This window comes from Punica granatum, chromosome 2 (assembly GCF_007655135.1).
Source record: "Punica granatum isolate Tunisia-2019 chromosome 2, ASM765513v2, whole genome shotgun sequence".
NCBI lineage: Eukaryota > Viridiplantae > Streptophyta > Magnoliopsida > Myrtales > Lythraceae > Punica > Punica granatum.
This window is the reverse complement of record NC_045128.1, coordinates 26,327,399-26,399,487: the sequence shown is the minus strand read 5'-3', so window position 1 is coordinate 26,399,487 and position 72,089 is coordinate 26,327,399. Positions and strand designations below refer to the sequence as shown.

The 72,089-nt window shown below is 37.3% G+C and overlaps 6 protein-coding genes across 6 annotated transcripts; all 6 read left to right on the top strand.

The window, feature by feature from the left end:
* The first annotated feature begins 4,890 nt into the window (after window positions 1–4,890).
* On the top strand, window positions 4,891–8,153 carry LOC116195029 (polygalacturonase-like). Its single transcript, XM_031523985.1, has 4 exons — window positions 4,891–5,433; window positions 6,857–7,146; window positions 7,264–7,492; window positions 7,626–8,153. The coding sequence occupies exons 1-4, from the start codon at window positions 4,969–4,971 to the stop codon at window positions 7,842–7,844; spliced, it is 1,203 nt and encodes a 400-aa protein (XP_031379845.1). The 5' UTR covers window positions 4,891–4,968; the 3' UTR covers window positions 7,845–8,153.
* Window positions 8,154–19,632: 11,479 nt separating this feature from the next.
* LOC116195091 (polygalacturonase-like) lies at window positions 19,633–22,930 on the top strand. The gene is made up of 4 exons (XM_031524066.1): window positions 19,633–20,150; window positions 21,659–21,948; window positions 22,043–22,271; window positions 22,419–22,930. Exons 1-4 carry the CDS (start codon window positions 19,689–19,691, stop codon window positions 22,635–22,637), a joined length of 1,200 nt encoding a protein of 399 aa, XP_031379926.1. The 5' UTR covers window positions 19,633–19,688; the 3' UTR covers window positions 22,638–22,930.
* Window positions 22,931–36,476: 13,546 nt separating this feature from the next.
* On the top strand, window positions 36,477–39,426 carry LOC116197025 (polygalacturonase-like). Its single transcript, XM_031527029.1, has 4 exons — window positions 36,477–37,017; window positions 38,113–38,402; window positions 38,535–38,763; window positions 38,878–39,426. The coding sequence occupies exons 1-4, from the start codon at window positions 36,562–36,564 to the stop codon at window positions 39,094–39,096; spliced, it is 1,194 nt and encodes a 397-aa protein (XP_031382889.1). The 5' UTR covers window positions 36,477–36,561; the 3' UTR covers window positions 39,097–39,426.
* An 8,089-nt stretch (window positions 39,427–47,515) lies between these two features.
* Window positions 47,516–48,675, top strand: LOC116197778 (2-alkenal reductase (NADP(+)-dependent)-like). Its single transcript, XM_031528022.1, has 2 exons — window positions 47,516–47,694; window positions 48,130–48,675. Exons 1-2 carry the CDS (start codon window positions 47,632–47,634, stop codon window positions 48,289–48,291), a joined length of 225 nt encoding a protein of 74 aa, XP_031383882.1. The 5' UTR covers window positions 47,516–47,631; the 3' UTR covers window positions 48,292–48,675.
* A 9,026-nt stretch (window positions 48,676–57,701) lies between these two features.
* LOC116194149 (2-alkenal reductase (NADP(+)-dependent)-like) lies at window positions 57,702–60,321 on the top strand. The gene is made up of 5 exons (XM_031522883.1): window positions 57,702–58,082; window positions 58,437–58,614; window positions 58,934–59,100; window positions 59,347–59,429; window positions 59,848–60,321. Exons 1-5 carry the CDS (start codon window positions 57,834–57,836, stop codon window positions 60,221–60,223), a joined length of 1,053 nt encoding a protein of 350 aa, XP_031378743.1. The 5' UTR covers window positions 57,702–57,833; the 3' UTR covers window positions 60,224–60,321.
* An 8,350-nt stretch (window positions 60,322–68,671) lies between these two features.
* On the top strand, window positions 68,672–71,415 carry LOC116197827 (2-alkenal reductase (NADP(+)-dependent)-like). The gene is made up of 5 exons (XM_031528077.1): window positions 68,672–69,002; window positions 69,271–69,448; window positions 69,638–69,804; window positions 70,436–70,518; window positions 70,958–71,415. The coding sequence occupies exons 1-5, from the start codon at window positions 68,754–68,756 to the stop codon at window positions 71,334–71,336; spliced, it is 1,056 nt and encodes a 351-aa protein (XP_031383937.1). The 5' UTR covers window positions 68,672–68,753; the 3' UTR covers window positions 71,337–71,415.
* The last annotated feature ends 674 nt before the right edge of the window (window positions 71,416–72,089 follow it).

Here is a 72,089-nt window from a genome sequence, read left to right as displayed (position 1 = left end):
ATACATTTTCTTGAAGTATGTCTCCATCATTATGCTGGATTAAAAATTAAAACTCCACCAATAGTGTTAGTGTAATAGTAAATAGCTTCAATTCATGTAAAGAAGAGAATACAAGTTTGAGTTCAATGAAATGTAATTTTTTCATACGAAGAACTTTTTAATATTCGATTTCCTGAAACTATGAGAATATAATATCTCCCACAATATTTTCATTATAAAAAAATTAAAATTTCACGTTGGTTAAGAATGGGGACCCATTGAGCATATTATATGGATTGATTGGCCATTTGTACGGGTTTTCTTCCATCTTTTTCTATCATAAGAGAAGTCCATATACCTATTAGAGATATAACTTTTTTATTACAGATTTGGAGCGCGAGCTTCACATAACCAAATTCCCTTTATTGGTTTTTATCTTCTTCTTTTTTTGAGAGAAAGGCTTATTCAACTATTGATAGAAAAATAATGCTGAAGACATGGACATGAAAAGTCCTATTTTGACAAGAATCGAATTTAGAGTCTTCTTTGAATTATTTCCAAGTAAAAAAAATAAAATTAGAATCTCCTTTTTTTTTTGGCTGAGAAAGGGCCAAAGTCCAAACTAAACAATGCAACAACGGGAGTAGACACCTTGACAATATCTCCTAATAAAAAGATGATCTAAACTGTTAGGAATAAAATAAAAATTTATGATAACTAAATGGTCATTAGAAGCTCATCGGCTAGCCAGTCCGCAATCTTAGTTCGCTGCACCACACACATTTTCTCAAAGTTTATGTAACTTAATTAGAATTGACAGCTTGAGAGCACATAAGGCAATAGTATATATATAGATAGATTAATGAAGTACCGAACTCTCAACCAAAATATATACTTGGAGAGAATTACCATTAGTTGCTGGAGAGCGAAGGGAAGAGCCGCCGGTTTCTTCACCGACGAATACTCCACATGTCAAGTCTCTCAAGCCCAAATCCCACGTTCCCTTCTCTTCATTTTCTTTTTCAATTTCTTTCTGGGTAATACCCTTATATTCATTCGATTATTTGAGATGGAAAGTATTGTTTTGTCTTACCCATCCCTTTCACATTAGGAACTTTATTAATCACAGGCGGATTTGGTGCATTTCAATATTAGATTCTCTTGGACAAAAATATAAAACACACATATTTTCCTTCTGGTTATACAGACAGCTCAAAAGGAAGGTGCAATCCCTTCATCTACTAACTAATAAATAAAGAGCACGTTCCCGCTCTTAAAAAAAAATAGTTTGGTCATAACTCAAATAATAAATAATAAGAAATATCAAATATATCATACATTCACTTCATGGTCTAGTAGGAAATACGATTAGAGAAAATAGCGTATCAAACAAAATGCTTCCTAGTTACAGATCAAGGTTGAGTATAGTTGCCCCGTTTATCCTCCAACAACGGCAACCCTTCGTGCCACACCCAAAAGATTTTAGCTTTAGTTATAAGATTCTAGAATTGAACGATAGACAGAAAGAAGTCAGGCAATCCCAATTATAAGCATATAGAGAAAACCGCAAGCAAGAGAAATGAATGAAGAAATATTCAAGGAATAGCATAAGCAAAGGAATAGTCTCCACACTTCCGGTTTTTATGGAATATTTCTACTGTGTCCCATTTTATTACTTAGTCTTTTTCAGTTTCACCCTTCAAAACAAATGGGTTTTCCTTTTCTTTTTTTCTTCTTTTTTTTTTTTTTGCGGTGGAGAGTTGTACATCATATTTGTACCACCGTGTTAAGTGTGTCTTAAAATTTGACCTCGAGACCCGAAAAAATAAACGGACTAGCAACGAGAAACACCGAGAGACTATAGATAGTCAACTATTGAAAGACGCAGGAAGAGGACTGAGCAATGAGTTCAGTCGATTGGTGCAGAACCCAAGAGCGGTATGGCATAATCGCGATTTTGGTCATTTTTTTTTATTTCTCCATTTAGGCTGATTTCATTTTCCTTTTTTGATAAATTTTATTCGTAGGCAATATTGTAATGTAAGATATTGTCGATAGAGAAAAAAAAAAAAAAGAGGGCCTTTTATGTCGGGTTTGTATATATAGGTTTGAGAGCTTTGATGCACTGATACGGGGAGAGCACTTATTGATGAGAAAGTATTTCAGTGAATTGAGAGTGATTTTGAAAGTTCGGATTCGCTCTTTTGATAAAAATATTTGTGTCTTAACCAGAGGTCCTCTCTTTTGTACTTTCCATTATTATTGTTCATTAAGAAGTCACCCTAAAACCTCCTTTATCTATGAATATTTCCTTCTCGCATACACACATATTCGTTGGTTATTGAGTGATACCCAACGCACCATATAAGTGGAAACAGGATTGTTAATTGTTTGAACAAAATATTTTCGGGGTGCGGGGCAGAAGTTGAAAAACAAGAAGTGCAATGATTGGATGAAGAAAATATAATGAATGGAAAACATAAAAAAGCGGTTAATAATCTCATTCAACCAAAAATAAATAAAATAAAAGCGGTGAATCTCATATAGCAAAGTGGGAGAAGATTAAGGAGCATGTGATGTACGTGACTGAGGATGAAATTGGGGGTGAGGGACGAACGTTCATCCTGCCCCAAATTCTGCAAACTCTTTTTTTTTTCTTTTAATAATGGATTTATTATTATATTCTTTTATCGATTAATTATAATTAAGGGATATTCATGATTCTAGTAAGGGATAAAGGAACAAATAAAAAAGTTATTCCGCGAGATGCTTCATGAACTTGCAAATTTGAAGGGGAAAATCCGGATTTGATACGAGGCGCTTGTGGTCGTTGAACTTCGTGGCAAGTTTCCCGATTCTTGATAGCTCGTACTGGGAAGATTATAGGGGTCATCACGTGTCCCTTAGTTTTGCTGCCAACGGCTGAGCTCCACCCCTAGTACATATTCGGATCACTGTTTGATTGAATTTTCCGCAGACAAAGCAAACGATGATCTTAAGAAATACTGGACATGTTTTCCGCTCGGCCACGCAGGTGAGCTGTTGTCTCTTGTTATTCCGCACGCCCGTTAGAAAGAAACTATACATCCACATATGTATACATTATATTATATCCACGCAGCTGATCTTAATGAATGATACAATTAATTAATTGTCCTTCAACTTGAAGCAACTTTGTACGTGCATTTGTCCCTATCAATTATTCCCACGTTTCAAGCGTATTCCATACCTTGAATTCTCTCACATACCAAATATTCTAATAACATGATTAGCTTCTTCTTCACCCCATCTCATTGGCTGAGAGTGGTCTCTGCTCAGGGTGTCAATTTGATTCTTACTATAAGATCCTTCTAGTGAGTTTTAAATTCATGCATCGTAACATATTTCATGGTTGTCTTTTTAGTTCTCTTCTGTTAAAATTGGATGCAGTGATATGGAATGTACCCCTAATTAGTCTTAGCGTATTGTTGCATTTGGAACCTTTTTTTTTATAAAAATAATGAGAACTATTAACAATAACTAAATAAAATTGCACTCAACAAACCAATCAAAAGTACACTAATTAATAATGATTGGATCGTGGATTTATAGAGAATCGAAATATGTGGGCTAGAGCTAGGATAGATGAGATATACATATAGGGAAGTTAGCCTCCACAGAGGTCGGATTACCCCAACGTTTGCTTCGTTTAGGCAAACGTCGCGTTACCATATTTTTCAAAGTACCTTATCTGGGTTATTCTCTTTCTTGTGGTATTGGAACTAAACGGTTCATTTAACCTATGCATATTCTGATTTTAGCTTGGGTTCAATGGCACGTAAGGGTGCAAAAATATTACTGTTTTAGCGCATGGTAGTGGAAAAAAAGTAAATGAGAATGGTTGAGTGACCCCATTAGTTTAGGTCAATGCTGATATACATCTGTGTTTTGTTTCTTTCTTTGTTCGAAATTTGTATGTCTTTAACGTTAGAGACAACGCAAATTTTGACCATATCTTCAACACAATATGCTTCCATGCACTCTAGTAGGTCTAGGAGGTGTTCATCCAACCGTAGCGACCAAAACAAATAATCAGTGTACTTTGAGTTGTGCATAATTACCTGAGATCATATCGAGCAATATCAGGATATCTGGGATAACTACATGTTGCCACGTGACAGTCAATGTTGAAAGTTACAATTCTACACCGGAAAATCATATAAAACCTCAATTATCCTGATACTATGGATATTCTTCAATAAAAACATATCCATATGTATAAAACATAGCCATGAAAGGCATAAATTGTGTTATAATTTATACATCCTGTGACAAGATTTTCCTAACCAGGAATTTTGTCAATGGCGCCGAATTGAGGGTTTCGTGGCTAACATGTGAATTAGACGAGTGGAAATTGACAAACGCACATAAAGGAAAAATAAAATAAAATAAAAGAAAAGGAAAGACCAGCTATAGGGTGGAGATATTGATGGAAGAATGTTCTCCTAATTAACTTATAGCATAGAAGCGAGGTTAATGATTCACCAACAGTACCGGTTTGGCAAGGCAATTTAATTAATAAATTAATAAGTCCTATAAATTTGACTTCTTATAATATTCATAAGACGTTCATGCAGTGACTCAGGCGCACTCGAATAATATGGCACGGCGTATACTGGCTCTGTGCATGAGCTCATTAATTTTCTGAATATGAAAGCAAAGCCTCAATTTCCATTTGATTGCATTACAATCAAAAGGACATTTCGGTCACATGTGCACACCAATTTCTCTCTCTCTCTTTTTTTTTTTTTGAAAAACAATACCAAATAATAATAATAATAATAATAATTCCATGCACCCTTCCGAGAGAAAGAATTCCTATTCCTACTTCTATAAATACCCCACGAAAGCCCATTCACTTTCATCACCACCACCTTCGCCACACACACACACCCATTTCCTAATTCATAACTTCCAATTCCTGTCTCTCTCCCTCTCCGTCTCACGAAAATGGCTAGAGGAACTACCATGACCATGAGTTTCAGTTCTCTTCCTCAAACCCTTATCTGCATTGCCTTCTTGTTCTTCTCCCCTCCACCTGTGACAGCAGCTCAGTACGATGTCGTGTCGCTCGGGGCCAAAGCCGACGGAAAGTCGGACTCTAGCAAGGCCTTCCTCAGTGCGTGGTCGTCAGCCTGCGCCTCCTCTGGCCCTGCCACCATCAACGTCCCCTCAGGCAGCTTCTACATCAAAAGTGCTGCCTTCGTCGGGCCCTGCAAGAGTAGCTCCATCACATTCAAGATGGGTGGGACCCTCGTGGCCCCCTCCGACTACAGCGAGATCGGGAGTTCAGAGAACTGGATCATCTTCCGCCACGTCAGCGGACTGAATGTCGTTGGAGGTGTCCTCGATGGGCAGGGGTCGGGCTTGTGGGAGTGCAAGGCCTCGGGGAAGAGCTGCCCTAAAGGTGCCACGGTAAGTATGCCTAATCAACTCTTCACGTAATATTAATTCTCATTTCAATAATTCCAATTTCAGTGAAAAGTACCTGTAATTTTGAAATATTTTTCAAATTATCATGCCCTATATTTTTCATATTTTTCAATAAGAACACGTAATTTTCTAAACGTATTATTTCTTCAACTTATAGAATGCTATATATTTTTCAGTGAGATCACAAAATTTCATTGTCATATTGTCTGAGATTGATGGCTTTTACTTGGTTCTGACCCTCGAGTTAAAAAGAAAGCGATCGATATTTGTATGTTACTTTTTATTGTTTTCTTTGGGTGAAAATTCGTATTTCACTTTTTCCTCCAGTAAGTGAGAGAGTCCATTTGTTTTTCTTTTCCCTTCGTTTACTCTGAGAGTCAACCAAGTCAAGGTAATTACTTACCCCAAAAAAAAAAGTCAAGTTAATTATAAGTAAATGGCGTTTATTAAGGAGGTTGATGCGGTAATTCCACAATGGAGGATGCGGGGCGGCTGGCGGTTGCTAATAATAAAATGCAAAACTGCATTTACCATTTTACCCTCATATGTATTTGCATCCTAGTACAAACCTAATGGTTATCCATTCCAGCAAATCGTCTGAGAAGGGCAGGCTTAGGATTTTTAAGTTTAGAAGTCCAATCTAATCTCTAATAAATACCCGATCGGTCGGTCTGTCCAAATAAGTGCAGGCTTATTTGGTCATTCTATAGTTTGGCAGAAGAAAAATCGGAAAATTGAGGGAATGTATGCCGTATCACTTTGTTGGGCTTCAAAGGGTAGTTGGCGTCCATATTTTATTTCCTACATGCATACTCTTTTCATATTTTTCCATCTTTGATTCATGTATATATTTCCACCCTAACAATAACTGTATATACATAGTCGTAATAAAATGGCATTCCTAGGTAAGGATCATCTATAGATGGGGGAAGTAGACCTTATAAGGACTGCTAACGGAATTAGTTGTTTTCCCTTGAAGGAAAATCACTTAATAAAACAAGGTGGTCATCCGTAAGACGAGCCATAGCAATGGACCCTCTTATTTTGTACCAAATGAGACCGAAATGTAGTAGCGGTGGCCAAAATGCGTGCGTCTGAGCTCAATATATGAAATGATCCGTCTGAAAGTTACCATTTTGTGCAAAACGTGATTTTGCAAGTTTTGGTGATGGGAATGTCTAAGGTCAACGGAGTGATACTTCCATAGCTCTCAAATCAGGACGGTCTTATAAACCTAATATATATTCTTGTCCAATTGAATTTCGAATAAGTTCGTGGGTCCCACAGTTTGGATCAGAGCCACCTTGAGGCACGTGATTTTGGTGGCTTAGATTAAAGCATGAAAAAGTCCATGTAATGTTCTAATTATCAGATATTGATTTAGTTCTTTATGGTATATGTGCAGAATCTGGAGTTCAGCAATTCGGAGAACATTCTTGTCAGCGGCTTGAGCTCGGTTAACAGCCAGATGTTCCACATAGTTGTCAACGGGTGCCAAAACGTGAAACTACAAGGAGTCAAGGTCTCTGCCTCGGGGACCAGTCCTAACACCGATGGCATCCACATTTCACAGTCGCAGGGTGTCACAGTCCTGAACTCGAAGATAGGAACTGGGGATGACTGTGTTTCAATTGGCCCTGGTGCATCCAATCTCTGGATCGAAAATGTTGCCTGTGGACCTGGCCACGGAATAAGGTAATAGTTTATAATTAGGAGGAAAAGAAGACTCTAATAATCCATAAATATTTTGTCTGTCCGAGTTGAAAATAGCTATTTCATACACAAATGCTCGGATTGCCTTACTGTGTGTAGCATTGGGAGCCTTGGGAAGGACTCGCAGGAGGACGGAGTACAGAACGTGACGGTCACAACCGCGACATTTACAGGTACGCAGAATGGGGTGAGAATCAAGTCATGGGCGAAACCTAGCACTGGCTTCGCGCGCAACATCCTATTCCAACATGCAGTCATGAACAATGTCCAGAACCCAATCATCATCAACCAAAACTACTGCACAGATGACGATGATTGCCCTCACGAGGTACTGTGCCAATCTTGGAGACCATGAAAGTAAATTGAATTCTTAAATTAATTCTACCACGTATATGTATGAGGTTGCATGCATAAATCGAGATTATTAACCAATTCTATTGTATATGCTCTCCTCTTTTTAGTCATCTGGTGTCAGGATCAGTGACGTGACGTACCAAGACATCCACGGGACTTCTGCGACCGAGGTTGCAGTGAAATTTGACTGCAGTTCGGAGTACCCATGCACAGGAATAACGATGGAGGACGTGAAGCTCACTTATGGGAATCGGGTAGCGGAAGCCTCGTGTGAGAATGCTGGAGGAACTGCTTCTGGCGCAGTACAACCCTCCAGCTGCTTGTAAGCTTCGAGATCATTCGAGGCGCCACATCTATGAAACCGTAATAGAAATCCTATATCCAAGGATCCTACTAGATATGAGAAGGTGGGATCATTTAAGACATAGAAATAGATTATATATGATCAGGTGACTGATTGGCGTGCTTGAGCCTGTGGCGTGTCTAGCCTTTATTTAGCTAGTTCATTCGGTGCCTGGCCTTGCATATATCGCCTAATCACCTTGGTTTCCTATACCGATATGTCTAGGAATATACAGTCCCAGTGTATCGGTATCAAATATTTAAATGCTAATGGGAAGGCCTTCGTTCTTTTATTCGATGATTACGGTCGTTGAGATTTGTGTTTTATAAATAGAAAAATAGAAAGACGCTGGAAAATTATGTGGTAATCAACATTTGCTTTGACGGCGGCAGAGAATTTTCACGAATGGCAATTCCAGTAATCAATTAATCACTATTAGGTCCTTGCATTTTAAGTTATCTAATAACTTGCCTCACAAGCCAAACAAATAAAAGACCATAATGTCCTTGACTATAACTTTCACTTATAGACAATCTATTTTAGGAAAATTTTCAAAGATGAAACTCTCGTATTTTCTCATATGGACACATCCACGATTCAGTATTGACTTCGGAATGCGCTAGCACCCCTGCAATCACATTGCAAATCGTATTCGATAACTGTTCTCTAATTAACTACCTTAATTAGAATTGATTCAATCTTAGTTTTCATAGTCCTATTGTGTGTGACTTACTAAGTTCATCACTGCGAGGCAATGGCATCATAACATCAACTCTTTGACACTACCAAAAGCTCTTTCCGAAACCAAAAGCACAATTCGCAAAATGCCTTTCGACTCCCAAAGGTTATGAGTGACACCTAACAGTATATCGTAACGATCCTAACAATGATGAATAAACAATTAATACACTCTGATGAACCAATGACTATACATTGTATGCATGCATGTCTCCTTACTACATAATCCCGATCTAGCGAGAGTCATGGTGAATGTTAAACTCTATAACCGATCATATGAATCACTGATTTCCATTCTTAGATCAATATGACTTAAAACAAAAACTCTTGTCTTTTTAAGTTCCACTGCCTTGGCCAAAGACTACTTGATTCAGAATCGAACTCATATCCATGGGGTCATTTCCTTGTTTACTCAGGTTAGTAAATCCTATCTTGATCGGTAGCCTCTTCCCATATACAACTAACTAGGACCACACCTACTGGATATCCATGCAGAGCACAAGCATATAATCCTATCTTACTCTTCGTATGTGCAGCTCTTAAGTGTTATGGGAAAAAAGTTTGGTTTTTTTGCTCGAGGACTAGCAAAAGATTACTAGCATCATCATCTATCTTATCCCCTGTTCCCTCAGCCTCAACATCAAAGTCAACCTCTGCTCCGTGACCCTCATCATCACTATCCTTCTCTTGATCTACTTCAGTATACACAGTAATTATAACACTTCAATCCAAGCTCAACCATTTTCGTCACCTCAAGATCAATATTTATGTCAACTAAACCATCATCTAAGCTACTTTTAGAAACGAAATACCACATTCTTTTGGATTCTTTGTAGCAAAAGTATTCTAGATGTCCTTTTCATCTCATGCTATGACATTTTATTAGCATCCACAATTAAAGTACAACTTGTACCACCAATGTATTGAACTGGAGGTGTCAGTTCCATGTGGCCTCCGAAGTATAATTGCATACCAAACTGAGCTCCCACCCTACGATAGCAAAAGACAAAGAGAACTAAGGAGCCGTTTGGTTCGGTGTGAAGTGAGGAGTTTACATTGTAAAGTTCGAACTTTACATTGTATTTTGCAACGTCTGGTTGTAGAGGTTGTGAAAGTTAATCATTGTACTTATTTGCTCGAGTTAGAACTTTATAATAGTGATCGGTAAAGACTTTGCATCTAAAACATGTGAAATGGTTAGATTATAACGAACATCACGATCGTGGGATCCACTATTATCTCTGTAAAAATAAATCATATATTATATTATCATCCACATTTCCCGTAATCTAATATAATTTACCAAACACAACAATTTCATGTTTTGACTTATAACCCAGGAAAAAAGTTCCATAGTTAAACTTTCTCTTGTATTTTCACATTCCCTGTAATCTAACAATATTCGAACAAAACGCCTCCAAAACTAATTACTCAAAGTAGACAACACTTAATAAGTTGTGATAGCAAACAATAAAATCATGCCAAACTAATCAATAGAGTAATAATTTCTAAATTACAATGTCTTCAACTATGGAGTGAGTTCTTCATTGTCTCGAAAATATTCTAGTGGCAAGACGCCAACTGCTCTCTGTCTCGAAAATATCCCATTTTTATCCCACAATCCACCAACTTTCTTCAAGTTATGTCCCACCTGCAACTAAACAATGTATTATTTTTTATGCCATCATGAACTCCAAATCAGAAAAAACGACATGCAAAAGGATCTCGGGACCACCTGTGATTGATCGTCCTATATTCCGCAGTATGTACTAGTGCTCGCTCTTTTTCTCGCAAGGAATCGACACCCTTCACCTATCAGGAGCTTTCTCCTTCCTTCTTCTATCGATTCTTCCTGTGATTAGGAGTTAGGGAAGATCAAGCTTTGTTTGATTTGTGGGAATAAAGGAAAAGACAGGGGGAAGTGGCAAATGCTTGCAAAGTTGAGCGGGAAAGACATGACAGAAGGAGGGAGTAATAAGGGAGTGGGACCCACACATGTCCACATGAGTGTCCACCTGTGCAACGTTTTCAAAAAAAACGCGCCATGTCAGCTTTTTGTTAATTTTTGGACGGAAAACTAACGATTTGATGTATGGTGAAAAAAATTTGTGATGTCTGATGAAATTTTTTTATTTTGTACTATGTGATGAAAATATTGCAATAACCATAATATATGGTGTCATTTACCCATTTAAAAGTAATCTCTCTCAATTCTATTTGGTGAAATGTAAGATTGACCACTAACAAGCTCATGAGAAAGAGAATACTAGTTCGAATCTCATGCTGCGGACTTGTTGGGGAGGGTGAAGTAACATCAAATAATGCTCTATTTTCCAGAATAGCCAGAATAATGTCCTTTATGATGTTCAAAATGGAAGAGTTTTACCTTTTAGTAAGTGACCCTAACTTGACGTTGGATTAGGCGAGGTTCATTGAATTCTGGATGCTAGTTGATGGACAAAAAAAAAAAAAAGATCGACATAACAAAAGGACACCAACCTGAGGAATTAATTAAAAAAAAAAACATTCTCGTTCTACTAAAGGTTGTAATTATTGCCTCTACAGCTCCACCTCGTATTGATTGGCCAATTAATATGAATGATGGTACCGGCCGGAGAGAGGGGGTAAAAAAATAGTTCAAATTAATAAGCGCATGACCGTAACAAGAAAGTTGAAAACTTTTTTCTTTTTTTTTTCTTGTGAAAATGAGTATTACCTATCTAGTTTGACATAATCAGAGTAATATAATTGATCAAATTTTCTACTCAATGACTTTTGTACCACGGAACCCTAAATTTCAAGCGTTGATTAATTTGGTAAGCTCGAATGGCTGATTTCGTTGAGAGAAAGTCTTTAATCTACCACCTTTTGAAAAATTGGATTGGGTTAGATAAGAATGACTTGTACTTTCTTCCTGATGTTATGGATCAAATTAAGTGGATGATGTCAAGGTAATGCGGAATTGGTAATAGAGAGAAAGGGTCTGTCAAAGACGTTAAGTTAGTTTGCTCACGGGATTTGTTTATGCCTTTGACTTTCATTGATATAATCTTTTCAACCTGTAGATTTCAGTAAATGACCAACTACGTTTCTAATACGAGAGAGAAATAAAATTCGAAAGCACAACCTAGTACCTACAAATGACGAGACATCGAAAACCATACTGAATTATATAATAATCAAGCGAAAAACCTCTCAATTCTAGATCAGCGATAACTACATACAACTCCTATTCGTACTTTTCTATATTACATATCTCGATTGATTTTGTTTTTTAAATACGCACCACTTAATATACAGAGGTCTAATGCCTCCCAAATAATCTAGATTTGAGTCGAATTGGTTCACTAAATCATAAATTTTTCTCTATTATGAATATTTTCCATTCGCAAGACGCAAATTCAAAATCTTAATTAATTACAAAAAACAAAAAAGATGTCGAATTAGCTGAATCACAATATACATTCTGTCGGATAGTGTGTATATATATATATATGTATATTTTTTTTACCATAAAACGACGTGTAAAAAGCTTGGGTCGTGCCTAATTTATTGGCTGAGATAGGTCTCTAATTGGATTGATTTCTGGGAAGCATGCCAATTAAGTTTGACATGTGGATGTATAGGGCGCCGACTTGTTCCCCCCTGAAATTATGGACCCATGAAAAAGAAGTACAGGGTTGAAGAAACGGCTGCTTTCCGCATGCACGTCATGTGCGTAATTCCCAATTCACCCAAATATTCCTGCCCGTCAGCAGCATAGCCGGAATACGCGCATGATTTTGATGAATATACAGATGGAAATACTATACATTCGGTTCACCCCACTAACTTTCTATTTTAACCTATTTTTAATTGCTTATGCATTTTTCCTATTAGAAAAAATTCAATTTTTGATTTTGTTCTAATCGCTTACACAATATATTCGCTTTGGTCTTCTTCTTCAGTTTTTTTTCAGTCATAAATGCTAAAATGATATTATATGAAATAAAAAAAATATATTTTCAGAAATATCGAACTATAGATTTTTTAAAAGAAAACAAAGATATGGAAGCTAAAAAGGGAGATAGGGACATCTGAGGTCCAGTAACGGACGCCATTAAGAGACGAGGTCACTAGTGACCTTTCATTATGTCTCTCTCTATAAATTTTAAAAATTAAATTTAATCATTTAAGAACTTCAAAACAAATATACTGAAGCTAGAGAGAAGGGACACTAGCGCGTAACACCTGGGACCATCACCTTCTGCGACATTGGTGTCCGACATTTGCCGTCGATTGTCCACTTTCTCCTTCGGCAATCTTTTTCCCTTTTCTAACTTCTTAGAATATTTAACTTTTCAAAATATATTTTACTAGAAAAATGTCATATTATAGTTTTTATGCGAAAATTAAACACAATACTAAAGAATAAAATATTTAACAACGAGATTGGAAAAAAAAACGGAGAGGGAATTAGGACACAATTAAAAAGCTATATAAGCTAGGATCAAAATTTACATTTTTCCAAATAGAAAATTTGCTTAAGTGATGGAAATGGATGACAAAACAAACAGAAATAAAGGAAAAAAGAAGTAAATTAGAAAAGTAATCAAAGTTACTGAATAAAAATGAATAAAAAAAAGAAAATGGGTTAAAACAGAAAACATCCAAAAGTAATGGGCTAAACGTATGACTTTCCCTATAAAGATAGATCCAAACCATCACGCTGACCTTCATACCCTGTTTTCTGTTTTCTAATTGAAGAACATCTCCATCATTTTATTGGATTAGAAATAAAAGTCCAAGTCGGTTAAGAATGTGACCCATTGAGCATATTATATGGCTATCTGTATTGGTTTTTGTCTCACTTTCGATCCCAAGAGAGGCCATAGACCTATTAAAAATAGGAGAAATATGTGAATATGGAATATTTTGTGAATGATATTTTAATTTGAACTTTTTTATTCCATATCCGTGGGTGAGCATCATATAATCATTATTTCTTTTTATGAAAAAATGGGGCCAATGTCCAATCACATAACTATCCCGTGGGCTTGCAGGGTATTCACGTGAACCATGGGGATTAAAGGCAAAGATTGGAACCTCTTATTATATATATATATATATATATATATATGCTCAGAGCCAATGTATGTAATTGAATAAATTTCTATTTATGTGTAAAAATATTTAAGAAAACAGCATAGACAAAGGACTAGTTTCCAAACTTCCGATCATTACGGAATATTCTCTATCGTGCGTCCCATTTTATTAATTAGTCTTTTTCCAGTTTCAGCCTTCATAGCAAAATGAGTTTTTCTTTCTTTTTCTTCTTCTAATTTTTGGCTTGCCCTTACAGATTAAGTGAACATCATATCTACCCACCATGTAAGTGGAAACAAGATTATTGACATTAAGTATATGTTCTTTGAATTAGAAAGAGGGAAAAAGAAAAAGAAAGAAAAGTTGAAATATACATCTAAAGTGCAATGACTGAATGAAGAAAATGTACTGTAAGTGGAAACAAGATTATTGACTTTAAGTATATGTTCTTTGAATTAGAAAGAGGGAAAAAGAAAAAGAAAGAAAAGTTGAAATATACATCTAAAAGTGCAATGACTGAATGAAGAAAATATACTGAATGTAAGTGGAAACAATATTATTGACATTAAGTATATGTTCTTTGAATTAGAAAGAGGGAAAAAGAAAAAGAAAGAAAAGTTGAAATATACATCTAAAGTGCAATGACTGAATGAAGAAAATATACTGTAAGTGGAAACGAGATTATTGACATTAAGTATATGTTCTTTGAATTAGAAAGTGGGAAAAAGAAAAAGAAAGAAAAGTTGAAATATACATCTAAAATTGCAATGACTAAATGAAGAAAATATACTGAATGTACGTGGAAACAATATTATTGACATTAAGTACATGTACTTTGAATTAGAAATAGGGAAAAAAGAAAAAGAAATAAAAGTTGAAATATACATCCAAAATGCAATGACTGAATGAAGAAAATATACTGAATGGAAAATATGAAAAAGGGGGTGAATCATATTCAACCAAAAAAAGAAATAGTGAATCTAGTATAGTAATGTGATCAAAAGTGTGCAGCGTCATTGTACACACCTTTGCCTGGTAATTAAAAGGCTCCAGTTTTGATATTCAGTGAGACTATCCGTATCCATTTATAAACTATTAAGATTTCTATTTTATTATACTAAGTAAACGGGCCTCTCTTGTAACCGAATATATATATATATATATTTTAGTAATGTGGGAGAAGATTAAGGAGCATTTGATTGAGGATGAAATTTGGGAGGAGGGTAGAACGTCCATCCTGCCCCAATATCTGGAAACAATTTTTATACGTCAGATATGCAAATGGATTCCTCATTTTCTATGGTTGACTCGACTCTATATATCCCACTAATTCTGAAGCCGAACATCAGCTTTTCTTATAGTGAGAAGATTAATCAATAAAAGTTGCGCAGGAAAAATTGAAAAACCCACAATGGATCCCTTGATGCTTCAATATTTTGGTCCTGAGAGTCATTTCTATTTCATACTATTCTCTCGGTTATAATCAAGAGATATTCATGATTTTAGTAGGTATAAAGGAATGGATAGAAAGTCACTCCGAGGTGCTGCCGAGAACTTGGAAACGTAAGGCGGAATTAGGAGCTATCCATGGCGCCTGTGGTTGTCAAACTTGATCAGTGAGACGATTTTCCCGACTCTTGATAGGTAGTATTGGGAAGATTGTAGGGGGTCATCACTGGTCCCTTAATTTTGCCGCTAACGGTTGAGCTCCATTCCTAGCACATATTCGGAATGACTTTTTCGATCAATTTTCTATGGACAACATGGTCGATGATGATTCTAAGAAATACCAAGTTATATTTTCTGCTCGGTTACGCAGGTGAGCTGTTGTCCATTGTCATTCCACAGGCAAAATGGATTATACAATAATCACCAATCCTTCAACTTCAAGCAACCCGGTAAGTGCATTTGTCTCTTCCAATTTTTTTATAAGAAACATTACAAGTAGATCATAAAACAGACCGAGAAAGGTAAAGGGCAGTGAACGAAGGACTACATCCAAATTATGAATTCTTCGACTTTGTTGATTTTGAATATAGCAGGTCAATCGGCTGTTAAATTTTCTTCTCTAAAAGAGTACCGATGTTTGATAGAGCAGATGTGTAAAGCCAAATCAGCACTTGTCTCTTCCAATTATTCCCATGTTTCAAGCATATCGCCTACCTGGAAATCCTCTCACATGCCAAATATTGTAATAACATGATTGCATGACTTTACAAGCAATCACTTCTATGCGGCTACTTTATCTCAGTTGAAATTACATGCAGGGCCACCAAATGCGCCCCTTAATTAATTATCCTAGTGACACAGGTGCTAATATGAGCCTTTATACAGGAATGCACTTGAGTGTTTGCTGTCTGAGTCTATATTTAGTAACAAAATCAAATTTTGCTTAACTTATTTTTTTTTTCAATTCAACGCAATTATTATATGTTATCTCTCATACTTTTACTTATTTATTATTACTATTAATTTTTTAATATTAAATTCTCTCAACTATTCAACACTTTTACTCAATTTCAACACTTCTTCCGCAATTCAATAACACAATTATTACTTTTTATCTTCTTCTTCAAATTATCTCACATACTTTTTCCAACTACTTTTGCCTTCATCTCCTCAAATCAAACTAAATCAAATTAAATCAAACTTAATTTCGTTGCCAAATGCTTTATCAATCTCTTGATATTGAAGAAATTAAATAAAAGATGAGGGGGAGAGAATGGATATATCTGAACGTGGTGGTCATATGCCTAAATTACGGAAGTTTTTATTTTTTTTTCGATGTAAACCCCGGTATCCATAAGCTCAATTAGGCTCCGACTAATTTAGTCGAGTCAGGTCGGCCCACTAAGGGGTAAAGCTCTCACAATGTGAATTTTCTGCATTCTCAAGGACTCAAGTTCGATATCTTACTTATGCGGAACAAGTGCCGAACCGCTTGAACCAACTCACATTGGTTACAAAATTTTTTATTTTGATTGACTTATCGAATAATATAGAGGATTTGCCTATTTATAGGCTATAGAAAATCTTGAAACAAATATTCATAGATGCGTAATAGTAACTAAATCAAATCTAAAATATCTCAAGGATATAAACTAACCTAATTGATGAATATAAGAAAATATTCTAATTCCTCAAAATGTCGAGATAATATTTCTCACAGACATGTCTAGGTTAGTATGTCAGCTCTAAAGAGCGTTGGCAGCGAGCATCAGTATCTAGAGACCTGGCTACCCGCATGGGTGAGTCTAAAGCCTGTGACACTAGCGTATTATTAGTATAAAATTTCTTCTGAGCGTATAAGTGATTGAATCAATCTCTAAGCAAAAAGTCTGAGTTGATCAATTGTGGTAACCTAGCTTGTCCTTGCTCAGGTCTTATAAGCATGAGTTGGGCTTTCTTCTGCCACACTTCGTGAGAGATGGGCGACGCACTTGGATTAATTGACGATCACAAGTTCCACACTCAAAGTCTAACCAGGAAGATGGACTTGGTACGATATGAACTCCCATGGATGCATAATTTGTTTCGATACTATTTATAATTTTCACTAGACCTATATGAATTTGTCCAACTCTAATTCAAAAGTTCGAACTGATAGATTTGTGATACTCATGATGGTGTGTTTGGTTTTAGAGTTGAGTTGAGTTGAGTTTTGATTTTAATTGGGTTGTAATTATTGTTTTGTTGAATTATGAGAAAAATGTGAAAAAGTAATGAATAGTTGAGAGAATTTAGTATTAAAAATCGAATTGAGTATAATAGAGGTGTATGTAGATTTATGTATAGGCCTCACTTTTTTGACTTTGAAAAGTTGATTTTTGTTTCGTAGTGAATAGAGTTAAAGTTAGAGTTAAAATTTTAAAATTCGATTGCAAAACCAAACCGAATATCAATCTCTTGTAACTTCAAGGTTTTGTTTTTAATTTTTCAAGGTGGGAATATTGACTCTTCATTTCAACCCTTGTTTAAAAAAGAAGAAGAGAAAAGAAAACGAGGGCTATTAACACGGTAACTAAATAATACGTAATAAGCCGACCAATCAAAAATTCATTAGTGGAATATCAATATAGAATGGTTCAGGTGATTCAGCGGTTGTTTTCTTTAAAAAGGTTTGATGTTCGAATCTTACAAATAAAGAAAATTCACGATTACAAGAGCTTATCAATTGATAGGCCGACACGACTCGAACTGAATTTATCGAGATAGTGCGTTTGGATTGAGAGTTGAGTTGAGTTGAGTTTTGGTTTTAATTGGTTTGTAATGATTGTATTGTTGAATTATGAGAAAAAGTGTGAAAAAGTAATAAATAATTGGGAGAAAATAATGATTAAGTAATGACTGTGTTGTTAAATTGTGAAAAAGTAATGAATAGTTGAGAGAATTTAATATTAAAAATTGAATTGAATGGTTAAAAATATTTAAAAAATAAAAAAGTAATAATTGTGATGTTGAATTGAAGATAAGTGGAGTTGAGTTGAGTTGAACATTGTTTATAAAACAAACATACTTAGACTTTTGGATAACAGATGATGCACACCAAATAAAAAGTTCATTAACAGTGATTGTGGATTCATAGACAGTGGAAATAGGAGGGCTAGGATAGATGAGACATACATGTAGGGAAGTTATATATAGCCTCCATAAAGGTCGGACTACCCCTACATTGCATCCGTTAGGCAAACAATCCCATATTTTTCGAAGTACATTATCTGTTATTCTCTTTCTTGTGGTATTGGAACTTAACGGTTCATTTAACCTATGCATAATATCTGACCAGAGCTTGGATTTAATTGCACGTAAGGGGGCAAAAGTGACTGTTTTAGCACATGGAAGTGGAAAAGTTCAAAGAGAAATTAAGGTTTGACCTAATTATAGTAGGTCGATTCTGATATATATTTATATAGGTTTCTTTCTTCGTTCGAAAATTGTAGGTGTTCTACGTTAGACACGAGAAAAAAATTTACCCTATCTTCTAACAATATATATGCTTCTATACGCACTAGTAGGTCTAGGGTATTCACCCAATCGTCGTGAGCAAAACAAACTGCTGATGTACTTCAAATTGTGTATAATTATTGAGGAATATCAAGGATATCATAATAGCCGGGATTGCCACATGTAGAGTAGCCCAGAGAGTTTAATTCTACATCAGAAAGCACATAATATTTCACATATCTTGATATCCCTTGTTCTAGCAGTAATAACACATCAAAATCAAAATGTTCAGAATGTAGCCCTGAAAGGCATAAATTATGGCACAATTAATGTATTATGTGACAAGATTTTCCTAATTAGGATTTTTGTCAATGGCGTCGAACAGTGAAAATAGAGTTTCGTAGCAACAATGTGAATAAGACGAGTGGAGATTGACATAAACACAAAAAGAAAAGGGGGGGAAAAGACAAAAAAGAATGTTCTCCTAGTTAACTTGTCTAAGAAGAGAGATTTTAATGACTGACCAACAGAACCAGTTTGGCAAGGAAGCGCCGTCCCATTTCCAATATATCACGTGATGAGATAGTGCGTATCGAACACATATATAGTATTTTCTTAAGAAAACTATTATAAAATTTATAACAAGTTGACATTGTAATTTCAGCGAGCTCGATTAATACGTCATGAACTTTCTGTAAATGAAAGCAAAGCCTCTATTTTCGGTTGATTCCACTACAATCAAAAGGACATATCCGCCCCCTGCCCAACAATTTCATTTTTCTTTCAAATTTTCCAGTGAAATGATACAGTACCAAAAAAATTGGATAAGTTCCCAAGTAAACAGTAAACACATCCAAATTCGGCGGCCAAATTGCTCCTTTCCGAATAATGTTAAAATAAATAAATAATAATGTGTAATTCCATACAGCCCCTTCAAAGAGAAAGCATTACTTCTTCTATAAATACCCCCATGGAAGTCCTTTCCCCTCCATCACCACCACCTCCTCCATTTTCTTCGTAACTTCCAATTTCGTTCTCTCTTCCTCTCTATCTCAGAAAAATGGCAAAAGGAACTTCTTCCATGAGTTTGAGTTCTCTTCCTCTAACCCTAATCTGCATTGCCTACTTCTTGTTCTCCCCTCCATCCGCAACAGTCACAGCCCAGTACGACGTCGTGTCACTCGGGGCCAAAGCCGATGGTGAGTCGGACTCGAGCAAGGCCTTCCTTAGTGCCTGGTCCTCAGCCTGCGCCTCCTCCAGCCCTGCCACCATCAATGTCCCAGCCGGCAGCTTCTACATCAAGAGCGCCACTTTTGACGGCCCTTGCAGGAGCACCGTCACATTCAAGATTGCCGGGACGCTCGTGGCGCCCTCCGACTACAGCGTGATCGGGAGTACAGATAATTGGATCATCTTCCACCAAGTCAACGGACTGAATGTTGTCGGAGGGGTCCTCGACGGGCAGGGCTCAGGCTTGTGGGCCTGCAAGGCCTCCGGGAAGGGCTGCCCTCAAGGTGCCACGGTATGTATGATTAATAATCGATTGTTCGCGTAATATTAACTCTCATTTCAAAAATTCTTATTTAAAAGCATTAAGATCTTGAACCATCGTTTCAGTGAAAAATATCTACATTTTGAAAGATTCTTCAATATAAAGGAAGCCATATATTATTCAGTGATATCAGGCAAGATTCTAAACATATTGTGTTCTCAACTTATATATTGATAATAGATATTTTTTGATGAGATCACGAGGTATCTTTATCATACTGTTGAGTGGCGTTGACATGGTCCCAACCATAAGAGGAACCGATTGTCGCATTTTTCTTTTTTTTCTTTTGTGAAAATTCGTATTTCACTTTTCCACCAATAGGTGAGAGAGTCAATCTTCTTTTTTTCCCCTTTCAGTACTAAGGGAGTCAACTAAGTCAAGTTAATTAATGAGTTAACGGCGCTAATTAAGGAGGTTGACCCGTTGATTCCACAATGAGAGGAGGCCGGGCGGCTGCTAATAATAAAATGACAAACTGCAGATACCATTTTACCATTCTGGATAAGTGATATATATATATATATATATATGCAAATCCTTATAGCAAATGGTTTTCCAATGGTTTGTCCGACAACGGCAGGCTTAGGATTTTCGGGATTAAATGGTTTAAAGTTCAATCTAATCTCTAAACCAATCCCAGTCGGTCGATCTCCGAGCAAGGAGAGGCTTATTTGGTCGCTATGTAGTGTAAGATAGGAAAATTGAGGGAATGTGTGGCGTCATCACTTTTGTAGTTTGTTGGGCTTCAATATTGAATAAAATTCAACATTCAAAGGGTCGTTGGCGTCCATGTTTTCCTAACATAAACTTTTTTTAAAAAAAAAATATTTCCATTCTTTGCTTCACATTCTCAACCTAACAAAAGCTGTATATACATAGTATAGTCAATAAAATGGAATTCCTGTAGGTTCCTACAAGCGATCAATCGACTGGGAAAGTTGACTCTGTAAGGACTGCTAACCAAATTAGTTGTTTTGCTTTCTTGGAAAACCGCCTAATAGAACAGTTTGTTTCAACATTACGTACCAAAAATTGGACCGAAAATTAGACAGTGGTGAAAAAGTGTACATGTGAGGTCAATTTATGAGATGATGCGATTGAATTAATCGACCAGTTTAAGCAAAACGTCATTTTTTTATTGGCTGGTTTTGGTCATGGGAATGTATAAAGTCAATGGAGATGGAGTGCCCTCCAAATTCACGACCGAATGCTGTCAAATCAAGAGATGGTCTTAAAAACTTGATGTATAATCTTGCTCAATTGAAGTTCGATCAACTTTGGTGGATCCCACATTTTGGATCAGCGCCACCTCGAGGCACGTGATGTTGGTGCCGCGGATTAAGCGAGAAAATATCAGGATGGAGTTTTACACAGTCACTTGATTGTGTATTACTCACCCAATATTTTCTCGAATTAAACATGAAATAGTCGGTCAATTGTTATAATCAGATACTGATTTCATTCTCTATGTTCTGCAGAATCTGGAGTTCAGCAATTCGGAGAATATTTTCGTCAGTGGCTTAAGCTCGGTTAACAGCCAGATGTTCCACATAGTTGTCAACGGGTGCCAAAACGTGAAACTACAAGGCGTCATGGTTTCTGCCTTGGGGACCAGTCCCAACACCGACGGCATACACATTTCGCAGTCGAAGGATGTCACAGTCCTGAACTCGAAGATAGGTACTGGGGACGACTGTGTCTCAATTGGCCCAGGTGCATCCAATCTCTGGATCGAAAATGTTGCTTGTGGACCTGGCCATGGAATAAGGTAATAGTTTATAATTAGGTGGAAAGGGAAACTCTAGCAACGCATATTAAACATAGATAGTTCATACATATAATGAAGTTCGCATTGTGTGTAGCATTGGGAGCCTTGGGAAGGACTCGCAGGAGGAAGGAGTGCAGAATGTGACGGTCAAAACAGCAACATTTACAGGCACGCAGAACGGGGTGAGGATTAAGTCGTGGGCGAGACCTAGTACTGCCTTTGTGCGCAACATCCAATTCCAGCACGCAACCATGAATAATGTCCAGAACCCCATCATCATCGACCAAAACTACTGCCCAGACGATGATGATTGCCCTCATGAGGTACTTTGCCAACGTTCTTAATTAAACATCTTGAAAGTAAAATGAATTCAAGAATCGTGTTACGTGTATATGTACCTAACGCATGTGTGTGTTTTTGTATGAACCGAGATTATTGATCAATCCTATTCTATATGCTCCTCTTGTTAGGCATCTGGTGTCAGGATCAGTGATGTGACTTACCAAGACATCCATGGGACTTCTGCGACGGAGGTTGCAGTGAAATTTGACTGCAGTACGGAGTACCCCTGCACAGGTATAACGATGGAGGACGTAAAGCTCACTTATCGGAGTCAGGTGGCGGAAGCCTCATGTGAGAATGCTGGAGGAACAGCTTCTGGCTCAGTACAACCCACCAGCTGCTTGTAAGCTTCGAAATCATTCGAAGCACCATATTTATGAAAACCATAATAGAAATCCTATATTCGATGGTTCTACTAGATATAACAAGGTAGGATCATTTAGACATAGAACAGATTAGATATAGAGCACTGATCAGGTGACTGATTGGCGTACTTGAGCCTGTGGTGTGTCTGGCATTTATTTAGCTAGTTGATTCGGCACCTGGCCTTGCATATATCGCCTAATCAGCTTAGTTCTTACGCGACATGTCTTGGAATATACAAGCCTGGTTTATTGATATCATATCTTTAAGTGCTAATGGAAACGCCTTCCTTCGTTCTTTATTTGATAATTTCGCTCGTTTGAAAGACTTTGGAAATCTACGAAATAATCAAGATTTGCTCTGACCTGAGAAAATTCAGGTATGGCAATAACAAGAAAAGTTTATGCGAATTGGTCCTTGATAAGCCACTCTTCGTAGTTCGGAAAGATGTCAAGTTATCCCTTTTGCTTTTAAGTTCCTGAATTTATGCGTCCTTATATATTCTCTACTCTATACAAGGCGGAAATAAAAATGAAAAAAACAACTGCAGTGACCTGGATCAGTGGCATACTAATGTAGCGTTCCTGACTTATTTCCCATCTCCATAGCTTTCTTTTGATCAACCTTGCTATATATTTTTGTAACCTCCTCTCTGTAAATCATAGAAAAGAACCCCAGTCCTCTCGGTGAAAATCATCCGGGGTACAATGGATGATCTTACTTCAGGTGGCTAAGGAAGCAAAAGGGGATATACAGGAAGCTGGCAGCTGCGAGAGGAAGACTATGTAACCAGTTTAAAACTAATAGGGAGTACTTTTCACCTTAATGGTTTGGGAAATTAAGAATTTATCGTCAACCTTCGGGCCTAACACCAAGAAAAAAACATACGTGGAGGATAATGTCTGTGATTGTAACTAAATACGGAACTAATTGTTCATTAGAAGAAGAAAAGTAGATAGCTATTCAAGCTACACTGGCCATACGTGAGCACACAATCAAACTTGATTTCATCTTATTCCAACTTAAAAAATAATCTGTCGCAAATTCTAACCGGTAACAACAAATGTTCTTTAAGACTTGGCCTCATCTAGAAATTCATAATAAGCTTGATTGAGGGAAAGTTAGTAGCATTACATTCATCAACATCTTCCGGATTGAGCTCAGATCAGTAAACGTAAAATCAGTCCATCTATAAATAACACAATTAATGACATGGCTGCTACTTGCAGATTGAGTAGGTTGGCACACAACTTAGGCTGGATATAATGCACCTCACTTCCACGACAAGGCCTTGCATGTAACAAGTATGTCCCCACGAATCTGAGTCACAGCGGGCAAGAGAAAGTTCTATTCTTCTTGCCAAAAAAAAAAAAAAAGAAGCTCATAATATATATGTGCTTATCCGTTGGATAGTAACTGATTTGAGGCGCACACAAGCCACGCTATATACCTATATATATACGACGTTATCTACTCCCAAATATATCATGACATGAATTGACGAAAGGAACCTCATTAAACAAATTAAATTAATTATTCCATAATACTAGTCAATGCATGACATATCCAATAAAATAAATAATCTATTAATCACAGTACGTAATAATTGAATGATTCATTAGAATTTGCTCATATACTCTCATTAACCAACCTTTTGGTCACAAAAGACTCTAATTAATAATTTTAAGTTATATATAAAAATAAGCCGTGGATATTCAGTAATTTTCTCGAAAATAATTGAGATACGATGGTGATAAAATTTCAAATACATAAAGAACAAAAATCAAATAAGAATTTTATATTTAAATGACTACAAATTTGTATATTTTAAAGTCCAAATATTCACATATAAACTTAACATTAATTAATCAAAAATATGCATCGCCTAATAATATTTTTTAAAAGGTTTACAAAATTTTACAATCTCAATATCATAAATACGCAAAAATTTTAAAAAAATCAACATTTCAGTATTTTCTATTATCAAATTAATTATAAAACATACTAATTTCTGTCACAACTGACAATTTCGTGCATGGCCCAGCCAAGTGTGGTGCCTAGTTGTAATAATAGCTAATGAAATTCCTTATAAGAAAAAGGTTCACCCCATGATGGATGTGTCTTGGATTAAGCCGCAATCTTGAAGACCTGGTAATCAAGGAAGAAATCAAGAGAATATTGTTTCCTATATATTCAGAATTTTTTGAAACCTCATAATAGGAAATATCCTATGAAATATTCTGGAAGAGATATTAGGGTATCTCTGGATGTATTATGATATATTCTCTTGTAAGTCTATATATAGGGTCTTGTACGAGTTGTAAAAGGTACATCGGTGCCACGAAACCTTGGCCCCTTAGGGTAGGTGAGAGAGAGTCTAGAATCACGGGGTCAGTGATAGTGTGGTCTTCACGAGAAATTCTCCGGGTTATCTTCTTGGAGTCTCGGTTTAAACTGAAAAGTTGGAAAGAATTGAGAGATCGAGTTAGACTCTTCTCGGTGTAGAGTTTGTAACAGGGGTTGGGATGAGAGACCTCTCTGAGGGCTGTAATGTCCGGTTCATTATCTAGTGGATTCTCCTGCTCTGAGCTTGCACGTTTCTCATTTCTCGTTGGGAGGGGTTTCACTACATATATCCAGTATCCGATCTTATTTTTAATGTTATCTCATTTCGAGTTATAGGCATCTTGTCACAACAATTGGTATCAGAGCCAAGTGCTGGAATCGCATCCTGAAGATGTCAATTTCGAGATTTAAGGTTGAGAAGGTTGATGGATCGAGCGGTAGCGAAATGTGCAATTCGAGTAGAAGGTATTGCTGGTGCGACATGGTCTTGATGGGACACTAGGAGGAGAAGCCCCACCAGTCGTGACCTGGGTAGCGATAGATGAGGTGGAGCCCTTGGGGACGGTGGTAGAACATGAGGCAAATACGAGTCAAGGTGGAGACTTGAAGACCCAAAAAGAAGGACGAAAGATTGGCTGAAGATAAGGAGAAATATACAGCAGTTGATGTCGCAGCACAGAAACGAACGCTATATCACTGCCCAAGTACAGAAGTTGAGCACTCTGCTCGTGCCACAGCACATAGATGGATGATGTAGCATTAGAAGGCTGCGTGCAAGTTTTAGTTTCCATTTTGGTGCGATTTCGTTGTAACTCGAAGATCCAACAAAAAGGCCGTGACTGCGAGAAGGTTGACTATCGCGATGCTTGGCTAAGTGCAAGTCAAGGTGGAGAATTGTTAGGTATGTCTTGCATTAAGCCGCAATCTTGAAGACTCAGTAAATCGGGAAGAAATCAAGAAAATATTATTTCCTATATTTTTTAGATTTCTTGTAACCTCATAAAAGAAAATATATTAGGAAATATTCTCTGATAGATATTAGGGCATCTCTGGAGATATTACAATATATCTCTTGTAAGTTTATATATAGGATTTTGTACAAGCTGTAAAATGTGCCTTAGTGTCGCGAAACCTTGGGCCCTTAGAGTCGATGAGAGAGAGTCTAGAATTATTGGGTCGGTGATGGCGTGGTCTTCAAGAGAAATTCTCTGGTTTATTTTCTTTGAGTCTCGGTTAGAGTGAGAGGATTGAAAGAATTGAGAAATTGGATTAGACTCTTATCGGGATTGGGTATTGTAGTGGGAGCTGGGATTGAGAGACATCTCTGAGGGCTATAATTTCCTATTTATCAATCTAGTAGATTCTCCTGGTCTGTTCATGGATGTTTTCCCGTTGAGGGCTTTATCATGTATATTTAGTGTTCGGTTATTTTTCTATGTTATCTTATCTCATATTATAAGCATCTTGCCACAACACCCAAAATAAAATTCCAAAAAAAAAAAAAGAGCCCTGGCTAGACAATGCTAATCAACTCCAGGAGCCACTCTCATTGGCTTTCATTTATTTATCTTTTAGCCCTTTTGGCTTGGATATTGACTTTTACTTAATCTGGAAGGCCACCATAAACATTATTGGTGGAGTATTGTTGAAAAGTTTGAGGAAAAACTATATTTTTAGTCCTATAATTTTTGTTACTTTTTTATTTTCATTCTTTTTTTTTCTTTTTTTGTCTTCTACCTTCAATCGCTTTTCTAATATAGTCCTGTACATTTGAGAATTTTTCCGTTTTTGTCATTCCGTAACATTTTCTGTTAAGTATGCTGAGTGAGAAGAAAAATGTGGGGTTCACCTTAGAATAAATTTCCACATGTTGGGCTGCCTCCCTGTTTAAAACAAACCGAACCAAAACAAAAATCTATGATTTTTTGTGTGACATTGCAAAGTTGTTCTCTGGCTTCTCCATGGCAACTTTCTTGTCTCCGTTGTCTGCTCAAATCGAAAACAAGGTTCTCATCCTACAGAAAAAAAAAAAAAGTTCTCAAGCAAAAATGAAATAATAAATAAAAAATTTCCTGAGAAAAATTCTTCAATATATTGTACTGAAAGCTTGGGGTAGAGATAATTTTCATTAATCCTCAACACATATATTTACAAGAGCATCATCTCATCCAAGTTTTCATCTCCAAGTGTTCATTCTGTGGCATTTACAGCTAAAAAACCATCTCAGAGCTCAAACATCAATTAACCAAAAATAATAAAACAAAATAAAAGATTTTAGACTCCTCGAGTTACGGGAGATTTGAGCATGTTCTTTCTTGCAAAGCTTTGGTTGAAAAGCAAACCTTCATATTCACTTGAATAATCTACTGCGTAATCAACAATCTTGTTGCAGCCACGAAAAACCCTTAACTTTGCCCCAAATTACAACCCTAATTTGCTTGAATTCATCTCACTGACTTTAGGGATTAAAAGATAAATCAAGAGAGGTAAGAAGAAACAAAGAGATAGAGACCAACAAAAGACTAAACCAAGGAATAGATAGAGGAGAAAGAGGCTAAGCAGGAGAAGTGGAGAAGACTTGCAAGAGTTTGGTGTGATTTGACCAGTACTTACGCGAAAGAAGAAGAGACAAATCGGTTCTGTTAGATTCGAGATAATTATTAATTGCCACATGACACTAGTGGGTTTATTTTTCTGATATGGACTGCTAAAGTGTTGCAACTCAACACAATTAACAAAAAAAAAAGTTACTAAAGGATACAAAAGGAAAAGCTATTGAAGGTAACGGACCAAAATAGAAAACAAATAAAGAAAATGACGAAAACAGAAAAGCAGCTAAAGTTACAGGACTAAAAGTATAATTTTTCCAAAAGTTTGATAATCCGGCCAGGACGAAAAATCAAAGAAACGTTGCCATAGAGGTGCGCAAAGACTATGGCCGCACAATGCCAAGAAAGTCAACGAGCTATCACATGCTCTGAAACAGAGCCTTCCTGAAACCAGGATTCGTGCATTCCTCAAACTCCCCCAATCTCAATATTGCATTCCTTTCAAGACAATCCGTGTTTCATAAAGAAAAAATCTTAACGGCGGTTTCGTTATTTATAAACCTCTATCTATAAGTCAAACAAACATATGTAAGAATGTTGTGAATTTTTCTCATACAAACTTTGATTTCGATTTCTAATTTTAATACTCAAACTCTACCCGACTTCATGATTGCCCTTCAAAGTTGGTCTTTCCGACGGTTTCGGGTATGCCTCGTATCTGTACATACTCCTAAATTATAAGTAGAACATTATTATCGTCATTCAACAAGGCAAGAAACTGCAAACACCATCCACGGATTATATGTTTAGTGATAGTGACATTCATCCTCATTCTGGAACCAAGAATTCAAATTAGATACAGTAGGTCAAGTATGCAGTGACATGATTCTCGATTTGATTCAAGTTTTGTCAAAGGAATTTCGTTTATCATTCTCTTCTCCATTCCCTCTAGGTCGAATTAACTAAGTTTATGAACATTCCTTATAACTGAAGATATATATATATATATATATATATATATAAAGGTCATCATTTTAAAATGATCCATGCACGATGTATGTGATGAGATGATGATACGGAGCGGCACACAAGCAATTGCTTGTTAAAGTACGTAAGTACAATTCATGTAATCATGGTTAGGAGCCGCCCCTTTCCATGTGGCCTTAACGACAATCAAGGAGAGATGCAGAAATTCCTTCATTGTTTATTTAGGATTATTCCATGGTCTTCGAATGTGAAAACAAGTACATCATCAGTACGATCTTTAGAGCAGATGCGCATATGGATTAAACCGATCCATCCATATGTATACGTTTGTACATATGATTAAATCATTAATCGTTCAATTGATCACCTGAACCTTAGATATCACACAATAAGCAGAAATTGATTTTTCTTATTTAATGGGTTCTTATAGGTGTGAACATGGGGCCGTTGATAATTCCTTGTATTATGGTATGCATATATAATTAACTTCATTTGATTGGTTCACATTATCCTTTGCCTTAATTTTCGTCTTCTCTAATCAGCTGATTCAAATGATTGAAGAATATCCCACGATGTTTCCACTATGTTCATTATCTTAATCAATTGACAAGATTAATAATATTGAAAATTAATTCTTTTTCACCTTTCACAATTTTCTTTTTTTCAGTTGCGACGAATGCCTATTGGGCTTATTATAAGAAAATATAAAACCTAATAGGGGGCAAGGGTAACCTTCAAATTACTAGGTGAGAGCGTGTGCCATTACACTACACCTCTTTTTACATCTTTCACTAGTTAATCATCGAATGCATGAACTTTTCGTTAAAAATCAATAAATGGGGATTACATTGCATCAATCAACTGAACATTTATAAACTCACTTTTTGAGAATAATAAAGTACCCGAGCATATCATAAATTTCTGCTAGCAAACTTGCCTTGTTATTTTACATCGACAGATGCAAAGAGTAACAGTGGTTGAACAGGCGTTTTTATTGTTCAACGACCTAATACTCAAATTCTGTAGCTGCCAGCCTATGGACATTCATTTATGGCAAATTGCAGGTAAATTACTACCATCTTCCCAATTTCACAATTAAATTGGATAAAGCGGAAGCCTGTACAGAATACAATCACTTCAAAAATATGATTATATCGCACCTTTTAAACAAGTTGCCCAGAATTTGATTAAACTTCTTGAAAACTGGGGGAAGTTACTTCACTATTCAGTGAACTATTTAGTTATCGAGTCAATTTCATAGACTTTCCATGAATTATGTATGAATCAATAAATTTTTATTTTTAATAGTTAAGTATATATTATATGGATTTTGAAAATTTTTCTTAAAACTTAATTAATTATATTACTTTGTTGCACCATATATCCCCTTAATACATTTTTATGCTGGTATGGCTCACAGGATTTCCCTGAAAAAGAATTGAGTGGTAATTGGAAATAGAACAATTGCGACGTTAGACTATTGCTGGTGATGAAAGTAACCTTGCGCTTTTAACTAAATTAAACCAGGCGTGCTTCTGTCCACCGAAAGACCATGCATGCATGCTTCGTTAAATTTATTATCAATCGTATTATATAGCACAGCTTTTTTTTATGTTACAATCAAGATTTATAAGTTTAATATAAAAATATAAAAAATAAGAATAATCTCATCATGAGAAATTAATTTAAAACTTCCAAATTACCAACGGATGAGAGCACGTATCATTTATTCATTTTACTATCATACCTATAAAAAAATCAAAAAATCATTTTACGATCACATTTCTCAAAACATAGCATAACATTAAGCCTATTCAGCAATATATATATATATATATATATATATAGCATAACGTTAAGCCTGGTTGGTGCCTAAACTACTGGCTGCGATGTTTTTCACTGATTGTCTCACTGTACGAAAAATCTGCCTGCCATTGGAGGTCTTACACGTGAAAGTACAGGAAATCCGTTCAATGGGCCCCTCAACTCATGAATAAATATTCGGTGAATATTATTCGGTCAAGTGACCATATAATATCCAATAAAAATGTATATAAATAATAAATATGGTTCACAATAATTCTATATGTTCTCACTTACATGTATTTTGATTGGATTATTGCTTATTTATAATAAATGTGCAACACCCTTGAATATGTGGGATTAAACTATTTAACCACATAAATGGGAAAGCCAAATTTTATATTTCAAGTGGAGGTACAAATGGCGGGTGCTTCCACATGCACCGTGGACTTAACCCTAATTTATTCTGTTATTACTTACAGCATTACCGGAATATATGCTTGATTAGATCAAAAAATTATTGACCCTCATGTTCATCATAACATCCTTTCCAAACTAAGGAACATGTCATTATCCAAAAAAATAAATAAATAAGGAACACTTATGTTGGGTAAGTCACTGCTTAAATTCTCAGCAATGAAATTTTTAGACAATTGATTCATTTTTAACAGTCAAATCGACTCTGATTAGGGTAAGTTTGACTTAGGACAGCCTATTAAGAAGTAAATATATATCACTTGTTAATTTTTATCATTCATAAAATTCGAATATAAAATTTGAGACTTGTCGAATCAATTGAATAAATTCATATTAATACAATGAGCTCATTTTTAAATCCGAAAAATGATAATTAAATGAAGAACCCTTTTAATTTCAAATCGAGACCACAACCGTAATCTCGTTCCCTTTTGGGTGATATCAGGCGAGAGAGAGAAAAAAATGGCAAAAGAACCGAATGTGGATAAAGGAAACGTGGGATAGGTCTAGAGGGGACGTGACATGTGGATTATTTGTCGGAGAAGAAAACGGCGGCCCTCATTCCTCAGCAACTAACGGAACGGAACTCCTCCCCTATGTTCGTGTGTCATGTGTCCGTTATTTAGTTAGCCTATATACTACTATTCCCTTGAAAACGCTATAGCCTACTGTGTATATGAAGTATGGATCACGTAAGCTTTTTAATCCCATCTCTTAAGTCATCATATTCATCAAGAAAGAGAGCGTGGTGTAATAATATTAGTTTAAGAATCAATAAATTTTTTATTCAATTTCCGAGAATAATACTTCTTATATTCATTTATTGAGCTTTTTATTTATTTTTAATTGACTCATGTATCTCTCTTGTAAAAAAAAAAAACTGTTATATGCATCTTCTCTCTCTTTTGCATTATAAGGATGCACCGCAAATCTTGTTTCCCTTTAGTAAGGTCTCGATTCGAGTCTTGTTAATGTAGAACATCCACGCTAGAGAGTTTTACTTCTTAGTGGATTGACCAAACTTAATTAGAATAGTCAAGGGCTATTGGACTTTCAAATACCATGGTGTACACCGTAAAAAAAAGATGCATCGGAAGTTAGAATAACTTATATTATTCAAGGGAGAGAAAACTTACGGTAGCCAGTTAGGCGAGTGGAAAGATGTCATGTTTTCGATTTGTGAACGACTATATATATTTAGGTTCAATGATTGTACCAATAGAAAATGAATAAGGAATGTGCTGAAAAGGAATGAGTCTATGGAATAATCAATAATGTGAGAGTAGATTGAGGAGCCAACATGTGACTGAGAATAATGTCCGCGGGCGATGGAAGAGAAAGAGCACAAATCAAAATTAATTCTCCAACGATTTATTTATTTCTAACGTACTTATTTATTTATTTATTTTACAAATGAATTCGTTGACGATATGGTAGGGATAGGTGGTGAAGGGAGATAACGAAGCACCAATATCACACTGATGTTAATTATACGTATTCATATTTTTTGGATTTCGGGGAGTGTGGCTATTTATATACTGAACTTTTCTCCTCAATTATGAAAACATGAAAGTGCATAAAAATATGGGCGTGGGCCATTTTTTGGCTTCGTCATGCCAACTGTTATGTCTTCTTATATGGTCCGTCCCTTTAAAGGGAAATGGTAAAAAAAAAGAAATATCTTTTGTTTGGGCATATAAAAAAGATTATTTTAATTGATGATATAATTCCGATCCTAATTCAAGCAAGCTTATATTTTTGTAATCTTGGCGCAGCCAGCACGTATTCTTATATTCAGATCTGTTTCTTCCCTAGGATCCAATTATATCATCAATTTCCCTTTGCCGTCCTTAATTAATGGTTAAAATGCAACAAATGTAAGAACTACTGTCATGATCATTATAACATATATGAATAGCTATAAGATGGAGAAAGAGGAAATATACAGTAGGAGAGTAATTTTTTATCTAGTATAAGAAAATATCAGTGTATAAGAATAATAAGATGGCAACAAAAAGGAGAATACGTAATCCTTTAAGATTATTTTTTTTTTATAACGAGGGGTTTCCAGGTTTCACCCTTAATTCTCACGGCCCATGTAAACATCTTGCAAGCTCTATTTAAGAATGTTGTTATTGAGTACGATTCAACTTATTGTAAAACTCAAATTTATAACTAGCACACTGTTGTGAGCAAATATATAAATATATATACATATCTATATTATTCGAAAAATTCTAGTTTTAATTACCACAATATCTTATATGTATTCCTTCATATTATAACACTCGATAAAAAAATCAGAATTTTTTTTCCTCTCGATACTATTGTATTTCATTATGTCTAACCCATCACATTCCATTCCCATGCACTAAATGGAGCCTTATAGTATAGGAAATCAAAACACCTAAAAGTACATTGGTCTTAAGGCCACACAAGTAACCAAATGAAAATTAGTCAGCCAATAGATTGAGAATATCTCGTGATCTCACTAAAATGGAGATAATCATTGAATTGTAGGAGCTGTTGCAACTTCCGTTTTCTTTTGCTCCTTCGTTGATATTTAGGGTCCTAACTTTAGTTTCTGATGGTCTTTATGCTTATATAAATAAATAAATAAATAAAACAATAGTGAACTTTTTTCTGGTTGTTTATCAATAGTGATTTTCGATGCATGCATGCATGCATGATAAGGCGAAATAGGAGGGCTAGATAAATGGGATATATGTAGGGGGGATTAATAGCCTTTACATAGGGTTGGACTTTGCATACATACATACGTATCGTTGATTAGGCAAACATTTCCAATTTAAGTATATATATGGGGAAGGGTTCTTTTCTTATCCGTTCAACAGTTCATTTATCCCATCTTCGACTAAGAGTTTTCATCCAATGGCACGCAAATGTGTAAAAGGCAACTGTTTTAGCACATGGATAGGGAAATCTGACGAATATCTAAACTCTCAGTTTGAGATTGGAAATTGTACAAAAATATGCTATCCGTTAAAGGTCGGAAATGCGATGTCTTGTACTTCTCACAAATGTGTTACTTTTCATTCAGTCATCTTTACAGGCCACCTTAAAATACTTTGGGGCCGTTTTCGTGTAACTTGAATAATTAACTAACTTAATGTACGTTTAAGTTTGTCTTACATTATGTGAAACATTATGATTCAAGTAATCGAGTTAGCAAAATATTAAACTCTTTTGAATTTAACTTTTTCAATTTTATAAGATAACTTGTTCTTGAATTTGATTCATATAGAACTGTTTAACTTACACCCATTCTTAACTCGAAAACTAAGAAGTTTCTATTTCGATTCTCATCCATGGGACTTCCCGTACCTCTTCGCTTCCTATTCCATTTTGGCCTTTCTTATAATTACAATAACATTGGAATGAAGAGACTTGACTCAGAGACAATGAAGAAGACAGAGGAGAAGAAACGAACACAGGATACGTGTGATTAAGGAATAGCGGTGTGTCGCCCGTATGCCCATAGGCAAATGAGGCGCTAATGATCACTATGAGCAAACTTCAGTGGAGTACAAAGCATGGAAATCTCTCAAGCACAATGATCTAACCCCCAAATTAGTTACGAGCTCTCTCTGCTCTCAGTCTTCTCTCACCAAAATATAAGAGAGAGCTCCGAAAACATGAGGAGGATTCCAACCGGGATCAAATAAAATTACCTCAAGTCGGATCAACTAACGCGAAGCGGTTTAAGCCCTTCTCTTCCACCACAGATTTCATTGGAAATTCACAAATCTGATGTTACAACTTTTAATTTGATCAGATTTTTCATCTGATCATACAACAAGTAAAAAAAAATTGGTTCATAACACTCACTTATCAAACCGGCCACATTTCACGTTGGTTATAAACACTTTTGCATCTACTGTCGTCTCCAATATGATCTCACTCATTCCATATGTAGTACATTTGTATTACCAGCGGATGATCTTACATCATATATATTTGGTACTAACAAATGCAAAAGGAATGAAATGGAATCACTATATATACAATAATCACTATATTTTTGACAGGGACTCTATACCATTCTCTTTCCATTGAGCCGTGCCAAACGAATATGGATTAAGTAAACACTACGTAAGCTAACTAGTTCCTAATTGATATTTTCCTCTTCTGAGGATCCTCCTCCATTATGCCGGTAATATCACATTGGTTTCTAGGTAGGTTTCAGTGGAGGGAAAGGATTAGACTAGTCAAGGTGGAGCGAGACCAGAAGAGAGCCACTTGGCGGTATGGGAAAAACATCCCCCATTCAGCTTAATTAGGAAGAGAATAATGACTCATAAACGGCAATCAACTTCAGTACGGATGCCATCATACCCATTGTTATCAGAACCGGATTGGAGCGGCCAATTCGACCGGTCGAACTGAAAACCAGCACCATGATCGGTCTGGTTCCACATTCAGACTAAATATGCACATTTGAACCGTTGAGACCACAGAACCAGCCGGTTTGAATCTAAAAATCCACTAAACCGGTCGGTCCATGGATTCAATGGTTGAACAAATATATAAGCAAAATTTGTTAACAATTGGTGGTTTTGAACGTCTGCCCTCACACTTTATGTGCACAACTATAGCCCATGCACTAACCAACTAGGCAACATCTGCTTGCTACTTTAATTCTTCGTCAATTAGCTTTGTTCCCTAGATATTATGCATTTTTTTAATGTAATTAGATAGATATTATGCATTTCATTATCATTAATATTACGTTATATAATAAAATATTATGATTAATTAAATTTGTGGTCCGACCCATCGAATCTCCGATTGAGCCCATAAACCCATGAATCCATACTCTATCCGGTTGACGTCCGGTCCGGTTCAGATAACACTGATCATACCCCGAAAATAGTAATAAATGAAACAAAATTAAGCGAGGTATAGTAATTTAAACACTAATACAAATGACAATATATTAATTTCAGGCGAAAACTCTTTTTAATAGACAAATCTTTAATTTGACTCCCAAAAATACTATTACCCACCCAAAAAATAAGATTACGTCGCATTTTTTTGGTAATGTATGACAACAAATCTCCATTTTTCTTTTCATTATTATAAAACATGGAGGATAAAAAAAAATCATGCTAGGAGAGCAAGGTCTCAAGCTCGAGTCTTGCGAATTGAGAAAATCCATACTATAAAAGTTTTACCCCTTAATGAGTCAATCCAACTTGATTGGATTAGTTAAAGACCAATTAGGCTCTCGGATATCAGGTGCACACAAAAAAAAAAGAATAAAAAAACCCTCATTGTTGAGAATAAAGTCCACGACCTCTCCCTATTTAGTGCCATTAAAGGTACTAAAAAAAAACTCATAAAAAAAACCTCCTTTTTTATTTGGTAACAAAGACCTCTTTTTTCAAGATATCCCTCTTATTTTTTTTCGGTGGAATGGAGATATCCCTGTTTTAATACCAAAATAATGAAAAGGACGTTTAGGTCAAACTACACCAAATATTAGATAATTCCCAAACACATCATAAGTCTTTTTTTTTCGGGTTGACAAAAGCTTCCTTTTCAATAATATAAAATTCCTACGTACACGCATCCCTACATGCATCTCTCCCTATAAGTAACCCTCAAAACTCCCTTCACCTTCATCAGCTCACCTCCTTCACATTTCTCTCCTCACATATTCTCATCACTTCCCCTCTTTGTGAATCTCTCTCTCTCTCTCTCTCTCTCTCTATCTGAGTCAATAATGGCAGCAAGATCCATCATCAGTTTCAGCTCTCTGGCCCTAACCTTAACCTGCATTGCCTTATTCTCATATTTACCTACAACCTTGGCTGCGCAATACAATGTCGTGTCTTTGGGGGCCAAACCCGATGGGAAGACAGACTCGAGCAAGGCCTTCCTAAGCGCATGGGCCTCTGCCTGCTCCTCCTCAGGCGCCGCCACTGTCCGTGTTCCGAAGGGCACATTCTATGTCAAGAGTGTGGCCTTCAATGGGCCCTGCAAGAGCAGCTCCATTACCTTCAAGATCGACGGGACCCTTCTGGCCCCTTCCAACTACAAGGTGATCGGAAATACTGCTAATTGGATCATCTTTCGCCATGTTGACCGACTGAACGTGTATGGTGGGACACTCGATGGGCGAGGCTCTGGTCTGTGGGCTTGCAAGAACTCCGGGAAGAGCTGCCCGGATGGCGCCACGGTATGTATTGATTAAATAAATTAAATTAAAGTAAAGTAAATGAACGTTAGCATGTTATGTTATAATTTTCTTATGTATGCACTTAATTAAGTATATAAAAGAGTGGAGTCAATTATGCAATAAAGGTGGAATTTCTGAATGGGAAGGGGGGGCGGGCGGCCATTAAAATCTTAAAAAGTGGTTTTACTGCTTTGCCCCTAAAGACATCCCATTTATGCATCCACTACCGAGGGAATGGGTTTTTAACGGTTTTACCTAAAAGGTCTTCTGTGTTTGGTAATATGGAATTTGGAATTTGGAATTTGGAATTTAGAAGAAAAACAATGATGTTGAAGGAGTGTACGTTGCCATCCCTATTTTAACCAGATTCAGTATGGCTTTATAATCTTCCACGTAACAGAAAAATGTAGCCCTCAAGATAAGATGCAACTACTATGGAAAGTGGAGCCTTCAGGGACGGGCTTAACTAATTTAACTAACCATTTTTTTTTAAAAAAAGTATCACATGCATCTACTGTACCATATGACAGTATAATGTTATAATAGTGGAACTCCTTATCTGCACATAATCAAGCGAGTAACTATGATTATTGGAGGTTTCACTGTTGATCCATTGTACCACATGACATATGTACCGGAAGCTTCCCATGTTACTCAAGAACTCCATAAATGGACCAAAACGGTGACCGCACGGAACTTAAATAGTTATGATCCAATCGCTTTCAAGTTGCCATTTTCTGAATCTTTGCTATGCCGTTATTAGTCGTGGACATGTCAAAAAGTCAATGAGGTCTATATATCATGAAACGACAACAGAAAGTCGAACATTCGTAGTTGATATTATTTCACAGCACGGCAACATTAAAGACTTGATAAGCTATCCTAATTAATTTTCAGTGAACCATAAATTACAGACGGTGGGTCCCACTATTTGGATCAAACCCATCTCGAGCCATGTGACAGTGATCTCGTAGAGTAAGCATTAAACAAAAGCCATGTTATTAATTAATTACTATTAGTAAACGCATTATCCGATTGATTGGTCAAGACTTGCATGTTCTACTGTGATGGTAAAATAATTCTTTTCATGTGCAGAATCTTCAGTTCAGCAATTCGAAGAATATTTTTGTCAGCGGACTAAAATCTGTGGACAGTCAGATGTTTCACGTAGTTGTCTACGGGTGCCAAAACGTGAAAATGCAGGGCGTGAGGGTCACAGCCCCGGGAACCAGCCCCAACACTGATGGCATTCATGTATCGCTATCGACGGGTGTCACGATCCTCAGCTCGAAGATTGGAACTGGGGATGACTGTGTCTCAATTGGCCCTGGTGCTAAAAATCTTTGGATCGAGAATGTTGCTTGCGGACCTGGACATGGAATCAGGTACTATAGCCTGCAAGGAAATCTTCTACCCGAGTTTAACGTGTTCATGTCCATCCACCCATATCTCAGGTTATATACATTACATGTTTCGGGTCATTCGTATATTAAGATTATGGTTTTGACTGGATGTAGTATTGGGAGCCTTGGAAAAGAAGCGCAAGAGGATGGAGTGCAGAATGTGACAGTTAAAACGGCTACATTCACAGGCACACAGAACGGGGTGAGGATTAAGTCGTGGGCAAGACCTAGCACTGGGTTCGCTCGCAACATCCTTTTCCAGCACATTGTCATGACCAATGTACAAAACCCAATCATCATCGACCAAAACTACTGTCCCAACAACAATGGTTGCCCAAATAAGGTAAACTATAAAGTCCTTAGTCTGATCACGTCATTGGGATCAATAATTATATATGTGTGTGTGTATGTATACTTCGCGATAATTAACTGAATTATTCATTTTGAATTTCGCCAGGAATCCGGTATCAAGATCAGTGATGTGACCTACCAAGACATTCATGGAACTTCTGCAACCAAGGTCGCCGTGAAATTGGACTGTAGCTCAACGTACCCGTGCAAGCAGATAAAGCTGGAGAATGTGAAGCTCACTTACCGGAATCAGGTGGCTCAAGCCTCCTGTGCCAACGCCAAAGGAACAACTGCCGGCTCCGTACAGCCCTCCAGCTGCCTGTAGGTTTCGCGTGACATTGAAGTGCATCATGTAGTCGCGGGAGATTGATGCAGTACTATATATCTCAGCATCCTACTCGAGATCACCATAGATGATCCAGCTGGGATGAACATATTACAGAAGGGGAAAGCTTAATTAGTTGCATGCAGATATTATTAATGGGTGTGCTTGGAGCCTGTGGCGTTCCCTAGCCTTTCTGGCTGGATAATATGTTGCCTGGCCTTGCACAAATATTCACCCATCAGCTAATTAGTTTTTTTTTTTTTAATGCTTGATGTATTATCTTCAGTTATAAGAGACAATAGAAAGGGTTTTTTTATGTATACTCGTACATCATTGAATTTTGTTCGATCTTTTTTTTCCATTATCTCAGTCCGTCTATAAACAAAACAATTTTAAGATTACAATATATATGATTATCTGAGAGGAGAAAAGCGATAAACAAAATGTAGGTTGGTAATATCATGTATCACAAGGACATGGATAACGACGGTAAATATACTGGTAGCCTTTAACTGCAGATCAGTATGACCATCTGTACGTATAATATAATGTTTGAAAATGGTTTTCAGTGTGTTTGGTACACTACCAATAATAAAATCAACAGCGTTTAACATCACTTCCGAAGATAAGTCACTATATGTTTGGGTGTTATGCAAGAAAATGACTTGCATTAATTAGGACATGTGCTTAAACTGAAAACTTGACCATTTCAATTGGAGTAGTGCAGAAAACAATCTTCTCAACATACACATACCTCCCGCAATACCTCAAATCTACATTTAATTAATAACCAATATCGATTGGTTCAAATGATTTGATACTTGTTTCTCTAAGATCTCGAGTTCGAGTCTTATCAATGGAGAAAATGCTCATCTCGGAATAGCACCCCTTACTGGGCTGATCTGCTCAATCTTGTGTATTAATCATAATTAATTGTCCTTTCGGATATCAAGTGATACACACTGATATTACATACGTTGTCTCTCTTATATTCTTTTCTACGTAATGTATATGCATATAATTCATGTAACTGGTTAGACATGCTAATTAAGTAATTACAATGATAAAAAAAAGGTCGTTCTATAAACATATTTGCATCATTTTGTTTTTTTCTCCCTAAACATTGTGTTCATTATTTATATATCTACTAGAAACATAACTACATAATAACCTTTTTTATTATGTGTACCTTGATATCCAAAAGACAACGGATCTTGACTAATTCAGTTCGAGCCAAGTCGACCCACTAATGGGTAAAACTCTCTCATTCAAGGATTTTCTCCATTCACAAATACATTATTTAAGGAAAACAAGTGTCGAAATATTTGAACCAATTCTTTTTTTACCTGTTAAAAATTTTTCAAAAAAAAAATATAGAAACAAGACCGGATCTCATTGTTATTCAAAGAAACTTTCAAATTTCTATATACTAAACTTTTCTTTGTGCGAATCCCAGTATCGTGAAGCTCAATTGTGCCTCGACTAATCCAGTCGAGTCGGGCTGGCCTACTAAGGACTAAAGCTCTCCCGCCGTGGATTTTCTCCATTCATAAAATTTGAACCTAAGACTTTACTTAAGAGGAACAAGTGTCGAACCACTTGAACTAGCCCACGTTAGTCTATATACTAAACTTTTAACTCCCAAACAATTTCTAGATAAAATGCGGTGTATGTGGGAAGAACCCCCTTTCTGCAACCGCGGGCGTTTTAGTGTAGGGGGAGGTCCTTATTTTGTAAAGGATCCAAAATTTGAATTAAAATTGAGAGCTATGACGTAAACTTTTTCGACCAATTAAGCATATAATTTAGAAAATAAGTTTTATATAATAATGCAACAATTTTAAATTAGTGTCTCTTAAACCACTTTTAATGTCTCCTAGAATCATAATTATATTGTTAATAACAACTATCATTAACCGAATATCCTAAAACCTTAAAAAGAACCAAGCCTCAAAAAGTAAGACTATTCGCAACGGGAGAGACTCCATGGGTCTCTAAAATGGGCCCGATTTTTGCTACATACACATGACTGAGAGAAACTAAGAAAAAAAGAGAGACTTGAAATTCAAATTGTCGTCTCTAATTAGGTCTCTATAGTAGTCCCATACTTTTTTTCTGATAGTTAAAATTCCCTCACTTTTTCTTAAAGAGGGAAAAAAAAATTGTGTGGCCGCAGCAAGCGACGTGGCTAGAGCAACGGCCCACATAAGGCTCTTTGCCAATCTCTTTTTCTAAAATGGAAGATAAAAGCTACTGCATGCAGTAACTTTAACACGTGGTGGCTCATGATTGGGTCTCGTGAGTCTCTATGCATAGAGGCGCGTCTCTCTACAAAGCGTCGCCTGGCCACATGGCCAATAGAGAGTAAAATCCCCCGCCTAAGACAGTCGATAAAAACCTAGCTTTTTTCAATTTGCGGTTTACAAGATAAATATCATATGTACTTGCTTCTTGGAATGAAAAATTTTAGAGAAAACTATCACTGTCATCCCTTTACTTTTACCTTGCCACCACTTAAGTCCCTCATCAATTTTTGCCATCAATTTGCTTAAACTTGGGGTTTTGTCGATCAATTTGGTTCCTGCCGTCAATGCCACTAACGGATGTCTGACGTGGCTGCCTTGTTGGATAAAACGGTGTCAAAAAAATAATTTCTTAATCTGACTTTCCAAAACTGTCACTTCATCCTTTTACTTTCCTCCAGCCACCACTTTAGTCCCTCCTCAATTTTTGCCACCAATTTGGCTCAAACGTTTAGGTTCCATTTATTAATTTCGTCATCGCCGTCAATGTCGCTAACGGATATCTGATGTAGTTGCCTTGTTGGAGAAAATGACATCAAAATATTATTTTTAATCAGAGTTTCCAAAACAAAGTCGCTTTTGGCAATTTTTGAAAATTTATTTATTTAATGGATGAAGGGGTATACAAGCAAGACCTCCGCAGACCAAGGGGGCAGCGGCCGGCCGGGGAGGCCCTAGTCGATCTCCCCCCTTTTTCGAATCCCTCTATTTTACTCTTTCGGTGAAGGTGATGGTGCTGATCAAAGGAAGAGATGCATCAGCTCGTTGGATAGGAGGGAGGCTGTTCGGAGGGGCTTGTGACTGAGCTGCTACGATGGAGGAACACTGGAAAAGGACTAAAGAGGCGACATGAAGCTCGTTATAGCTCTCAGGTAAGGGAAATTGAAGTTAGTCATTAGAGCTGGACACAAGGCTGAACTATGAGTGACTTCAGAGCTCCTGATACTACTAATCGAATAAGGAGACGGATTAGTAGTATCAAGAGCTCTGAAGTCAATCTCAGTTTAGTCTCTTGTCCAGCTCTAACGACCAGCCTCAATTTCCCTTTCTTGAGAGCTATAGCGAGCTTCATGTCGCCTCTTCAGTCCCTTTCTTGTGTTTTTCCATCGTAACAGCTCAACCACAAGCCCCTCCGAGCAACCTCCATTTCTCTAATGAGCTGATGCATCTCTTCTTTCGATCAGCAGCATCACCTTCACCGAAAGAGTTAAACAGAGGGATTCGAAAAGGAGGGGAGACCGATCGGGGCCTCCCCGGCTGACCGTTGCCCCTTAGTCTGGGGAGGTACCGGCAAGTCTACCCCTTCATCCGTTAAAATAAATTAATAAATAAATTTTCAAAAAAATTACCAAAAGCGACTTCGTTTTGGAAACTCTGATTAAAAATAATTTTTTGACGTCGTTTTCTCCAACAAGATAGCTATGTCAGACATTCGTTAGCAACATTGATAGCGAGGAAGATATTAATAGACGAAACCCTAACGTTTGGGCCAAATTGGTGGCAACAATTGAGGAGGGACTAAAATGGTGGCTCGAGGAAAGTAAAATGATGACAGTGATAGTTTTGGAAAGTCATATTAAAAAATTATTTTTTGACACAGTTTTGTCCAACAAGGCAGCCACGTTAGACATCCGTTAGTGGCATTGACGGCAGGGACCAAATTGATCGACGGAATCCCAACGTTTAAGCCAAATTGATGGAAAAAAATTGATGAGGGACTTAAGTGGTGGCAAGGTGAAAGTAAATGGATGACATTGACAGTTTTCTCATATTTTTATTTATGCAGAGCTACCTGCCCCTAGTTGTACACTAGTAGATGTGATGTCCCATTCAAACATCCGAAGTAGATAAACATGCATATTGGACACATGAGACTGGCTAGAGTTTGGAAAATTCATCAATGTTGCAAATAGGCCTACATTAAGCAAATCTTTTGCTCGGAAAGATGTTGAAATTTTTTGCATTGTAAACAAAGTGATGCTTAATTGTTGCATGTGGAAGCTGTTAATTGTCCGATTTATTTCCACGTGATATTATATTAATCTATCCTTTTTTATGACTAAATAAATCAGAGCCCATGCTTACGAAATCTATCAATTTTAGTATTTGTTAACCGTACCACATTCCATTTCTTGTCGCACTCTGTTTTCCAGATAATATTGATGAATATAGAAGGAGAACATGGCTTTACTTAACTAGAAATGAATCTAAGTGTATGTTTGGACTTAATATTAAATGCTGAATATTAAGTACTTCAATTTTAAGCACTCGCTAAAATAAAGTGCTTAATAAATTAAGTCAAAATTGTTTTGGAAAGCAAAGTCTAAAAATTTGAAAACTTTTAGGATTGAATTCACATGCCAGCCATAGATTTTCCTTTCTTTTCACCTTCGTCCCCAACCTTTTAGTTCTTCGACAATTTCTGAAAATTTAAAATAAAAAAATAAAAATTGAGCCAAAGGTGGTTGACACCGGCCCCCACCGCCACAGACGAGGTCGTCGACGAGCACAGAGGTCGCCAGCGACCTAGTTTGTGGTAGTGGAGGATAGCAGTGCAGTCCCCATCGATTGATTGAAGAGAGACAGGAGTTAAAAAATATATATTGAATGACACAGAGGTAGATCGGAGTGGTGGGGGTTCTGTTGCTAACCCCCACCACCCTAATTTCTCTCGCTCTCTCTTTTTTGGATTTTGAATAGAGAGAGGGAGATTCCTGGCGGTGGTGGCATCGATCTACGCCACTGCCATCAAGACGAGATCGTCGGCGACCGTTGATGTGGCTGGTGACCTCAATTGGGGCGGTGATGGCCGAGATCGGGGCCACCAACACCCCTTGCCCATCGACCTTGGTCCCTCCTCCCTCCCCATCTCTTTGTTTCTAACATTCTAACCAAAATTTAGGAAATGGGACTAGATTGTAAAATAAAAAAAATTCAAGAAGCATCACTGCAAATAAGTCAAAAGTCGCCCCAACTGAGTAAGTAAGCAAAAATAGAGTTGAATGATTGTACCTTGTTTGGGAACTCAACTCCATTCCAACTTTGTATATATATATATATATATATTTAATTGGGTTATACTGATTGTATTATTGAATTATGAAAAAATGATAAAAATAATGAATAGTTGAGAGAAAATAATAATTATATTGTTAAATTGTGAAAAAAGTAATTGATAGTTGAGAGAATTTAATATTAAAAATTAAATTGAATGACAAAAAAATTGAAGAAAAAGGGAAGAGTAATAATTATATTGTTGAATTGAAGATAAGTGGAGTTAAGTGAACAACTCTAAAACCAAACAAAGTATAAGTAGCTTTTGGATAATTACTTTTTAGCACTTTTTTAATGACTCATGAATCAAGTTAGCTTTCATTTTTGTGTTATCCAACAATCTAAACTCAATTAAGTGTTGAAAATTAAATTTCAATACTTAATTGGAGTTATCAAACAAACCTAAGATTCGATGATAGAACATGTTAGAAGCGCAATTTGGAAATTTTGATTACAACAAGAAGAAGTGACGATATACAGTGGTCAAAATTTGACTAGGTTAAATGTGAGGCTTTTACCGGAGCTTATCATTAATACCCAAACAATAATACTTACGGTGGAATTGAGATGAAGCGTACTGCAGATAGGGCATTGCGTTTCAAGCGTCTCTACAAATTCACCAAATATAAATAAATAGTATAAATAAGTGAATAATATTATAAATAAATAAATGGATAGATAGATAGATAAACTTTACCGAGCTAGCTAATCAATCAAGTTTTGAGGTGAGCATATTTTAACTGGCAACTTATTAAATCATTCTTTCGTGGCACCCAATTTGTCCAGCGAAAGCCCATGCGAAGTTTTACTTGAAAATTCTCCGTCTTATGACCATCTACAGACCGGTATTGGGGCATTATGTCAAACATGTTAAATTAACAAAAGGAAGGATAAATTCAAGGATATCGTGTCGGGTAAACTTTTGGTTAGGAAACATGGAAGCTTTTATTTTGTGATTTAATGACCACGAAAATTATTATTTTGATGCCCACTCACTAAAACAAGATGACTTAGAGATGGGCCTCAAAATGACAATCAATCTCAATGCAAGGACCGAGTCCATTGGGCCGTGTGTTGGTGCTGAGCAATGTGGACCGAGAAATTGGGCATGCCCCATCCCAACTAAGCCCTCATTAATTAGCCCGAAAAGTCTCTCCACCCATAGTAAAATGCGACCATTGGCGCTTCATGAGTTAGTAATTACTAGAATTATTTAACTCTTTCTCTAAAATAGAATTAATTATTTATAATAAAATATATAATTTATTGAAATTAAAGGTTATAAAATTGACGTAAGTACGTAATTACGATGAAATTACGATGATATTCAAATGAAAAAATATATATGTTTGCATAACTGAACCAGTTATCCTACAAATTCATTGATCTATGTTTAAATTAATTTCATAATAACTAAATAAACATCAAGAATAACTTTTAAAATTATTCTCTTCCTATCAATTTTTACATTACAATAATATTATAAATCGTAAATTTTATAAATGTAGAGATACTTATAGGAAATTATATTGAAAATTATAGTTGATATTCAAATAATCTTCGGTATGCGAATTTGCTACTACAATCATTATTGTTTGAAATTTTCTATAATTAAAATAAACACAAAATTAAAGAAATTATAACGCATATGAATTTTTCAATATTACATTATTAATTTTAAAACTCTATATGTACTTAAATTTCTGTAATAATAATAAGAGCCAAAAACTATATACAGTATCTCTCTAAAATATTTTAGAAAGTCAAATTCCAGAATAAAAAACTTATATTTATTAGCTCAATAAAAATTTCAACATTTTTATATGAATCATTTCATAAATAATAAAATTAAAATTGGTTAACTTTCTATTGAAAATAAAATTAATTATTTGTATTAATACATTCAGTGCCCGATAAATATTGATTATAGATTATAGATATATGCTATTGAATTTCATGAAAAACAAGTAGAAAAATAAGAAACTTCCGAGTTAAATGACTATAATTATTTTGTCAGTTGTACAAGAGGTCCATAAACTTAACAAGATCATGAGTAGAGAATATAAAGGTGTACGAGCAATTTCACTAATAAGAACAAACACAGTCTCTTAAGTCTTACTTCTACTTCTACCAAAGCGACTACATCAAAGGAACATGAATTTGTGAAGTTACTATTTTGTATAAGTAAAATGATAGGCAGCAGTAGTGGCAATCTTATTGCCTCCTGCTACGTAATGTCCAGACTCTCGTGTTCAGCCGCGAACATATCAGATGAACTGAACAACCAACACAAGCATTGGTCCAGTCACCACCAAAGGTCTCGTATACTTTACAAAAGCCGGTGTCCCACAAGCCCAAGCCAAAGAGCACACAACTAGTTATTGTTTTTGACAAATATACACTAGAGGGGATATTTGAATTTGGGACATTGAGGCTACCAAACCACATGGGAGGAAGTTTATTAATCACTATACCACTACCTTTGTTGGTGAATTTGTGGAGTAATTAATATGCCAATGATGCATGGACATAATATTCAATTCCTTTTAGGTTAAGCTACTCTTGTATCGGCTTCAATCTTTCCAAATCAAAATGTACTCACAGTAAATTTATATTCATTGCAAGAACAATTCGTCCATTAGTTCTTATTTTGGATGAGTTTACTTGGGAAGGTGCATCAAGTGATGTGGGATTAGAACCCCATAACAACTATGACCGGCCATTTGGGCTGTTAATGTCGTTGAAGAAACAGCAACAAAAGGAAGCACACCCGATAGTCAAAGTTTGACAATTTGTGCCATAATGACTGTTTCCCTATGATCAGTGTAATGTGTGGCAGAGAAAAAACATACTTTGATCTGCTGAAATATATATGCACTCATCAAATTAATATCACTTTGCAAATAAAACACAGCTATATATTGATTCTTCACTGAGAAACAGAGAACACATAGCAAGAAAGCTAGAGATGATGGGGAGTGGTGAAACGATGAGACACAAGCAAGTGATATTCAGGGACGACATAAGTGCCCCCCCCCCCCCCCCCCCCCCCCAAGGAATCGGACATGATCGAGGGAGACAGTACTGCGAATCAGAATCTGAAGGCCGCGATGATCACCGGTCTAAGGGGTCAAGAGCCTTGCTGATCAAGAATCTCTACTTGTCGTGCGATCCCTATATGTGCATCCTCATGCGGAAGCTCCATAACATCGAAGTCTTCACTTCCTTCACCCCCGGCTCTGTAAGCTCTAGCCGTTACACATCTCTTCATTACCTTCTTTTCTTTTCAAGAATATTATGTATCAAATTATTAGAATGTTCTTTTTCTGGTGAAAACATAGGTATCCTCAGCCTATTGACTGAAACTAATTTTGTTCGGGCATGGGCTTGTACCAGCCACAAGTTAACAGTATAGGTGACAAAGTGACACTAGCCTAACAAGACTATTTTTAAGAATCACAAATCTATTAAACATTGTCCTAGGTAAACATTGCCGATTTTTGGTCGTATTATACGGCTCCTCTGACCCCAACACATGATTCCCGGTCTAGTCCCTCTCGGTATGAAGTCCACATTAAATCATACCAATGCATATACATGTTGATCATTAAATATTCTAAGCACTCCATGAAGAAATTAAATCTAATTTACTGGCAACCATGGAACTTCATTGCAGCCAATGACTGGGTTTGGAGTGGGCAAAGTTGTGGAATCAGAGCACCCTGAATTCAAGCAAGGCGATCTAGTGTGGGGCACAACTTCCTGGGAAGAGCACAGCATCATAACTGACTTCCACGGCCTCTTCAAGATCCACCACACCGATGTCCCAATCTCATGAATGCAGTGTATGGCAGGGTCAGGATCGAGGGATTTGTGACCTTTGATTACTATGACCAGTACCAGAAGCTCCTTGACTTTGTGTTGCCCTCACATTAGAGAAAGGAATATAGCATACTTAGAAGACGTTGTCGAAGGTCGCGAGAACGGCCCAGTCGCGATCTTGGGGCTTTTCAGTGGCCGTAATGCCGGAAAGCAGGTCGTTGTGGTTGCTAGAGATTAATCATCACACTCCAGCTACAATAATATTAACTTTGATATGGCTGCAGTTGTGGCATCTGAATGGTAAAACGTATCCTCCCTCTTTCTATATCACATAGTACTCGATAATGATGTCAAAGGACTAATCATCAGTCATAACCAATTAATCGTATACGTATCTAGAACTGTTGCAATCTTTGTATTTATCGATAATATTTCAAACTTCCCCCCGGCCTATGTTAGATATTGTTGCATGTTCGTAATGTTCTTACTGCATCAAGTAAAATCTTCGTGATCAATTTTGATTCAGCTAGGTCCTTTTTTGGTTTACTAGCAAGTACGTCGTCACGCAGCAGCTGCAATAGAGGAGGGGAAGGAGATGGAGTCATTAATCTCCGTTCATGGGCAATAGCATATGAACATATGTCGAGGAAAACATCAATAAAAGAGAAGAATGGTTCGGTTCGGTTCGGCTCCCATTTCCATTCTATCATAAACAGCCAATATATATATCTATAGGCTATCTAAGACCTCCCTCGATGATTTATAAACCGAAGTCTGCAGACATCTAATTTAAACTAACTGACCGACGGTTGATCACCCCACCGATCTGTACCTATCCAAATAAGAGAGAGAGAGAGAGAGAGCGCATATGCGATGAGTACTTTTCCTCTTAAACCGGCAGAACTCGCTACCAACCGAACCTTCCCAACATGGCCTTGGCTTCCACTACATCTGCATCGTCAGTGGCCTCCAAGGTGATAAAGAATCTGCAGAACCCAGTCTTCTGATTAGTCACTTTCAAGACATTGGGACCTCCGATTTTATTGGACTGCGGCAGTTGAAAACGCTGAATGGTTATGATCATATCATCATCATGATATGAAAAATATTGATATTTATCTATTTACGGGAACTGGAAGAATCCATCCACGATTCCACATATATATATGACAAAAAGGAAAAGAAAAAGAAAGAAAGAAAAAAAAATGGATGTCTTTCCAGGCATTGTAATGCTCAACTGCTTGCCTGGTAAGGCAATGGACCACATTCCTCAAGATGCAGTTAGGATCATCCAAGTTTAATAAGGGCTGAATAATGTTGCCGAATGCGCAGGGGAAATTTCAATCTACCCTAACCCAAAAGAAAAGGGAAAAAAAAAATTCGACTGTCACCTCACATGTAAAAATGATCAGTACACTATCCAATCCAATCGAATAAAAAACCAGCGGGCGAACCCACATCTAGGCTTAGGCTATCAGCAATCAACTGAAGGTTGGCGGGACCAGGATTAAGTTGGATCTGAATTAATTTCTAAAACTTATTAAACCTCGCTGTCGATTACTTGTCTCTTGTGTCACTCCCATTCTCTCGGAAACATATCGCAAGGCCCCACCAGCCGAGACTCTCCATCGGAGATTTGAAGGTTCTATCGTCCTCCTTCTCCTTCTTCTTCTCCTTCTCCTCCATGTGATCAATAAGGAGGGTAGGAAGAGCCAAGCTTTTCAATGTCAAGCAAGAGGGAGATAGATTGAGAGAATTAAAATCTTAAACGGTCCTTGCGGGGTAATGAAGGCATTTAACTGAGTCTGAGGTAAGATGGAAAAAAAAAAAAAAAAGATTGGGACCTTTTTTCTATGCGCCGGATCTTGGGCCTGGCCCAGTCCAAAACATGGCAGCCCGATATACATGATAAGAGACGATCCGCTTAAAAAAATTGAACAAACCACAATTAGGGTCGAGCTAAATTCACACCTCATATGGTTAGGACCACCATCTTTATAATAAAGTTACACTTTATCTCTCTATAAAATCCAATCTTGTAGGGCCTACTTTATAAGGGTAATTTTTTCATTTACCATAAAGGGTAACCCTAGCCATATGAGGTGTGGATTTAGCCCCGCCTTTATATTATCTACATTACTTATACCGAAGAATCTCTTAGTAACGTAACTTTCACTTTTCAAGATTACCCTTATGTGGTATAAACTTTAATTTTTATGAGTCACTAAAATGAAATTATTTTAGTAAAACTACCTTAATAACTACCTCCTATTTCTCCACTCCTTTTTTTCTCAATTTCTCTCTAGCATTGCCATTCCTTCCACCGTTCAAATCCTCCCCATACTCCTTGCAGATGTGTTTTTCTAATTTCACATTATTATTACATGTGTTTTAATTTCACATTATAATATAAATAAATGTTACGACAATCCACCCTCAAGCGGATAAATGAAAATGTAATAATATTTTAGTTTATTTTTTAATAGATCGTGTGATCTTGACGATCGGAAGTAAATACATATAATACTCTTATTAAAATGAATTAACCTATATAGTAAAAAAATTATAAATCTGTAATATATATCGATAGGTACATACAAAGAGCAAACGATATTACGTAGAAATTATAATATAGGAAAACTACAGAGATTAGTAGAAAGAAGAACTATAAAATGAATTTTTCATATCTCCTACTTATAGGATTGTAAGCACATAGAACTTAGACATATCACATATCTCGAGAAATCGTTTCAAATTATCAAGAAAAGTTTTAAAATTTTCAAAATATTCTTTTATTATAGATTATTACATACAAAGAATATAGACAAATAGTCGAAATACATTAAACATAAAGCAAATGGAAATACAACAAGAGTTCATTTAACCAAAATTGAAGAGTCAATCGACTTGGAGCTGAGGTCAATGATTTGACCAACCACATCTTCCTTTGCCAACTTTTATAAAAGTGATCCTTATTCACTGATTAATTACTAATAAGATTCTTTCATTGTACATATTTCATTCTCAATTACAAAAGAGACTCATGATACTAATATAATAAAATAGAAATCCTAACAACTATAATAAAAAGGCATGGGTAGTCATACAACAAAAATTGAACCTGCAACCTCTAGGTTGACATATTGCTACTGCCCTAATACCCTCTTTCGCATTTTTTTGGGTAAATCCCTCTTTCACATTTTTTATTCATTATTCATGTGCAAAAAAGCTTATTCATCTATTCACTATAATGTATGTCGGTGTTTCCATTATGTCATGTGACAGGATATATAGATAAAAACTTCTCGTTAACAATCATGAGATTGAGAGTTGTAGAAAGAGAATGTCGTGATTGGCAGAAAATTTACACTGGGATTCCCAATCATAAGTGCTAATGAAGAACATTTCCAATTCTTAGATACGATTTTAGGCATTTGTTTGGATGCTTATGAAACTTATCAACGGATAAGCATGTCCCTCAATCATATTCATATTGTCAGTATCAAATACTAGCCATTTTAGCTGCGTATTGCGCGAGATTATTATTAATAAAAAAAGTATATTTTATTATATAATTAGAACTTTAAAAATATTAAATATTTTATGATTGTAAAATTAAGTTTTTGATAATTTTCAAATTGACGATAAAATGAAATGAATAAAATTACTTTTAACCAAAATTAAGTACTTTATTAACTCAAAAAAGAATCATTTATATGTTTTATTAATAATATTAACATAATCAAATTAATAAAATTATTTTAATCAAAATTAAGGTAATTAGTTTATATTACAATACTTATGTCATTCTTGTACCAAAGTAGGCCACAGGGCTTCAACTCTTAGTACCGGTGCCACGGAAAGATATGTTTTTAGTGTGGTTCCTTGAGTGCCAGTCGCAGAGAGGAATGCCATCAACTAGGGCACTATTGACCACTAACCACTCACTCACCGGCTGCTCGGGCTCCGCTATATTTAAACTGACAAAATTGAAATATATATGTCAAAAGCTATAGGGATTAATCTTGATTTGCTACAAGAAGTTTAGACCGATCAAAGCTTAGCCATTTTAGTTTTGTTTGCATAAGTATGAAAAAATAGTTTTACATAAATAAATAATAATTTTTTAAAAAAGTATGAAAAAATAGTTTACGTAAATAAGTACTTACATAAATTTAATGTCTTCGTTGCATAAGTAATAAACTACTTTTAGAAGTAATAGGCATAAGATATTGTTGCTCTTTGCCTGATACGTTTGCGGATGCTACTGGAGTTTCAGTTAGCACGACCTAGTTAAAGTACGTTTTTAACTAATGTATATATATTTATATTTGTATCTATATATTAAATAATTCGGACTACTCTAATGAGAGTCTTTTATTCGTGCAATGAGCAGCCACGTAAGCATTATTGTGCGAGGAAGAGCTGCACGTAAGCATTGATCATCTCTCATTAAATACATTCTTCCTTCCTTTTAATCATCTTTGACTATCTCTTTCCTTGCAAGTGAAGCAATGCAATAAAGAGCTAAGGGCTTTACGCATGGAATATTTTATTAATCTTGGATGACATATGGCACAACCTAATTTAACCTACTTTTTCATATCCCTATTTTATATTTGTTACGCCCGAAATGTACCGTGGGAACTCTTCAACAAACGCACTTGGCGGTGTTGAGTGTCAAGCGTTGTAGGGCGTTGTCCCAAGGTTGTAACGTGGTGGAACCACCAGCCGATCTCACAAGTCTCGTTCGTAGCGCCTTGGCCCCTAGGATCCGAAGGACTAGCCGACGGCTGGGTTTTTTCAGAGACATGTCAGTTGGGTGCGTGGTGCTTGGATAAGCGTTAGATGATGTCACGTCCATGAGAGAAAGGCCGCTTTTGTCCTCCCAAAACATGCCTGTGATTATCTAGCCCGCTCTCTAGAGAGAGACAGCTCGGAAGCCAGTCTCAAAGCGAACGATTCACGACCCAAAGAGGCCCGTGAATAGCGCAGTCTCGGTTGTAGCTAGTCGATAGAGATGTGCTGAAGGTCGAAACCTTGGCTTGGTGACTAACTTGACCTAGAAGCCAAGATTAATCGTAGCCGACGGATCGGTGATTAAGTGACCCTGGAAGGTCGATAGATTTGCTTCGAATAGCGGTTTAGTGCATGTTATTTAAGGGGGCGATAAGTAAAGGGTGCAAGAAAGTTAAAGATAGAAAAGTAATGTGTTTGATTAATGTGCCGAGGGGTAATATAATAAATGAGCTCTACTTAAATAGGTTAGACATAGGAGTGTCGCCCAAGACATAGAAACTGGAAAATAACATAGAAAACTAAGCAAGTAGCTATCCCTAAGACTATGTGGGAAATAATCCACTTATTCAAAGAACCTAAGTACAGTAATGAAATGTAAAAAATATGGTGATCTATCCCATGGATAAATTCCCTTCGGACCCAGCTTGAATTGCGCCCATATCCATTTGCATGCAATATGGAACTTGCCATAATTTCTTGAGTCCACAAATATCTACTGCCTTGGAGCTCTTACTGTTTTGCAAGTCAACAGATTTTCATCCACTTGGCAATAATAGTTTTCCAAGTGAAGAAACTATATGTCTAACCATGAAAAACAATCTAGATGTACGTTCAATTTCTCAGAAATTATTGGTAGTTGCCATCTTTGCACCGCCAACACTATTCATGGCCATCCGGATCGAGTTTTTCCGTAAATTTAGGTCGGTTCTATCATGAACTTCGATCATGGGCCGCTCCTATTAAGTCTCGTGGGCTTTAATTGGTCCATTACATGTCTTATGCCCAACTTACCACAAAGTGCGAAAAAATTGGTGTAAACAATACCTCGCATGTTTAGTATCGAAAGAGTATCGAGCGGGGCTAAACATATAATTATTAGTTTTGGCACAAGCTTAGCCTGATCCATGAAGATTATGGAATGTGTTAGCCGTGTATTCTCCATTGGACTTCAGAGTAGAATGTCCCTTGTAGTGATGATTTTAGCGATTATGTAGACAGCTAGCACGTTTAACGCACTTTCGAGCCGTAGGGTTGGCCATAAGGTGTCTGGCCACATGTTGGCCATTAGTCGAATTCAGCTAGAAATTTACCTTCCAAGCTCCTCGTGAAGCTTGGGACATCTCGCAGATGATGGAGCCAATGGTTATTGTGCGCTTAACCCCTTCACTGGCAGCTGGCTGACCCTTAGTCTTTGGTGGGAATTCTACCTGGTGGTTGCTCGGCTGATAGCTTCTCATTAGCCTATGCAACTGGTAGTTGAACACTTGATGACTGTTTAACTGGAGATAGAGTAGTTGGACACAGAGCAGTTGGAGATTAAGCAGCTGCTAGCCTCTCCGCTCTTCGATGCTGTTACTCATCACTCTTTTGGGTTCCCGTGAGTGGTCGTGGGCTCTTTGGATGCACCAACCTTCTCCATCGATTGATGGGAATATTGGCAAGTGTGACGATGGAGTGCAGTTTGGTTGGAATCCTTTGAGTAACCGGCTACCACCTACTCTGGTTCGGCTAAGCCTTAATCCTCTAGAAATTCTTGGGGCTGCCTCTAGGCTTGGCATCAACCCCCCAAACGCACTGACTGCTCAGTCGCGACCCCTCGAGCGTTGTTGACCACTCAACTGAGGGTTATCGGTCACAGCTAAAAGATTAGTTGCGACCTGCTGAGCGTTCTTGACGCTCAGCTAATCGTATCGGGCAATAGCCATAGGTCCAACTACAACCCCACCCCCCCCCCCTCGATTACTGCTAACAACCGCTACAACATTAGCCACTACCCCCAAGCGTTCTTGACGCTCAACTGCTTATCATGAAGAACAGCCATAAGGCTAGCCGTCACCGCCCGAACGTTCTTAATGCTCGGCTGTTTATCATCAGCTACAACTACTAGATTAGTTGCGACCCCCCATGCATGCTCGACGCTTGGCTGCTCATGTTATATGGCCACAGCTGGCTCCAAAGAAGATAAAAATAATCTCTTTGTATATCAAATTTGCACAATGGAGGCATAGATTACCTTCAAGGTATAACCTCTCAAGTGTCCACTTCACCTCTTGAACCATCATGTGCCGTTCGTCCTCGGGTTTCCACTTTGACAAAATCGATTTGAAGTCAGCTACTCCAACAAGTAAACTAACTGTCGCAGGGAATGGGTTCGTGCCTACCTTCGTTGGCTTTTCGGCAATGGTGAATATTCCTCGATTGAGCTTGTCATTGATGATATTGTGTAGGTTCACAATCTCTAGTCGAATGCCTCGAAGAGCCGTGAAAATAGCAAAAATCTTTGTGCTTCAACTCTTCCTCCATTTGATGCTTGTGGCCCGGGCCAAATATAACCAATCCCACTTTAACAAGATGATCAAAAATTTCATCGGTCTTAGAGACATTGAAGGAATAATACTTCACTTGGCTAAAGGCATTCGGCCTTTCATCTCTTCCTCCTTTTGCTCGAACAAGGGGTGAACGTACTACGGGTTCATCGGCGATTATTTCAGCTATGTCGACCTCGTAGTCTTCATCATAATTGTCCAAAATAGCATGAACTCTCCGTTTATCCTCCGAGCGACCATATTTCTTCTTGGAATCTTCTCCAAAAAATCTCTAGTAACTAGCCGCCTTTGTTGATAACTCAAAGAAATCTCGGAAGTCCATATCTTGAAACTTCTTTTTCAGCCTTCGCTCAAATCCCTTTTTGCACATCCGAAGGAATTCATACTCAAGAAGATACGTTCGGCATGTTTGCTTTGCCAACTTGAATTGAGCCACATACTTTTCAACTTTCTCACCCGACTTTTGTGAAAGATTAGATAAGTCGTTGAGAGTTTCTCCAATTGAGTTCGGTAGAACTGGGTGTGAAATTTCGCCTCAATGTCCTCTCAATTCCTAAACGATTGGGATGGCAAGGTAGAATACCAATTGAACGCTGTACCGGTAAGCAAACTGGAGAGTTAATACCCACATGGGAATTCTTGCTCTCGTCTTCTCGAGGACTCCCGTTGTCGCTATTTTGATGAGACATCTCTACACATTTTTTTTTTCGGTACGAGTCAGTACGAGCATAAATCACTTCACGGTGGGTCCCACCAGGGGTGCAAAAAAGTTGTTCCGCCCGAAATGTTCCACAGAAACTCTCCGACACACGCGTTTGGAGGTGTTAAACGTCAGGCGTGCCAGGATGTTGTCCCAAGATTGTGAGGTGGTGGAACCACCAGCAGACCTCACCAGTCTAGCTCATATCGCCTCGGCCTCTGGGGTTCAAAGGACTAGCTAGTGGCTGGGCTTCCTCGGAGACGTGTCAGTTGGGTGCATAGTGCTTGGATGATCGTTAGACGATGTCACGGCCACGATAAGGCTGCTTTGGTCTTCCCAAAACGTGAATGTAATTATCTAGCCTGATCTTTAGAGGGAGACAGCCTAGAATCCGGTCTCGAAGCTAACGATTCACGACCCGAGGAGGCCCGTGATTAGCACAGTCTCGACTACAGCTAGCCGAGAGAGATGAGCATAAGGCCGAAACCTTGGCTCGATGACTAACTTGACCTGGAAGCAAAGATTAATCGTAGCCGACGAATCGGCGATTTGGTGACCTCGGAAGGTCGATAAATTTGCTTCGGAGAGTGGTTTAATGCATGGTACGTAAGGGCGCGAGAAATAAAAGGTGCAAGAAAATTAAAGATAAAAAAGTAATGCGTTTGATTGATGTGCCGATTGGGGGGTAATACAATAAACGAGCTCGACTTAAATAGACTAGATATAGGAGTGTTGCCCAAGACATGGAAACCGAGAAATAACATAGAAAACTAAGTAATTAGCTAACCCTAAGACTATGTGGGAAATAATCCACTTATTCGGAGGACCTAAGTAGAGCAATGAAATGTGAAAAATATGGAAATCAATCCCATGGATAAATTCCTTCCGAACCCAGCTTGAATTGCGCCCATATCCATTCGCACGCAATATGGAACTTGCCATAATTTCCTTGATTCCACGAACATTCAGTGCCTTGGAGCTCTTGCCACTACGCAAGTCACCAAATTTTCATCCACTTGGCAATAATAGATTTTCAAATAAAGAAATTATATGTCTAATCATGAAAAGTAGTCTTAATGTACGTCCAAATGCAGTCTTTAATTTCTCAGAAATTATCCACAATTGCCATCTTTGCACCGCCAGCCCCATTTGCAACCGTCCAGACCGGGTTTTGCAGCAAATTCGGGTCGGTTCTATCATGGACTTTAATCTTGGCCGCTCCTAGTAAGTTTTCTGGGCTTTAATCAGTCGATTACACGTCATATGCTCAGGTTAGCACGAAATATGAATGGGTGTAAACAATAATATATATAGGTCTGTCACATCTGTCTGGACAACTTCCAGTCCTCCCCGTCCTGTACTCCATTTTCCCTCGCACAAGGCAGGACGTGCAATGCGGACACCTTTCTGTCTTTTTCCATCTTTGTCTGTGAAAATTACTTCCATTTACACTGCCTCAGTTCTTTAAGTAGACGAGTGAATTAACAGAGTTCCTATCATATCTGCTATGCAATGGCGAGTGAAGGAGAAGGGGCTGTAGAATTGAGGAACAAGCAGGTGACACTCAAACACCATGTCTCCGGTTTCCCCAGCGAGACCGACTTCGAGCTCAGGACTTCCTCCATCAAACTTAAAGTCCCCGAGGGCTCCAGTGGGGTCCTCCTGCAGAACCTCTACCTGTCCGCTGACCCTTACATCTTACTGCGGATGCGCAACATCAACGACCCCAACCACTACTTCACCTCCTTCACCCCCGGCTCGGTCTGTAAAAACTCACCTTCCTCTGCTTGCTCCTCTGTTCTCTGTAATTTTTTCGAAAACCCCAAAGAAAATTTTGGCTGGGATTTTCATGAGGATCCTTGACATTCTTGATAATCTTCTTGGGCATACAGATGCTGCACTCTGCTGGGATAGATAATCTTGTTTTATGAAGAAGAGAAATAAGTATTGTTGTCTGTGTATGCGAGGCCATCAGTTTATGTTGCAATCATTTTCGAGAACCATTTGGATTCATTTTGGTGATAAAAAAGTAAATAAATTATTGATCGGTTATACAATGATTGCAGCATATAGAGGTTGCATCATTGATCTGCCCCTTTGCAACAAATTGTCCAGGTGATTACTGCAAATGGAGTGGGCAGAGTTCTCGATTCTCGAGACCCGAAATTCAAGAAGGGCGACTTGGTTGATGGGGAGATTGGATGGGAAGAGTACACTCTCGTTACAGCACCAGAGACTCTGTCAAAGATCGAGTACACTGATGTTCCGCTGTCCTACTGTACAGGAGTTCTGCGTATGTGACATTGATCGATGTTCCGCTCTATCCGACTGTCTCTTATTAAATCAACTCCTTCGTATTGATTAAAAGATTTGTTAGTAGCAACTAAGGAAAGCATACTTACTGCTTAGCCACCTAGGCATGCACTTATTGGCTAGTGTATGAAAAAGATTGTGTAAGAACAACATTAAACCTCAAAATGGACACTCCTTTTATGTAGACTGTATTGCATAAAGATGCATAGATAGAAAAATAGATATGAACGAAAAAGAACTACAGGATTCGTTCAAGTCGTTTAATAAACTACCTGCAACTTTTTCTCTTTCTTGTGCAGGTCTTATTGGTTTGACTGCTTATGTGGGTTTGTTTGAGATCTGCGCTCCGAAGAAAGGTGAACACGTCTTTGTTTCCGCAGCATGTGGTGCGGTCGGACACCTTGTTGGGCAGTTTGCTAAACTGGCGGGGTGCTATGTTGTTGGTAGTGCGGGTAGTAAAGAAAAGGTAGCTATCTTTGCTCAACTACTGCTCCTGGTATTTCTACTTCTGTTTCTGTGGAGAAAAACGATCAAAGAGAATCATTCATTGGATTTCGACAGTTCTGAGTTAGTACTAGCTCAGTTCAAAATCCGTCGATTAACACTGAGTAGAAGTACATCGAATCTGCGGTACATTTACTCAGAAGTACGTTTTGTTTTATCTTGCTCGAGCAAATATTCATGGACTTGCTTATGCCTACATTTGTTTTAGGTCGATTTGCTAAAGAACAAGCTCGGATTTGATGAGGCTTTCAACTACAAGGAAGAGCAGGATTTGGATGCAGCTCTTAGAAGGTTAGAGATGCATAGCACCAAACTAACCTTTTCGAATCATCTTTTGTATTAAGATAGTGTTTAAATTGTTTGGACGTGATCCGCCCTATATAAGTTGGCCAAGGCAGCCAGTTCCCAAAGATGGACCGGACTGATCAGACTTTTTTTTGAATGATATCCTGGCTAATCTGCTCCTGTAAACATAATCTCAATAGAAACCTGTCGAATCGGCTTGTCTTGTTACGCTGGGCGCTCAGTCCTGGTTCTGTCATAGAATTGTCTGGTCTACCTCGGATCGATCCCATTAATCTGTTGAAACTAAGCCCAGTAGAGACACCAAACACAGTTGAACAGTTATTTCGTAGCTCTATCGGTACAATATCCTGTCAGCCTTTGAAAGCTCCTATGTTAATGTTTGTGCTTTCCAAATGCTTTACAGGTACTTCCCTCAAGGCATTGATGTTTACTTTGAGAATGTTGGTGGTAAGATGCTCGATGCAGTGCTTCTTAATATGAGGCCTCATGGCCGAATTTCGGTTTGCGGGTTGATCTCTCAATACAACACTGAGCCTGAAGGGCCTAAGAATCTGATGCAGATTATCTATAAGCGGATCCGTATGGAAGGCTTCGTTGTCTGGGACTATACTAGCCTTTACCCTAAATTCTTGGATTGGGTGTTGCCTCACATTCGAGAGGGAAAGATCTTTTGCATTGAGGACATCACAGAAGGTCTGCAGAGCTGCCCTGATGCTCTGATTGGGATCTACAAGGGCCGCAACATCGGGAAGCAAGTGATCCGAGTTGCTCATGAATGAAGTGAATGGCTAAATGTAACAACTTTGCCCAAGCGTTGGAACGTTGTGAACTATGATTTGATAGAAAACAGTGAAATGTGTTCTCCAGATTGCCAAAACATCTCCCTAGAACTAACAGGGATCCAGGAACATCGATACTGTCCCGTCGATCCCCAAGCATTGAAATTTCTATGAAACCAGGACGGTAATAGCTAGGTCGCTAAATATCACACCCAAAAGCAATCGGAAACCTCGAAAGATGTCTCACGTTTTTATACGGACTGGCAGAAGGACTAATCTTTAGTACTCCAAGCACATCATCTCTCACCGAAAGAGCCTGACAATTATCGGATCCTATGGAAGAATGAGTTTGGTTCGCATGAACTTTTTGGTGTGACTCCATAGTATTTGGAAATTCAAAAGGCTCCGACTAATTCAGCTTGAGCTTTAGATTAGCCCACTAAGAATCTCCTAATTATGGATTTTTTTCATTCATAAAATTTAAAACGAAATTTTATTTGTAAGGTTTGAATTATTTGATCCGACCCGTGTTAATTGGTTTGGATGAACTTTGCCGTGTGAAACCGCCAAACTATCACGACCACTCTTAGTCAAATCTCGTGAGAATCGAAATTAAGCTGATATTTTCAGGAGTGTATTATTGGAAAAGATCTCGATTAACAATTAAATAGTTGTTAGCATCACAATGATATTAATGTTTCAGCCGACTGTTTTAATTTTGATAGTTCATGAAAGTTCTGATCTTTCCTCATGGGAACGATATTAGTACTTTTTACGTACTATTTTTGCAATGCATATATTTATGTGCTAATTGTTCGATTTATCGCAACAATTTCTCATCTTTACTGGTCAACTGTTTGCAAAAAAATATTAAAAATAAGAGAAAATGGCTAATTTTGGTCCTTAATCTGTATATTCTTTTTGCTTTTTCTAGCCTTAGTATAACCAAAAACAAACTTGATGAAAAATCAAAGCATGTATTTTCAAAATAATTTTGCTTATAATTACTTTTTAACTTACATTAACTTTTCCGTTAGAAAACTAATTTTTAATTTTATAAAATAAACATAACTTTGGATAATAAAAAATTGAGAAAATTGAAGAAAAAGAAAAGATAATCAGAGAGGGAGATAGAGGGCCCCGATACTGACCGCCGCGACAAGACTAATTTGTCCCAAGGAAGGGAGGGTGGCCACCCCGGAAGTAATGTCAAGACTTATGGCACCCTTAGCATCATGGATGGCCCCACTACCCCGAACCAGCAACCGCACGCGTCACTCTGCGCTCATCATCGTGCCGGAGTACTTTCAAATCGATCTCTTCCCCGATGGAAATTGTAGCATCCTCTCTACTCTATCAGCCTCCCGATAGCAAAGGTGATCAACAAAATTCCACAGTATGGTTATTTATTACGCTATATATACAACCCCTAATCGTGATAAGCCCGTGGGTTTACATTGTTTTCAAGACTAATAACTTGTATATGACATGGAAGTGCAGGTTGATTGGGGTGAAAGGAAGGAATCCATCACGTAACCATAAGAACCAGGATTAATCAAGGTTTCACATTCGATATGTTTGCAATTCTGGATCACATCTACCGCGTGTCCACCACTTGCTAGAGATCAATAAACTACTGATGTTGCTGACAAATTAATAACCGCTCGCTTTGCTTGGATTTATAGAACATGGTCTCATATCCATCGTGTGATTCACGATATCATTTAGTGTTGAGAAAGATGCTGAATTTGCAAGGGATTCAGAGCAGGAAGAAAGAACAATGAACATCGAAATATAAGTGATAAAACTCTTAGAGTGAGGGAAATATCCACGGACAAAGCATGAGATTCTGAGCCCAAGTCCTCTTGTAAATCACTAGCAGAGTCGCCAAGCTATCGAGTGGGTGTGATTTTTAGGCCTCCTCCACTAACTTTGGAGTATTTTGTTAGTCACGTGGCCTGAGACTCAATCAGGATTGGAATCGCCACTATACTGTTTATTTTGCCGGTGAGCGATCTAGGGTCACCTATAGGGTTATGATACTAACCACCTAAAGATTTAAGTTTGACTCGGTCTTTCTAACCAGAGAAATGAGTCGGGGGGCTTTGTCATGAAATTAGAGGCTTGTAAGCTAATAATTCGCCCTTTCAATGTTCTACTGAACTTCTAATAGCTCTAACAGTTTTTATTCCTTAAAATTGAGTTATTTAATCATAGGGTCGAGTCTATATCGCGAATGTCAAAGAAAATTAAAGAATGTTTTTATAAACTCCGCACGATATATGTGCTTATATCATTATACAGTTGTACTCTTGAGTAACATGCCACACATTCGGACCATGAAACATAAATTGGCAATACATTTAGGCCAACATAAATACATGGACCATATATTCAGGTCAGTCATTCATACAATGGGCCTAGAAATGAGGTTCAGGCCCGAGAAGAGAAAAATGAGCCTCGGACCCTTAACCTAGAAAAATACTAAGTTAATCCTTATATTTACACATTTTATTCACGGTTTTATGATTTTATCCAATTTTACTTAGATGGCCATATTTACAAGAATTAGCCAATTGATCCTCGAAATTCTAAGAAAATGATCATAATCCCTCGAGGTCGATTTGACCTTTAATTTGGATCCTTAGACTTGTGCAATTAAGCCAAATATACAGGATTGTTACAAGTTTATGTGTCAATTTCATGGTTTGATCAAATTTGACTCACTTACACACATGCAAGTTTGGCCGACACTCACAAAGGTGATTATCTACATTAATCAAGCCTAGAGACGGTCAATTCGACTCGATTGGATTCTAATTCCTAAGACCGAAACACTGATTAAGTCAATTTCACCTAAATTGATCTAATTACTCTTATTTAGACTCTAATTAAGCGAAATCGGACTCACTTGGAATCTAATCCCTCGACCCTACTGATCATTTATACATTCATGATCTCCATACATCAATTGAAGCATAAATTGAAAGGATTGGCTTATTACACGAGAGGAATGAATACTCAACATAATTAACAAATAATTGAGCCTAATCAACCCCTAATTCAATCAATTAGGACTCGGATAAATTCAACAAAAAATTTTCAGCATGCTTGAGTAGTCGATAGAGCTAATTAAGACTAATTAGACCCAATCAAGCAAGATTCCAAACAATAGGAAGTCAAATTTGCCTAATTAGACTTAACCAAGCAACAGATCATCAAATTAGCTCCTCTAAGCCTAATTTATAGAAATTCCAGAATGTAACGAAGCCCAATTTCATGCTAGTGTCAATTGATTAAGATAATTCAAGCCTAATTACTCATAGCCAAGTTTGTGATTAAGCCGATTACACACGATTGACTAGCTACAACTAATTACAACCATGACCAGAATGCTATTATGAGAAATTAAGCAAGATTAAACCCAATTAAAACCTAATTATCACATACACAGACTAATTATGCACAAATTGACTCAATTAACACCAAATCAAGTGCAATTAATCATGCAATTATTCTTTTCTGAAAACAATCAAGATTAGTTAGTTAAATTTGGTTCTAATTAGGCAAAGTATTACTGAATTAATCCTACTTAAGCTCTAGTTCACTCAATTTACCGACCTAGTCATCTAATCTACACATATCTAGGCTAATTAAGCACAAAATGACCAAGATGGAAGCTAAAGAGCTCCATCCTGGTTCTGGACAGAGGAGGGAGGTTGGCCATCTCACCTTAGTTCGGCACGATTCAAACTCACGAGCTCGAAATCGATGAAAATTACTCCGAAACTCACCAAATCCTTCCATATATGTAAGAACTTAGGTGTAATGGAGTTAGGGATCGTTTTGCAAAAATCGACAGTTTAGGGACGAAAACGCAATTTAATTTTTACAATTTGAGAGCTCCGGATGGGTCCAGCTGTCCGAACCTGTCTGTTGGGACAGTTAGTCCGTGGGCACGGTTAGTACTTGCACCTCTGTACAGGGACGCGGGAACTAACCGTGCTCTTATCATAAAATTCCACCTTAGTAAGAGCTGACTTGAACAAGTTGACATGAACTAGTTTGGTCGGGGAAAATTACATATCTACCCTCAAGCTTTCAAAAACATTGCATTTCTACTCTTTTGGGGATTTTAAAGTACATTTGAACGGAGAAAAATTATCAGAAAATATCCTCGAGTTTAGAAAATACTTTTGAAGTAGAAACCACCCCGACATGAATATTTTCACTACATAAGAATATCGTCCTTCTTCACCTCGAACCCTTGCCTTGTTAGATACAATATATGAATCAAATGATTTTAACTAAAGAAAATTTATCATGTCACTCTACATAAAAATACACGAGCAATTGGGTTTTAAAACAAGGTCTCAGTAGAGTGAACGTCACGTTTTCGAAATCCATTATACAGCGTGTCCTCGGAGAAAGAAATATTGCCAATTAACTCGTACAAATTTTTGAAAATAGGTACGGATAGTCAAAATTAAGTACTCAACACTCAAAGACTTGTCTTGTTTATTCTCAAAAGTTCGTCTTCCAATGTGCAATGCCCAAGTATATTTATCTATTTTCTGATTCGAGGTGCACCTCGAATCAGAAAATAGATAAATATACTTGGGCATTGCACACATTGGCACCTCGAATCAGAAAATAGATAAATATACTTGGGTATTGCACATTGGAAGACGAACCTCGAATGATAGACCATGTCCGGGCCAGAACGAGGTGCTTATTCACATGGTCACCTACGGAGGTCCCCTAAATCATCTTCAACTGGTACAATCGCCGCTTTAACTACAACTAGTTCGTCAAGGACTTCTGCTGGTATAGCGATTCCAACTTTGCCCACATTTTCGGTGTCGAGTCCTAGTCGCATTGCTCCCAGTAAAACTTTATTCAATGGGTTCAACTGGATGGCGCTCAGAGCATTCGATGTCACCGTCTTCCTCTCCACCGGTGATAGGTCCGTGGGCAACTTCTTCTCTCCTTTTAGTGCTCCCTCAAGGTCGTGCTATACTAGCAAAGCCTTTATCTTGATTTTCATTGCCCGAAGTCGTTTGATTCGTCAACTTCTCCACCTCGAACTCTGCTCCCAATATCTTCATCAGCTCTGAGACCTCACTCTGATACCAATTTGTTGTGAAAGATGCCGAATTCGAGGGATTTAGAGCGAGAATAACAATGAACAACGAGATATAAGTGTAAAACCCCCGAAGTGAGGGAAATGTCCATGAACAAAGCAGGATAATCCACTAGGCGGATAACCAAATATTTATAACCTCGAGATCATACTTTTGTTTCCCAGCTCCATTACAAGACCTAACTCGAGAAGAGCCTCACAATCTTATCAACTCTCACTACTCTCCCACTCTATGAATCCTAGAGACTCCAAGAGAGTAAATCAGAGAACTCCCAAGAAGATTACCCGCGATTCTCGTACAACGTGTTGTCTTGATACAAGACACTCTCTCCTTTAAATAAATACAATACATTCTCAATATTTCAAAGATATCCTAATATAATCTTAGGATATTTCCTCCTTTGAAATATTTTGAAGATATTCTAGAATTATCACTAACATCTCCTAGAGATAATTTTTCTATTTAAAAATCTAAGAGATACAACGAAATCCTTACGATGATGGTATCGAAAATGACCACCAATTGTCGCTGGAACGCCAAGGTCACCGGTGAGGGGGTAAGACTGATTGCAGTTTGAGGCATGGCCTCAAGCTTCCAGCACCCACAAGACATTGGAGACTTGAGGTCACTGATGACTGGGAAAAGGAGGTAGTAGGGTAGGGCTAAAGAATGCCTGAGAAGAGTTAGAGTGAGAGGAGGAAGAGAGCGAGGAGGACAAGGCCGATATGAAAATTTGATATTATTTAGGACTATTTTTGAGAATTTAAATTGACTAAATTGGATAAAAAAAGATTTAATACTAAATTAAAAGGTGATGATTATACGATTGAAAAAAGATTTTATGATATATTTGAGAAGAAGCTAATAATTAGTGATTTTTAATTATGTAATTTATTCTTTATAAAATTAAAATTAAAATGTTTGATATATTTGGGAAAGATGATTTTACAGTGATTTTATGATAATTTCCACTTAGTTTTTTGACAAACTTTTTTTTTCTTTTTTTGGCTAAAATATATTGTTTATGACTTTTAGTCTTTTTCGAAATGATAGTACAATTAAATAGAATTTTAATAGCTAATAAAGAGACATAGTAATACCATGAGTTTCAAAAAAAGGAAAGCTTCATGATTATCAGGTTGAAGCATGTACTACACGTACTTTTTTTAGTGTGTACCATGATGTTTAGAATTTCGATGGGTCCCGTCTAATTCAGTTCGAATTGGATTGGTTCACTTAATGAGATGAAGTCATGATTTATAATGTTTAGTTAGACCCCGATTAATTGGTGTCGACTACACTATTTTTTGTTTCTTTTTTTTTTGGTTTACAAGTGTGGCGCATGAGCTTAAGACAACGAAATAAAAATATTAAATAGCTAATAAATGGTAATGAATAGTCCCACAAGCACTATTTTTAGTTGAGAAAATTATTATTTTAATACATGAAGTTGTTTCTTGCCGCTTGGTGCACAAAATTTTTTTTCCATCAATTTGATACACAAAGTTTTATTTTATCCATCAAAATATCCAATCATCAAGTTACTGTGACAGAATTGTGATGTGGCGTCCTATGTGGAATAAATGGCATTAAAAAATTAATAAAAAAACTTACATGACCAAAATGACGTAGTATTTGGGCCATTTTAAAAAGAGAAAATTTGATACATGAAATTTCTTTCTGCCATCAATTTGTTCACCAAGAATTTTTGTCATCAATTTAATACAGATAGTCCTATTTCGTCCATCAATTTGTTACCCTAAAATGAAATGAAATGAGGGGGGACAGTAGGGGAGCTTGGGTGGGGCTTCCCATAATCCAGACAATTATAATCCATCCACATGCTAATTTTTTTTTTTAAATAACGAAAGGCGTTAGAGTTTTGATTGACTATTTATATGTGTTTTTTTTCTTATAATGAAAGGTATTCAAACTTCAACCAACTATTTGCCACGATTCTCACGGGACAATTATAATTTAGCCACATGCTTCCTTTTTTTTAATAATAAAGTGTGTCTAAGTTTCGATCAACTATTCTCCACAACTCTCATAAACACCATACAAGTTCACAAGACATATTATAATTCAGTCACATATAAGTACAAGGTGTCCGATATGGAGTATTAATCTTGCATAATTTAGGATGTATCTAGATATTTATTTTTTAGTGTGAACCTTGGCATCTGAAAGTCTAATAGGCCTCAACTAATCTAGTCGAACCAGATCCGCCCACTAAGGGATAAAACTCTCATAGCATGAACTTTTTCCATCCACAAAACTCGAATCCAAGACGTTGATTTAGGAGAACAAGCGTAGAACTACTTAAATCAATCAACATTGGTTTGTATCTAGACTTTTTTTATCATTATTCTTGCTACTTTTCCCATATTCTTAATTGATTCTTGAAATATTTTCTCCTTTTTATAAGTATAGAAGAGAATATACGCGTGTTATGCACGATAATATAAAAAAAATTATTAAAGAAGGATTTATCATAATAATATTTTTAACGAAAAACGATTAATTCAATTTCATAAATAAAATTGTAATGATATATATTATATCTTTAGAATAAGTAAAAATTCGATTATATGTTTATAGAAAGATAAGTGGCTCAATGAGGGGTAATTCAAGTATTCTTTTTTCTTGTCTCACTGAAATGTATGTTCTAAGCTAATGCGGGTGTTAAGAGAGAGGGACTTTCTTATTCTTTGGAAATTAATTAATTAAATTGATTATAAATGTGATTTCTTCAGAGTTAATAATCTCGTTCGGGTGGGAGGTCGCCGATAGGGAGCCCCACTCGAGCTCCCCTACTATCCTTCTCACTACTTTTTATTTTAAGGGTTTTAGGTACCAAATTGATGGACGAAATAGAATTTCATATAAAACATTGATGGCAAAAAATTTTGGTGCGCCAAATTGATGGCAAAAGAAAACTTTATATATCAAATTAATAATTTTCTCTTTTTAAAGAGTTCAATACTACGCCGTTTTGATAATATGGGTTTTTTATTAAATTTTTTTATGCAGTTTATGCTACGTGGATTGCCATGTCATAATTTCGTCGCAACAACTTGACAGTTGGCCATTTTAATAGATGGAATGAAATTTTGTATGTCAAATTGATGGCAAAAAATTTGTGTGTACTAAATCGACGGTAAGAAACAAACTTCATGTGTGAAAATAATAATTTTCTCTTTATGATTGTGCCATCCATTCCCGACAAATCACGCGATGCACTACTTCTCTGTCCTTCTGCTTTTTCGGACGTGGAATCCAATCCATGATATTTTGTCATTTTCCTCTCTTCTTTTTCTCTCTTTTCTTCACTGAACAAGACGAGTGAAATAAGAATTAACAGAGAGTTCCGTATCTGCTCTGCAATGGCGAGTGGAGGAGGGGAAGCCGTGGAATTGAGGAACAAGCAGGTGATACTGAAGCACCACGTCTCCGGTTTCCCCAAAGAGACCGACTTCGAGCTCAGGACCTCCTCCATCAATTCGAAGGTCCCCGAGGGCTCCAATGGGGTCCTCCTGCAGAGCCTCTACCTGTCCGTCGACCCTTACATGCGACTCCGGATGCGCAGGATGGAAGACCCCGGCCACTACTTCACATCCTTCACCCCCGGCTCCGTACGTAAAACCCCTCCTCTCCGCTTCACTGTTCTCTGCATTTTCTTTTTCTCTGATTGGGTCACGGTTCCTTTCTTGCTATTCAATTCATAGGAGACCTCAGTATAATGTCTGGTCGGAATTTCTGAGAATCTTGTCGGGTATAAGATGGAAGTGGAGAGGTTCATTTCTTCTGTCTTGTCTTGGGCAGTTGAATTTGCTGTATCTTGTTTTGTGAATTGGAAGAAAGTGATGTTATGTTCACCTGCCTTTTGCTATGAACGTGCAGGTGATAGATGGGGGTGGAGTGGGCAGAGTTTTGGATTCTCGAGACCCGAATTTCAAGAAGGGCGATTTGGTCCGCGGGATGATTGGGTGGGAAGAATATACTCTTGTTACAGCACCCGAGACCCTCTATAAAATCGAGCATAATGATGTTCCGATATCCTACTATACAGGGATTTTGAGTACGTAACGTTGACACAACATTTTCGATCCCCTATCTGTTACTTATTGATCGTAGCTAGCCCGTGTGAGAGTAGTTGCTTACAGGATTCAGTCTTTAAATAGGCTAGAAGGAGAAAGAAGCTGAGAATTCAGTCAAAACAATAGATTAACAACCTTGAAACCTTTGTCTCTCTCTCCCTGTTTTGCAGGTGCTGTTGGTTTGACTGCTTATGTGGGTTTCTTTGAGGTCTGCTCTCCGAAGAAAGGTGAATACGTCTTTGTATCTGCAGCATCTGGTGCAGTGGGGCACCTTGTTGGGCAGTTTGCTAAATTGGCGGGCTGCTATGTTGTTGGTAGTGCCGGTAGTAAAGAAAAGGTAGCTATGGTTACTCAAAATTCATTTATGTAAGTGCACACTGCTCTTTGTTTTTCTATATTTTGTTTCCGTGAAAAAAAGAAGAAGACAAAAGTAAATTATTCTTTGGGTTGTGAAAGTTCTGAGACAATATTAGTTCAGTTTTTCAATTTTAAAAGCTTTGGCTAGCAGAAAATTGCACCGGCAGTATCTTGTCGATTATCAGTGTTGTGTAATCCGGGCTTAAATATGCAGAGGCTGAAGTTAGTATAGTGCAGAACAGGTGCTGAAAGAACATGTAAGCAGTTATTGGAAAAAAAGAAAAAAAGAAGGGACTCGAAACCATAAACTAGTGCGTGATGCATTGTTGTGCTTGTCTCATATTCGTGCCATTTCTTTTTTGGGTTTTCCAATGTGAAAGTCGAGGCAAAAGGGCTCCTTAAAGGACTCAGAATAGGAGAAATTTTCCATCTGTCATAGAAGATCAATTTGTTATTATACTGGTTATGATCACTTTCCTCCAGTTGCATGAGTTTCTCTTCCGATAGGTCAGACATTCACCTAATCCGTGCTAGAATTACTTGGAAGTACGTTTTGCTTGATCTTGCTAGAGCAAGTATTCATAATTTTTTTATGCTTCTATATGCTTCAGGTTGACTTGCTGAAGGACAAGCTCGGATTCGATGAGGCTTTCAATTACAAGGAAGAAGAGGATTTGAATGCAACTCTTAAAAGGTCAGAACTATATACGTTTCTATCCGCAGCAAATTAATGTATTGGAATCCGTTCTCTGTTAGTATAGTTAACATGATACCTAATAAAGTAGGCTAGTTCCTCGCATCAACAGGTCAGACCAGATTGTTCAGTCGTCAAAGATGGACCACATCGCTCAGACCAGCTGAAAAGGAATGGTACCCTGGCCGGCATGCTCCTCATAAATATGATCTCAATGAAAACCCATTGAATCGTTATTTTCTTGCTAAAAACTGGCTGCTCTGGCCTGGTTCCAGCATGGAATTGGCTGCGGACTAATCCCCTTAATATAATTTGCTAAAATTAATCCCGTTGGACACACTGAGCACAGTGAAACATTAACTCATAGATCTGTCGATACAATATTCCCATCAGCTTTTGAAAGCAATGGTGCTAATGTTTGTATTTTCCCAATTTGTAGGTTCTTTCCTGAAGGCATTGACATTTACTTTGAGAATGTTGGTGGTAAGATGCTCGATGCAGTGCTTCTCAACATGAGAACCCATGGCCGAATTTCAGTGTGCGGGATGATCTCACTATACAACAGCGATCAGCCTGAAGGGCCTAAGAATATTATGTCCCTTGTCTATAAGCGGATACGCATGGAAGGCTTTATGGTCAGAGACTACTATAGCTTTTACCCTAAGTACTTCGACTGGGTGTTGCCTTACATACGAGAGGGAAAGGTCATATACATTGAGGACATTGTAGAAGGTCTTGAGAGCTGCCCTGATGCTTTGATAGGGCTCTTCAAGGGCCGCAACATCGGGAAGCAAGTGATTCGCGTGGCATATGAATAAAGTGAATTTTTTATTAATAGCTTGAATCATTGAATCTCAAAGACTACGAACATTATAAAATGAGATTTTGTTCGTCGAATATGGGAGCACGAAACTGGCTTTTTCTATGCTTCGACATCATGAGGATGAAATAGGACCTGTACAATGTGTGCTTTCTAGATTTGCCGACATGCTCCCTGGAGCTCATGCGGATTCAAGCATGACTAGGGAAGAAGCCTCGCTTCGCTGGGGCAATTTCTGCTTTTTCTCATCATTTTTATTTTTTGGATATCGGTGTTGGATAGTGAGATCATCCTGCACACTGAAATTCGGCCACGGGTTCTCATCTGCACTGCGTCGAGCATCTTACCCTCAACATTCTCATTATGATTTACTAATGTATATCATATTATTGAATAAAGAAAGAATGGGAGCATGGCGACCCCTGAGAAGAGAAGCAAGCTTGAATGTCCTCCGAAGGGAAATTAAGAAATGAAGACCCCACGAGAGGTCAAGAGCCTTTCGAGCAATCAGTGCCGCAACTTCTCGGCCAGTCAAGATTACGAACCATCTCAGAATCCACCTAGACGATGATACATCCAAAGCCCAGGGTTAGCGCAAGCTCCAAACCCGACTCGACACCCCAAAGTTCAGTAATATCCATCTTCATCTTCTTCTTCTTCTGTTTTTTTTTTAATATGCTGACTCGAGGTGTCTGGCTTTGCCGACTAATCCCCGGGCTCCATGAACCTCTGGTAATCATGTCAAAAGCGC

Coding starts and splice junctions, on each gene's coding strand:
- LOC116197778 (XM_031528022.1), top strand. CDS start 47,632: ATGTGCATCCTCATGCGGAAGCTCCATAACATCGAAGTCTTCACTTCC. Junction 47,695..48,129: donor CTTCCTTCACCCCCGGCTCT/GTAAGCTCTAGC, acceptor ACTTCATTGCAG/CCAATGACTGGGTTTGGAGT.
- LOC116194149 (XM_031522883.1), top strand. CDS start 57,834: ATGGCGAGTGAAGGAGAAGGGGCTGTAGAATTGAGGAACAAGCAGGTG. Junction 58,083..58,436: donor CCTCCTTCACCCCCGGCTCG/GTCTGTAAAAAC, acceptor CAAATTGTCCAG/GTGATTACTGCAAATGGAGT. Junction 59,430..59,847: donor TTGGATGCAGCTCTTAGAAG/GTTAGAGATGCA, acceptor AATGCTTTACAG/GTACTTCCCTCAAGGCATTG.
- LOC116195029 (XM_031523985.1), top strand. CDS start 4,969: ATGGCTAGAGGAACTACCATGACCATGAGTTTCAGTTCTCTTCCTCAA. Junction 5,434..6,856: donor GCTGCCCTAAAGGTGCCACG/GTAAGTATGCCT, acceptor GTATATGTGCAG/AATCTGGAGTTCAGCAATTC. Junction 7,147..7,263: donor GGACCTGGCCACGGAATAAG/GTAATAGTTTAT, acceptor TACTGTGTGTAG/CATTGGGAGCCTTGGGAAGG.
- LOC116195091 (XM_031524066.1), top strand. CDS start 19,689: ATGGCAAAAGGAACTTCTTCCATGAGTTTGAGTTCTCTTCCTCTAACC. Junction 20,151..21,658: donor GCTGCCCTCAAGGTGCCACG/GTATGTATGATT, acceptor TATGTTCTGCAG/AATCTGGAGTTCAGCAATTC. Junction 21,949..22,042: donor GGACCTGGCCATGGAATAAG/GTAATAGTTTAT, acceptor CATTGTGTGTAG/CATTGGGAGCCTTGGGAAGG.
- LOC116197025 (XM_031527029.1), top strand. CDS start 36,562: ATGGCAGCAAGATCCATCATCAGTTTCAGCTCTCTGGCCCTAACCTTA. Junction 37,018..38,112: donor GCTGCCCGGATGGCGCCACG/GTATGTATTGAT, acceptor TTTCATGTGCAG/AATCTTCAGTTCAGCAATTC. Junction 38,403..38,534: donor GGACCTGGACATGGAATCAG/GTACTATAGCCT, acceptor GACTGGATGTAG/TATTGGGAGCCTTGGAAAAG.
- LOC116197827 (XM_031528077.1), top strand. CDS start 68,754: ATGGCGAGTGGAGGAGGGGAAGCCGTGGAATTGAGGAACAAGCAGGTG. Junction 69,449..69,637: donor CTACTATACAGGGATTTTGA/GTACGTAACGTT, acceptor CCTGTTTTGCAG/GTGCTGTTGGTTTGACTGCT. Junction 70,519..70,957: donor TTGAATGCAACTCTTAAAAG/GTCAGAACTATA, acceptor CCCAATTTGTAG/GTTCTTTCCTGAAGGCATTG.